The sequence below is a fragment of the Hemiscyllium ocellatum genome, chromosome 44 (assembly GCF_020745735.1).
Source record: "Hemiscyllium ocellatum isolate sHemOce1 chromosome 44, sHemOce1.pat.X.cur, whole genome shotgun sequence".
NCBI classification, from domain to species: Eukaryota; Metazoa; Chordata; class Chondrichthyes; order Orectolobiformes; family Hemiscylliidae; genus Hemiscyllium; species Hemiscyllium ocellatum.
In genome coordinates, this window is record NC_083444.1 from 24,361,518 (window position 1) to 24,432,289 (window position 70,772).

At 49.8% G+C, this 70,772-nt stretch overlaps 2 protein-coding genes across 7 annotated transcripts in view; one reads left to right on the top strand and one right to left on the bottom strand.

The window, feature by feature from the left end:
- chd3 (chromodomain helicase DNA binding protein 3) overlaps nucleotides 1-4,028 on the top strand; it is a 111,178-nt gene extending 107,150 nt beyond the window's left edge. For all 6 annotated transcript variants that reach the window (XM_060854718.1, XM_060854719.1, XM_060854722.1 and 3 more), the window contains one exon: nucleotides 1,188-4,028. In XM_060854718.1, the coding sequence (XP_060710701.1) occupies nucleotides 1,188-1,287 (100 nt within the window). In that variant the 3' untranslated portion in view covers nucleotides 1,288-4,028. The remainder of the gene's footprint in view (nucleotides 1-1,187) is intronic.
- Nucleotides 4,029-32,848: 28,820 nt separating this feature from the next.
- On the bottom strand, nucleotides 32,849-60,739 carry LOC132835251 (protein mono-ADP-ribosyltransferase TIPARP-like). Its single transcript, XM_060854636.1, has 6 exons — nucleotides 60,569-60,739; nucleotides 55,637-56,337; nucleotides 45,127-45,289; nucleotides 42,058-42,248; nucleotides 40,745-41,011; nucleotides 32,849-37,324 (listed from the first exon to the last, which is right to left on the bottom strand). Exons 2-6 carry the CDS (start codon nucleotides 56,320-56,322, stop codon nucleotides 36,874-36,876), a joined length of 1,758 nt encoding a protein of 585 aa, XP_060710619.1. The 5' UTR covers nucleotides 56,323-56,337; nucleotides 60,569-60,739; the 3' UTR covers nucleotides 32,849-36,873.
- Nucleotides 60,740-70,772: the final 10,033 nt, after the last annotated feature.

The window sequence follows — 70,772 nt, forward strand, 5'->3', positions numbered from 1 at the left end:
CCAGATCTTGTGTTTCTTCATGCATTGTCCTCTTGCTCACCTGTATCAAACAAACACTGCTTATGGCTTTTCAACCTCCACTCCAGCTGTACTAACCCATTCAGGTATCCGATCTCTTGTGGGCTTAGCCCTGACTGCAACACCTAACTGATTAATAACTGCTAGAACTTTGGCCAGAGCTCTAACAGCACAGCATTATCAAGCTGTTCTTGCAACTTGACTCACTAGTCTGTATAGTTCAATTGCCTTCTCTGCAGTATAGCTTAAAAAAATCATCACTTCTAACATTGGATCTATTCAGTATCTTAGACTTTCTGATCTTTAGTATCTGCATCTCTAATCTTTTGAACTGTTGAATGTAAATCTTGCAATGGGCCCCTCTTCTGATGCTGGGCAGAATTGAATGTTAATGTTGCTATCTAACAAAATTTAGAAATGCCTGTTCCATAAATGGCTGGCTTGCTCTGCATACTAAATAAATATAGGTTCCCTCACACCACCTACAACTCTGGTTTCAACAGTGTTTTAATGGGATAATGTTCTAGGTTTCCACATCCTCTGCCCAGTAAGAAAATGCATCCTGAAGTTGTTTCAGTTTTGGACCCCACCTCCAGACAAAATAGCCCCACTTGTCAAATCCTTTCATCCAATTAGTGTGTTTAAAATGATTAAAGTATACAGATTTAACCTGTGCGACTCCTTTTTATAATTACACCAATGTAGGTTTACCAGAGAAACAGATCAAAATGGCAGCTCATCACCACCATCTCTGACCATTGGAGATTGGGAATAAACAGTGACCTGCCAGTAGTGCTGTCACATTTCATGAAAGTATTTGTTTTTGTAAAAAAAAAAGCTGTACTCACAATTGTAAGATTAAGTTCCTTTATAATTTTTCTGAATCTGTTTTCCTCTGTCTCCTCCAAGGTTGATGCCTTCCTAGCTGAGGTAGGCAGACCTAGAACTGAACTCAGCTGGAGATTAACTAGAACTTTTGAAGGACAGGGAATCATATTTACATAGCCAGCTTTAAAATAAGAATGTGGAAGCTAGTGAGAATATTTGGGTGGTTGGTGCAATTGGAAATTATCTGCTGGAGAATAGCAACAGTTCTTCAGAAATGTCCTGTCAATCAGATATGATTTAGTTACAGCTTGAATGATCTGTCTTTTTCCCCTCTTTTTCAGCATCCAACGGTCCTTCTGTCTTAGAGAAAAAGGAAAGCAGCAAGGACGGAGTGAATTTGGAAAAGAAAGAAAAGACCGGGGAAATAATATGCATAGATGACTGACCCCTCCAACCCCATTCTTGCTTGTCCCTGCCCTCCATACTGGTTATGTTTATATTTTGTTTTGAGAGGAAACCCAGGCTGATGTGGTTGTTTGTGTGTTTAATGCCCCAGAAGGTGTGTGTGTGAATGGGAGGGTTTATAACTTAAGATCTCTTCAACACTCCAATTGCTCACCCCTCAACCTCCCAGAGGATGCCATGGTTTGGATTCTGAAATTGGTGGGAACATCACTTGTGTTGATGTGCATTGGTGATCTTGGCTCACAGTAGTTTTAGATATTGATGCAAGGCATCACCCTTTTTTATTTTCTACTCTTCCTCTCCCTCTCTATTGTCATTTAGGAATTCTGAGAGTGGATGAGCAGGCAAGACTTTAGCTCCAAGTGTCGCCCCTAATGCTGGAAGACATGTTATTTGAGCACAGTAGCAATCATGCTCCTGCCTCAATTTATTAATGAGGACATGTTTAGGCTTTGAGGCTCAACTGAGTTACCGCAAAAACAACAAATTGAAATTAACTCTTATAATTCGGCTCCAATAACTAGGACCTGCAGCAGAAATATCACCCAGTAAAATATTAAGTGAGAGTTCAGAAATTGTGTGGTGGAATTGTGGCCCTGCAAATGATTTACTGGGCTCTGCAGCACTCGAAAGCCTCCTTGAGACATGTTGTAGGTCGTGTGTTTGATGTGAGAAAAGAGGGACTGGGTCATTCTTGTGACATTGTATGATACAGTAGCTTTTAAAAGGTGTTGCACCTCTTGATCCTTGTGGGCTGACACCTTATCACTACCAAAACAACCCATTTTCATCAGATACTAAAGAGCTGTATTGTGTAATTGTATGGTTTGATTTCATTCCTAGATCTCCGCAGGCACACGTTTCCAAAATAGTCTTTCCAGTTTGATTGCTCTATGGTAGACATTTTGGAAGCAAGGCACCAAACCACCTGCAGTCCCAATGTGTAGCTAAGTGTTAATTTATTTATTTGCTCCCCTGAAAGGAGTGTCCGTAGAGCTGCTTAGAGGAAGGGTGGGTTCTGGGTATTAAAAAGAGCCTAGCTACTGGGAAATTGGCATACTGCTAAATTTTCTTCCCCGTTGCCCGAATGTTTTGTTCATACATCAAGTGTTCTATATTGTTTTCTCTTAAATATTTTGAAAATAACCTGGAGAAATTGGAGTTTAAAATGGAGAACACTTCGAATGCACAAAAGGGAAGTCAGCATTGTGAAAGGAGGAATTATAACATTTTCCAGTAAAGTTTTCATTGCAGTGAACCTGGCCAAGTTATTGAGCTCTACTTGCTCTTTCCCATACTGACTGACTTTAATGCTTAACATACTCTTTTGAACATAAAAAGCAGCATAGAATTTTTTTTTTGCTGAAATCTCTGCAGCCTCTTCTTGTAATCTGTCCCTTGCTATGAACTGTGTCTCATCTCAGCTTTGCACAGTGAGGAGGTTGGAGTAGATGTGCTCAGGAATAAGGGGTAAATGTGTTTGAAAGGAACAAAAATGCCCAGCTCTTAAGTGAACCATCCTGCTTTTCCTGTATCCCTTGTGCAGATCAAGCAGAAGCACAAATTTATTTATCACGTCAAAAGTGCATCCCAGTACTTTATAAAAAGGAAATACCTTCATGCTTAAATAGGATACGACTTCTCTGACCCCCGCCCCCCCCAAAAAAAATTACTGCCCCTTTGGGATAGGTGGATGTACTCATTGTTCATGTTTCCTGCTCTCTGCTTGGCTTTTAGAGTGTAAGCCTGTCTCCATCCCTGGTATGTGACATTGCTACATGGCAGGACATTTTTCCAGCACTCCATCCCTGAGCTTATGGTCCCTTCCAGTTGGTTAGCTGATTCATATGTTGTGGGATAAGGGATGATGGGAATGGGGGATCGGAAGAGATGTTTACCCCAACAGAAGTGGAGAAGCTTTAGGGTGGGAGAAGCACAAACTGATGTACCATCTGCTTTGAGCAGGGATCTTATGTTCATTGAGCCTCAGGCTCTGTAACTGTGAAAATCTGTGATATGACATCCCATCCCACCTCAACCAGCTCAGCGCCAGTGGCAAGCAGGTGTAGGGGCAAAAACCGCTTCAGAAAGGAAATTTAAATGTATACTTTAAATTATGTCTGCGTAATAATCTGTTGCAGCTGACATCTATTATTACTTAATATCCTTTGTTTTAAAAGAATATTTTGAAGAATTTTTCATTAAAGTTTTTTTGTTACATGTTTGATATTGCCACTGTTGTATGTTCCTGAATTGTCAGTAGCCATGTGGTCCTTGCATTGATCAGGTATGTGCTTTATTCCCCTCCACCCCATTGGCCAGTGAGTTGCATAGGGCTCAAAGGGTAAAACTGTAGGCAAGACATAGCATGCAGTTAATAGATATCTGTCTCCATCTTGGACTACCTCCAAACATTTGGTTACTTATGATAGCAAAATGGGTGGCAATTCTTTTGTACATAACAAGATGACACTCCAGAGACTCCTGAACAACATTGCTGAAGGGGATGGAGTTACGGAATGTTGCTGTGCCAGAGGTGCCATTTTTTTTTTGATGAAATTAAACCATTTGCCCCTTAAGTGGATATAAAAGGTGTCATGGTAACTCTTTCTTTCAAAGCAGAACAAGGGAGCTCTCCCTGGAGAGACTGGAAAGTGTTTGAAAGTATCCTGTGTTATGATACCTGGTATGAAAATAAATATGCTTTCTTTACAGTTGCTGGTCGAAGAGTCTAGTCTGATGGTGGGCGGGGCAGTTAATTGCACAATGTTATACCAGCACCAGCCGCTTTGTACTTTTTTTATTCCTTTCACTTCTCAGGCTGAATTCTGAGCACCACTTCCTGTTTTTCTGTCAAGTTTTTTTTACTAACTGAGAGATTTGGTTTTGATGAGACTCATTCAGCTCCTCTGTGAAACCCAGGAAGTGGAAGAGATCAGTCAGGCCGTTCTACCTGTTTCACTATTCGGGTAGACCGTGGCTGATCTGTACCTTTTTTTGAAATCTATTTTTCTTGGTCTTTCCAAACTTAGATTAAGGGTACTAACAATCCATTGATCACTTCTACAGTTTCCAATTGACCTCTGGCCTCTAATTTTTTTTTCTGTTTCAGATCTATTTTCCCACTAAACCCCTGCCTCCATGTGAAGAAAGTGCATCCTGATGTCACTTCTGTTTAGACTATCTCATTTTCAAGTTTGATCCTCTCACTCTGAGATCACCCTCCAGAAGGTTACCTCTGATTACAACAGGATCTGGACCAGATGGGCCAATGGGCTGGGAATTAGCAGATGGAGTTTGATTCAGATAAATGTGAGGTGTTGCATTTTGGGAAAGCAAATCGTAGCAGGACTTATACACTTAATGGTAAGGTTGTGGGAGTGTTGATGAACAAAGAGACCTTGGAGTGCAGGTTCATAGCTCCTTGAAAGTGGCGTTGCAGGTAGACAGGATAGTGAAGAAGGCGTTTGGTATGCTTTCCTTTATTGGTCAGAGTATTGAGTACAGGAGTTGGGAGGTCATGTTGCGGCTCTACAGGACATTGGTTAGGCCACTGTTAGAATATTGCGTGCAATTCTGGTCTCCTTCCTATAGGAAAGATGTTGTAAAACTTGAAAGGGTTCAGAAAAGATTTACAAGGATGTTGCCAGGGTTGGAGGATTTGAGCTAGAGAGAGAGGCTGAACAGGCTGGGGCTGTTTTCCCTGGAGCATCAGAGGCTGAGGGGTGACCTTATGGAGGTTTGCAAAATTATGAAGGGCAAAGGTTTAGGGTGAGCGGGGAAAGATATAAAAAGGACCTAAAGGGCAACCTTTTCATGCAGAGGGTGGAAAGTGTGTGGAATGAGCTGCCAGAGGAAGTGGTGGAGGAGGCTAGTATAACTGCAACATTTAAAAGGCATTTGGAACGGTATATGAATAGGAAGGTTTTAGAGGAATATGGGCCAGGTGCTGTCAGGTGGGACTAGATTGGGTTGGGATATCTGGTCAGCATGGACGGGTTGGACCAAAGGGTCTATTTCTGTGCTGTTGTATGACTCTATGACCGAAGCTGTGGGTCCCCAGCACTTCTGTCAAACCACCACTATACGAAATAGCTCTTGAATCATTTAATGATCTGAAAATCTCTCTCAATTGGATCAACACTTTATGCTGTTGAGGGAACACAGGACTAATATGTGCAAAAAGCCAAAAGAACTACGATGCTGGAAAATCTCAGCAGGTCTGGCAGCATTTTTTTTTGGAGAGAAACCAGAGTTAACATTTTGGGTCTAATGACCCTTCAGAACTGATGGTAGCTGGGAAAATTGATGTTTCTTATGTCTAGTGTATTTCAACTGAAGAGGTATCTGCCAATGTTGCAACATGTGAATCTGTCACTCATTAAAAGGTGTCAGGAAACTGCTCCAAGAGATCACTTGACATCTGAAAAGTTAATTCATTGTTTCTATTTGAGACCTGTTGGACTTGCTGAGTATTTCCACTTTATTAATGTGTATTACATAGAATTAGCATTACAGAAGGGCATCTGGCCCATCTGTTTTGCACTGCTGTTTCCGCTCCCCTCAATCCTTCTCCCACCACTCTTCCTCTTCTCACCTTACTTTATCTTTCTATTCCTTTTGTCCCTTGTGTTTCAATGTATTGACACTATTTACCTTGAGTAAAAAGTGAGGTCTGCAGATGCTGGAGATCAGAGCTGAAAATGTGTTGCTGGTTAAAGCACAGCAGGTTAGGCAGCATCCAAGGAGCAGGAAATTTGACGTTTCGGGCCAGAGCCCTTCATCAGAGCCCTTCATCAAGCTATTTGAGCATTGTCTATGAGAAAAATTTCCATGTTCTTCCTAGTTTCTGGGTGGTACATTCCTTCGTACAATAATTTGAGAGTCCTATTAAAGGGACTGGCAACAGCCAGCAAAAGCTTGTTCCAAGACTGGTTTTACTGAGCATCCACCAGAGGCAAGAGTAATAGTGCTGGAGCTGGGAATGAATTAAGAGTTTTTTGGGGGGCTTCTTGCCTTTTGCTTCTTTTCACCCCAGCCTCTGCTTTTTCAAACTTGGCTTTAATATCTCAAAAATCTGAATGCCAAAATAGAATTAATGCTTTTTAGATATACAGTTGCAAGAATGTTGACCGGAAGCATTCAGGTGAACAAATCACAGGTAGTGACTGTAAAGGAGGCTGCATGTTATAAAGCATTTTCAGTATAATGGAGAGCATAGAATATTCTGTGCAAGAGGAATAAAGGAATCTACACTACGCACAATTAGAGACAATACAGAAAGAATTAAAGCATGCTGCATAGCTTTGTTCCAGCAAAGTTCTCACAAGTTTGAGATAATAAACAAAGCTAGTGTTTCCAAATAAACCTGTTGGACTATAACCTGGTGTTGTGATTTTTAACTGTGTACAACCCAGTCCAACACCAGCATCTCCAAATCAAAGGAACTTGAGATAGTGCAGCTTCTAAATGTGTGAATAGAAGATCAGTCAAGAAAGCAATTGGGAACCACCTTTCTCACCATAAAACTAAGCCTTATCAATTTATGAATCACACAACACCAGGTTATAGTCCAACAGGTTTAATTGGAAGCACACTAGCTTTCGGAGCGCCGTTCCTTCATCAGCACTCCAAAAGCTAGTGTGCCTCCAATTAAACCCGTTGGACTATAACTTGGTGTTGTGATTTTTAACTTTGTACACCCCAGTCCAACACTGGCATCTCCAAATTATCAATTTATGAGGGCCTAAGGGAAAAAGCTGAAAATCCTGCAGATCTACCTGCCTTCAGTGGTAGGAGTGACTAATTTGCTGGATTTAAGAAACACTGAACTTTAAGTGAAGCAATGTGGAAAAACTGCCAGTACAGACAAGGAAAAAGTTGTTCTGAGGAGGAAGGATGCACCTTAGATCAAATCTTCAATTTGGGTGAGACAAGTTTTATATTGGAAGCGAATGCCACCCAGGACCTGTGTTTTGAAGAATGAGTGCACACTGGAGTTTTAAGGTGGCAAAGGATCATATGACTGTTGGGTGGCAATGCTAATGGAGACTTTAAGTTTAAGCCTTTAGTGGCATACCACTGTGCCAACCTGCGAGCCTTGAAAGGTTACCTTAAGTCCACTTTAGGTGCTTACTTCAGGTCAAGCAAAAGAGATTGGATGATGGGGCAAATGTTTTCTGACTTTACTGATGTTTTCAAGGATGTTTTTAGAAATTATTACAGGAGAAAAAAATGTTTTGGATTTCAACATTCTCATTCTAGACAATGCACGAAGTCAACCTCCCACTATTGGTGAAGAATAGAATAGAACCCCTATAGTGTGGAAACAGGCCATTTGGCCCAACAAACCCACACTGACCCTCAGGAATCCACCCAGATCCATTCCCCTACATTTACCCCTGACTAATGCACTTAACCTGCACATCTTTGGTTTGTAGGGGGAAACCCATGCAGACACTGGGAGAATGTCTGAGTTTTCTGCAAACATAAAGGTGATATTTCTACCTCTGAACCCAACCTCTCTCATTGCACTCTGGTCCATGGGTTGAATAGCAGCTTATAAAGTTTATTATTTAAGGCGCACATTTAGGTAACTGATTGCAGCTACTGAAGGGGATAATGACCACGGAAAGACTGAAGCTCCAGTACAGATGTGAGCTGATTCTTTCTCACTTTATCTTCCAAAGCATGTAACCTGGTCTTGTGAACTCTGTAACCCAGGTAGGTCCTTTGGAGTACTTAGAACACACATCTTTCCCTCTTAAGGTGAATACCAGCCTTAAGCATTCTCTAAATGCTCTAAATGTTTCTCCTTGTTGGTCTTTTTGATTATTAGCATGTCATCCAGATAAACAGCAACCTGAAGTAGACTTTGTTAAATATTCTCCATTGTCAGCTAGAAAATAGTACAGGCTGATAATACCCCAAAAGGCAGTCTTGTATATGGGTCAAATCCTTATGATATTGTAGCATACTTCTGGAAATGCTCATTTAATTGTACGTATGCACAGCTCATGTCCAGCTTCCTGAAGAAGGGCTTATGCCCGAAATGTTGATTCTCCTGCTCCTTTGAAGCTGCCTGACCTGCTGCACTTTTTCAGCAACACATTTTAAGCATTTATTTGTATTCCCCACAAAAGTGAACCAACCGTTCTAGCTACGCAATTGGTATGATTACGCTGCCTGTTCCACATAGTTTCATGATTCTAGCCACCTGATTTCTGCCTCCAACTTTGCACATAAGGCAAATGGCACCAGTGGACTTGCTTAGTCAACATGTCGGGTGGATTTGGCCAGTTTGGTTGCTAGATGTACCTTTACAGGTACTTGGTTAGGCCTTCATCCATGTACCTATTTTCTAATCAAAATGATGTGCCAACTAAGTTGAATCTTTCTCAACCAATTTTGCCCCACCAACATTGAGCCTGAGCCTTTTACTATGTTAAATGAGCCAACTGTTTCTCATAAGAGTGGAACTGAAGTTGTACCCTTAATATGTCAGGGTTCCCTGGTATAGTTTAGAACAGTAGAGTGGGATCCCTCTGTTCTTTGATTTGCTGCAGTCACTTACCTAACATGCAAAGTGTAGTATAGGCAGATCACAGAAAACAAGAAAATACTGATCATAGGGTGCTTAGAGCAAGGCTTAAAAGGTTATGGCTTATCTAAAAGACCCTTAAACCTTCCATCGTATCTGCCTCTACTACCACCCCTGCAGCACATTCCAGACCCCTACCACTCTGCAAAAAAAAACACTTGCCCTTCACTTCTCCTTTTGAACATTTCCCCCTCTCGTTAAATGCATGCCTCCTTGTATTAGACATTTCAACTCTGGGTTAACTGTCGGACTCTTTCTCCTCAATCTATGCATCTCATAATTGTATATACTTCTTTCAGTTCTCCTGTCAGCTTCTGCCACTCCAGAGAAAACAACCCAAGTTTTTCTAGCCTCCCATTGTAGCCCATATCTCTTATCCAGGCAGCATTCTGGTAAGCCACTTTGCACTCTCTCCAAACGCTCCTTCCTCTTACGGGGCAACCAGAATTGAATGCTTTTAAGTGCAGCCCGACAAAAGTCTTATAAAGCTGCAACATGAGAGCCTGGTCTTGGCCTTAATGCCCTGACCAATAACGGTGAGCATGCCATATGGCTTCTTTACCACCCTATCTATTTGTGTGGGTAGTTTCAGGGAGCTATGGCTTGGCGGCACGGTAGCACAGTGGTTAGCACTGCTGCCTCACAGCGCCTGAGACCCGGGTTCAATTCCCAACTCAGGCGACTGACTGTGTGGAGTTTGCACGTTCTCCCCGTGTCTGCGTGGGTTTCTTCCGGGTGCTCCGGTTTCCTCCCACAGTCCAAAGATATACGGGCCAGGTGAATTGGCCATGCTAAACTGCCCGTAGTGTTAGGTAAGGGGTATATGTAGGGGTATGGGCGGGTTGCGCTTCGGCGGGTCGGTGTGGACTTGTTGGGCCGAAGGGCCTGTTTCCACACTGTAAGTAATCTAATCTAATTCCTCTGTACATCAATGCTGTTCAGGGTCCTGCTGTATACTTTTCCTTAAATTTGATCTCCCAAAGTGCAGCACCTGACACTTGTTCAGATGAAACTCCACCTGCTATTTCTCTGCAGCTGATCTAGAACAAAGAACAATACAGCAGAAGGATAGGTCCTTCTGCCCTCTAAGCCTGCACCGACGCACTTTGCCCTTCTATTAAAACTGTCTTCACTTACAGGATCCCTATCCCTCTCTTCCCTTCCTACTCATGTGTTTGGTCAGGTGCTTCTTGAATGCTGCTATTGTGTTTGCTTGCACCACCTCCTCTAGCAGCATATTCCAGGCATTCACTACCCTTTGTATGAAATACCTGCCACGTGCATCTCTTTTAAATGTTCCCCCACCCCCGTGCACACACTTTGAACTGTGTTCCCTGGTAATTGACCTCTCCACCCGAGTAAAAAAAACCTATTATTTTCCACTCTATCAATGCCATTTAGTCTTACAAACCTATACCAGGTTACCCCTCAACCTCCTGCATTCCAATGCAACAAACTTAGTCTATCCAACCTTTCTTCATAAGTAAAATCCCCCATACCAGGCAACATCCTGGTTATCTTTTCCTTACCCTCTCCAAAGCATCCACCAGCTTCTGGTAGTATGGTAGCAGAAAGTGAGGAGAAAGCAGATGCTGGAGATCAGAGCTGATCAGTTAAATTCCTGAAGAAGGGCTCATGCCCGAAACGTAGATTCTCCTGCTCCTTGGATGCTGCCTGACTTGCTGTGCTTTTCCAGCAACATATTTTCAGCTCTGGTAGTATGGTGACCAGAACTGTACGCAATATTCCAAGTGTGGCCTAACTAAAGTTCTATAAAGCTACGGCATAACTTGCCTGTCCTTATACTTAATACCTGTTCTAGTGAAGACAAGCATGCTACAAGCCGTTATTTTACTACTTTATTTGCGCTGTCACCTTCAATGATCTGTGGATCTGCACACCAAGATCCCTTTGTATATCAATACTCTGAAAGGTTCTACCATCCACTGTGTAACTCCCTCCTCGACTTGACCTTCTAAAATACATCACCACACATTTGTCTGGATTAAACTCCAGGTTAAATTTCAGGTCGTCAGTCTGGTGAAGTCTTACGCAAACATAAGAGTTTAAATTCAGGGCAAATTTTGGTCAAGACTGGTTCACGATCACTGATACAACCAAACTGGTATCGACCTCTATTAGAATTGTCTGCCCATTTCAACATATGTTTATCTTGATTAGTTCTGATCTGGATGTCGTGAAGGAATTTAACTGTTCCAAGCCAGCTGGAAGTGGATATTCTATGGTATGTGCTCTTGGATACTGACCTGTGAGTTCTCTTATTCAATTTAGGCCTACTGGGACTCTTTTTGCCGTCTCAAGTCTGCATAGTGATAGCAGCTACGATAGTTTACTGACCTGGATGCTCAAGAACATTTTACCCATTTGGCTGAGGCTTAGTTTTGTTGTGGGCTGACCTCGAGTCCCTCTGTGCAGAATGTGCCCTGAGGTGAGGCTATGCAACTACCTTCACTCAAGTGGTCTTCCCCAAGCCCAGTTGGCCTGGCGAGGGTATCCAGTCCCATCAGTTTACTCTGTTGCAGTGCCTGTTGGGCTTCAGCTAGTTGGTGCTTATGTATAACAAATTCCACGTAACCAAAGGTCTCTCAGCATTTCACTTAGGATTAAAACAAATTCACATGTCTCTGCCCATTATCTGCATATTGTTATGCATGCACAGCTTGAGTTATCAGGAGCCTAAGTTGTCAGATGAATTACTTCTTGCTTTCTGTCTGTTCCAGTGCCATGTGCCTGGAAAAAAATAAAGCATTCTTTCCACATTCTGGGCCCAGACTTGGCAGGATCGAACTGGTTAAGCTTCCCAAATAGCAGCATGATGCAAGAAATGCTTACTCCAACTCAAACTACTGTTGCGAGCGAATGTCTTCAGGGGTGTGATTTTTCTCTCACTACTGCTGAGATAACTCCACAAAGGCCAATATCCCATCACTAGGTAACCCTTTATTTAATCTGCCTAGTACAGGACACTGACCCAGCTAACTCAAAGCCTGCTCCCAGAGTGAACACAACTCTTGATTTATTTAATGAAACTGTCTCTGCTGCTTCATTGGGCAGAGAATTCCATAGACTCTCTACTCTCTGGGAAAAGCAGTTTCTCCTCATCTCTGTCCTAAATCTACTCCCTAATCTTCTCCCTAATCTACAGTGTAGGTTAGATGGGCTTCAAATTAAAATCTGATTGAAGATTTGTAGCTCGGGTATCCGTTGAAACATCAAAGCAGCGCTTCACACGAGGCTCCAACAGCACTGATGATGTTCCCTAGCCAGGGAACGAAACGTTTGCAGCAAAAACTTCCAGATCGGCGAGCAGAACCACAACGGGCTTCAAATTGTTGCGCTGACCTGTGAAACCATTGAGGGCCGAAGGGCCTGTACTGCGTTGGAATGTTTCTCTGTCCTTTATGTTCTATTCTTCTAAATTCTAGCGATGACAGTCCCAGGCAGCTCTACCTCTCTTCAGGGTAAACCCCTCCTCTCCAGATTAACAACCCCAATCAGGGAACTCTTTAATCTATGAGGTCCACTTGGCTGACCTCATTCCAATACAATGCTCATTTGATCCCTTTAGCTCTCAGAACTATGTCCATCTCCTCGTTTTGGCTTCAATTGCTTTCTGTGGTTGAGATTTCCACAGTCTCCCCACACTCTGAGGAGAAATGTCTTCACTATTTTGCTCTAACTGGCCTTCCCTGTGAAATTAAACTGTCATTCCCTGGTTTGGCACTGCCAGGAACATTCTGCATTCAACCTGTCTAGCCCTCTTAGAATTGGATAGGATTCTATGAGGTTCCCCTCGCATTCTTCCAAAATCTAGTGACCATACTCCTAATCAATGTTGCCACTCTTTATGCATTGGTCTGATAAATCGTTTCTTCCATAGTCAGAACATCCTTCCTCAGATAAGAAGTTGAGAACTGCATATGATACTTGAAGTGTGGTCTCACCAAGGCTCCATATATTTGCAACAAGACATTCCTAGCTGTTCTCTAATCCTCTCACTCTGAATGCTAACAAACCATTAGCCTTCTTCATCACTTACCTGTTTTGTTTCTACAAACCCACCAACTCCCACAGGTACCTGGTCTTCCCACCCTGCCTCCTGCAAAAATGCCATCCTGTATTCCCAATTCCTCCCCTGCATCTGCTCCCAGGAGGACCAGTTCCACCACAGAACACACCAGATGACCTCCTTCTTTAAAGACCACAATTTCCCCTCCCTCATGGTTGAAGATGCCCTCCAACACATCTCATCCACGCCCCACAGCTCTAGCCTCAAACCCACCCCTCCAACTGCAACATGGACAGAACCCCTTTCCCCCCCGGGTCCTCACCTTCCAACCCACCAACCTTCATATAAACCACATCATTCGCCACCTCCAAATGGACCCCACCACCAGGGATATATTTTCCTCCCCACCCCTTTCAGCCTTCTGCAAAAACCGTGCCCTCCCTGACTACCTGGTCAGGTCCACACCCTCCCATCCTGGCACCTTCCCCTGCCACCGCAGGAATTGCAAAACCTGTGCCAACACCTCCTCCCTCGCCTCTATCCAAGGCCCTAAAGGAACCTTCCACATCCATCAAAGTTTTACCTGCACATCCACACATGTCATTTATTGTATCCGTTGCTCCCAATGCGGTCACCTCTACATTGGGGAGACTGGGCGCCTCCTAGCCGAGCATTTAGGGAACATCTCCAGGACACCCGCATCAATCAATCACACCGCCCTGTGGCCCAACATTTCAGCAGAGTGGGAGGGTGAGTTGAGAACATGGAGGTCTTGGACCTCCTTCACCGCTGCTCCCTCCCTACCCGACACCTGGAGGAAGTCTGCCTCATCTTCCATCTCAGAACACTGATGCCCTGGGGTTGAAATGTGGACTTCACAGGTTTCCTCATTTTCCTCTCTTTAACCCCCCCTCCCAAACCTTACCCCAGTTCCAAACTTCCAGCTCAGCACTGTCTCCATGACCTGTCCCACTTGCCAATCTTCCTTCCCACCTATCTGCTCCACCCTCTTCTCTGACCTACCACCTTTACCCCCACCTCCATCCACCTATCACACTCTCAGCTACCTCCCAGCCCCACCTCCTTCCCCCACCCACCCATTTATCTGCATTCATCTGACAGCCCATTGTCCTACCTAGCTTTGTGTTGTCTGCAGGCATGGAAACATTGCACTTAGCTTCCTCATCTAAATCACTCATATACATTGTGATTAGCTGAGTTTCAAGTTTGATCCTGCAGTACTCCACTAGTCACTGCTTGCCACTCGCAATCGGTCAATTTATTCCTATTCTATTTTTGTTCGCCAACCTTTTGTGTTTGTTCATGTTGGTACACTTGCCCTGTTCTCATTTGCTTAAATTTTGCATCTTAAAGTTCCACATAAAAAATTATGAAATCCTTCTGAAAGTCCACGTAAACCACATCTACCGCCTTCCCTTTATCAACTCTCCAAATACATTTATCAAACAGGGTTTCCCATTTGCAAATCTTTTCCAAGTGTTCTACTATTAAATCTTTTTATAACCGGGTGGTGCAGTGGTTAGCACTGCTGCCCCACAGCACTAGGGACCTGGGATCGATTCCAGTCTCAGGCAACTGTCTGTGTGGAGTTTGCACATTCTCCTCGTGTCTGCATGGGTTTCCTCCCACAGTCCAAAAATGTGCAGGTCAGGTAAATTGGCTGTGGTGTTAGGTACATTACTCAGAGGGAAATGCGTCTGGGTGGGTTACTCTTCGGAGGGTTGGTGTGGACTTGTTGGATCGAAGGGCCTGTTTCCACATTGTAGAGAATCCAATCTAATCATAATGAGCTCTGATGGGGGTGAAAATGCGAATGTTGGGCTAGCCAATCTATAATTCCGATTTCACTCTGCCTCTTTTTTTTAAGCTTCCATAGACTCTAGCAACCCTCCAACACATAGGAACTGCTCCAAAGTAAAAAAAAAGACCACTCATGTACTTACTCTTTCTGGCTCACTTTCATAAGTACCCTGGGGTATAAATTATCGAGCCCTGGGATTTATCGACCTTTAATCCCATCAATTTCCCCAATATCATTGCTCCAGTAATACTAGTTTCCTTCAGTTCTTCCCTCTCATTAGATCCTTGTTCTCCAACATATTTGGAATGTTAATTTAGATCTTTCTCCACTCATACATTCGATTGGTCTGTCATCTTTGTTTCTCATAAAATAAATGTAAATCCCTTAATCAGAAACATTGGATGTTAAGAAATCTTGTTGCATACCTATAGAAGCTTTTATGGTCAGCTTTTATGTTCCCTGCAAATCTATTCTCCTGTGTTTTATTGGAGAATGGCCAGCCTTGCATGGTCTGGGTCAGAGTAGCTAATTAAAGAGAAAAATGTTAAAAAAAATGACACACACCAGGTTCGAGTCCAACAGGTTTAATTGGAAGCACTAGCTCCACATCCACCTGATTTAAGGAGCAGCGCTCCGAAAGCTAGTGCTTCCAATTTAACTTAAAAATCCCACAACACCAGGTTAATCTCCAAACATCTCCAAATCATAAAGAGAATGTATCCTTATCAGAGGTATTAGGAGCCAGGCCTACACAGATTGATGAGGCAAAGAATCTTGCTTGATGTTACAGCAGGGTGACTTGGCATAACTGAATCCCATTAAGAACATTGCCTAGGATGCAGAGCTCTGGCATAGCCCAGGACCCACATAGCCCAGAGCCTGGTGTGGACTGGGCTGACATGCAATGGCATAGTGGTAATGTCACTAGATTGCTAGCACAGAGGTTTAGGCTAATGTTTTGCAGACATTTTGCAAACTATGTATTAATAAAACTTGTAATATAAAACTGTGGATTGTCACCAAAGTCTACCTGGTTCACTAATGTATCTTAGGAAATGAATTCTGCTGTGACTCCAGATCCACAGCAATATGGCTGCCTCTGAACGGAGCTCTGTAATGAACTGAGCAAGCTACTTAACTAATGCCTATTTCTGAGGAAAGTGGGGAAAAATATTACTGAGCCGTTTTTCACCACAGAATTGATAAATTCAAAACTTCAGCCCTACTTTAGTTAAGATATAAAGTAGATATGGGTCTTGCAGAGAAGTGGTCTTTGTCCTAGAAAGCGATGACAACACTGGTGATTGTTTTTAAATACAGTTGAGGGATATGGAGAGCAAGTGAGAAGCTGAATCCGGAAGTTGGAACACGCTGAATGGTCTTATTCCTGTTTTGCTTGTTGATCATCACCAGCCTTATCTGAAACATTTGGGCATAGTGTAAGTTGAATGATCACTCCAGACACACTATTTGTTGGTTGAAATGTAGACCAAGAATCCACAAACATCTGAAAATAAATAACACCTTGGAGAGCTGACCCCTCCTTCCTTCCTTTGTTGGTATTAGGATCTTAAACTGATCAAACTGCCTTCTGACATGAGGGGTATAATAGTTGAGAGTGTGCTGCTGGAAAAGCACAGCAGGTCACGCAGCATCCGAGGAACAGGAGAGTCGACTGTTGGATGGATGGTTCATTCCCGAAGATGAAGGGCTCCACCCCGAAACGTTGACTTTCGTGCTCCTCGGATGCTGCCTGACCTGCTGTGCTTTTCCAGCAACACACTCTCAACTCTGACCTCCAACAGCTGCAGGCCTCACTTTCTCCCTCCTGATCAGTTCAATATCCCACCTTAAAGACAGTAGTTGTTGGCAGTGCTGCAAGTGCACTGGGAGTGTTGGCCTGACCAATGTGCTTATGTTGCTGCAGTGGAACTTGGGTACATAAACATTCATAGCACAGAAAGTAGCTGTTCATCCTTTCATCATGTGCTAGCCCTTTGAGCTGTCTACCATGAGGGTGGTACGGTGGCTCAGTGGTTAGCACTGCAGCCTCACAGCTCCAAGGACCCCGGTTCGATTCCAACCTCTGGTGACTCTCTGTGTGGAGTTTGCATATTCTCCCCGTGTCTGCGTGGGTTTCCTCCGAGTGCTCCAGTTTCCTCCCACAGTCCAAAAATGTGCAGGTTAGGCTGAATTGCCCCATAGTGCTCAAGGATGTGTAGGTTAGGTGAATTGGACATGCTAAATTGCCCCATTGTGTTAGATGCATAAGTCAGGGGTAAGTATAGGGTAGGGGAATGGGTCTGCGTGGGTTACTCTTTGGAGGGTTGGTGCAGACTTGTTGGGCCGAAGGGCCTGTTTCCACACTGTAGGGAATCTAATCTAATTCGATCCACTCCCCAGCTTTTGCACCACAGCACTGGAGAATATTCCTCATCAATTACCTCTTTAAAATTCGTGCAGTGTCTGATTCATTTCCCCTCTTTCAGGTAACGCACTGTCGGTCACAACTTATCATGCACGACCTCTCTCTATTCATCTTGTTTCATTCTCTGGTTTGGTGGTTTTTGGGCAGTGTGTATTCTGGTTACTGACCCACGTCAGTGGAAATAGCTGCAGTGTCTCACAACTTACTCCATCAAAACCTCTCAACTTTGAACGCCTCTGCTGAATGTTGTCTCTTAACCTTTCACGTGGAGATGATGTGGGGAGAGACTGTTCTTCAGTGCTGTGGGAAGTCCATCGTTCCAGTTAAAGTAAAATGCAAAGTGCTGGAGATCTGGATGCACACCTAAAATGGTGGACGCACTCGGCAGGTTGGGTAGAGTCAGTGGAAGGAGAAACCTAGTAAATGTTTCAGGTCAATGCTGGTGAAAAACCTGAAATATTGATATGGTTGATCTTGCCACAGACTGCCTGACCTGCTATGCATTTGCAATGTGATATATTTCTATTACATTCTCTACAACCTCCCCACGTGGGCCCTAAGTTTAGGATGAGTACTTGTGACCTGTGGTTCAGGTGAGAGGGTGTCACCTGCAGCATCCGAGGAGCAGGAAAATTGGCATTTCGGGGCCTGAGGCAAAGGGCTCATGCCCGAAACATCGACTCTCCCGCTCCTCGGCTGCTGCCTGGTCGGCTGTGCTTTTCCAGCAACGTACACTCGACTCTGATACTCCAGCGTCTGCCTCCTGATCAGTTTAATATCCTGACTTAAAGGCAGCAGCTGTTGGCAGTCCTGACCAGTCAGAGTGAGAGTGGAGCGTGATACTGAACGTTCCTGAATTGTCACTCTCCAACAACACCTGGGCAATTTGGCTCTTTTTTTATTTGGTTTCTGCTGCGGTGTCTCCACCCTGTTCACCTTTAGACTATTTTTCGACATGTATGCACATGTGCATCTCATCGACAAATGTCTGCTCTTATCCTGAAGGAGTTGAGATCTGCAGTCTGATCCCATAGCACCCAGTCACGGTCTGATAGCTACACCCCCATTAACTATGGAGGCCTGCTGCTGACTGGTAATGCATCAGCAGGGTGATGGCCTAGTAATTAGGTTAGATTACCAATAGTGTGGAAACAGGCCCTTTGTCCCAACAAGTCCACACCAACCCTCTGAAGAGTAACCCACCCAGACCCATTCCCCTACATTTCCCTCTGACTAATGTACCTAACACTATGGGACAGTTTAGCACAGCCAATTCACCTGGCCCGCACATCTTTGGACTGTGGGAGGAAACCGGAGCACCCGGAGGAAACCCATGCAGACACGGGGAGAATGTACAAACTCCACACAGTCAGTCGTCTGAGTCAGGAATTGAACCTGGGTCCCTAGCGCTGTGAGGCAGCAGTGCTAACCACTGTGCCACTGTGCCACCCATTAGGCTATTAATCCTGGAGTCTGGGTTCAAATCCCTGCACAACTGATGGGAATTTTAATCACAGACCTTTATTGAATTCAGAGTCTAATGACGACTGAAAAACTCACCTTGTTCATACCCTTCCTTTAGTGAAGGGAATCGACCATCCTTACCTGGTCCAGTCTGCGCGTGGCTCCAGGCAATCACTGGCCAGCCATCTCCGCCTGAATTAATTTTATTTTTGATTTTTGATTTTTACGTTGATCTGGAGTGGGAGTCACCTGCCTGATTACCCTGTGTGTCCCTCTTTCCCCACACCCACCTTGGAACGCTGTCCATGCAAAGTGCTGAGCTGGCCACGATGGCTACAATAATGCATTGTAGATTTAGCTGCCATGGACGTGGGGTTGAGCTAAGGTCGAGGGGTGATCATCCTGAGGCAGGGGGAGGGAGGTGAGAAGGTTTCAAAGGTGTTCATCCAGAATCTTCCATCCAGCCATCCGGGTGGATGGAGTCCACTGTTGGTGCGTACCAAGGGAGGCACAGCAGGCTAAACGTGTGAACAGCAAGATCCCACATGCAATGAGACAAACAACTGGATATTCCGTTATTAATTCCGAACTATGCCCCATGATCTTCCTTTTACTGTAATGTTGATGAGCAGAGAGATTTGGGAGTTCAGGGTACAATGGACTTGAAGGTGGCTGCACAGGTGGATAGAGTGGTCAAGAAGGCATATAGTATTCATCGGACGGGGTATTGAGTGTAAGAGCTGGCAGGTCATGTTAAAATTGTATAAGACATTGGTTCGGCCGCATTTAGAATACTGTGTACAGTTCTAGGCGCCACATTACCAAAAGGATGTGAACGCTTTGGAGAGGGTGCAGAGAAGGTTTACGAGGATGTTGCCTGGTATGGAAGGTGCTAGCTATGATGAGACGTTGAGTAGGTTAGGATTGTTTTCATTAGGAAAAGGAGATTGAGGGGGGACCTGATTTGAGGTTTACAAAGTCATGAAGGGTATAGACAGGGTGGATAGAGATAAGCTTTTTTCCCAGGGTGAAGGATTCAATAGCAAGAGGTCACACTTTCAAGGTGAGAGGTGAAAAGTTTAAGGGAGATACACGTGACAAGTACTTTACACAGAGAGGGATGGGTGGTTAGGAACGTGTTGCCAGCAGAGGTGGTAGAGGCAGGCACGGTAGATTCATTTAAGATGTGTCTGGACAGATACATGAGGAGGTGGGGAGCAGAGGGATACAGATGCTTAGGAATTGGTTTAGACAGTGGATTTGGATCGGCTCAGGCTTGGAGGGCTGAATGGCCTGTTACTGGGCTGTAAACATTCTTTGTTCTTCTTTAAAGTCTCATCATTTCAAACAACAAAAGAGCAGTCACTGTTATAATGAAGGTCATATTTCCCACTTCTTAAAAAAAAGTAATCAAGAGACAGAAGGGAAGGCTGTCATTTAAGGTTGTTTCTCTCTGACCCTGAATTCTCTCCTGAAAAAAGGGGCTGAAATTATGAACAGCCATCAACCTTACAGGGGCGACTGTCTTCCAGCTGCCCCGCAGCTCCTGCATCTCCATCTGGGTGTGAGGAGACGGCCAACGAAGGGAGAAATCTCAACTCTTTGGTGCAGTAATGAGCAATTCTGTCTGACCCTCACAACAAAGCGACTTCTTCACCACTAGAAACTGTACTTCAGCAATCTGCTCACTCGCCTTGTCCCAGAAACAGCTGACGGCAGCAGCTGGGCTGAAATATCTGACCTGCTAGCAATCTCTCTCTGAGTGGGTAGCGGCCCACTCCCTCCGGTTTCAGTGCTTTCAGAAGCCCAACTGATCTGTTTCCTGTTCCTCAGTTGACCACAACTTCCTTCTCAGATGCCTTAGTGTCACCACCACAGCATCAGAGGCTAGGTCTCCTCCCCACATTCCCCGGCTACGCTGCACCTTGGTGATGATATGAAGAAGGTGATGGGAGGGGCCTGGGTGATACCTGGCATCTCACATCCTGTACGAGGGGTAGAGGTGCCAAGGCATGCAACACAGTGGGCCAAGTGGTGGGAAGATTAGATTGGAACAGTTCAGTGGCTGTTTTTAACTGGCAAGGATGGGCAGACTGGAGAACGTTTTCTCTATGCATAGAACTCTCTGACAATACCCACTCAGTACCCAGCCCTGAGTCTGGCCTCTGTGTGACTTGGAAGGTTGTAGATTTGAATCCCCACTCCAGGGACCTGAGCACATAAAATCCACCATTTCGAGCTGCTGGTGTTGGACTAGGTGTGGACAAAGTTTCAAAATCCCACAACACCAGGTTGTAACAGGTCCAACCGGTTTATTGGGAAGCACTAGCTTTCAGAGCACTGCTCCTTCAGCAGGTAAAAAAAAACCTGCTGGGCTATAACCTAGTGTTGTGTGATTTTTAACATTATGACCGTCTATGACTCATAATCCTAGAGACGTACAGCACGGAAACAGACCCTTTGGCCCAACTCGTCCTTGCCAACCAGATATCTCCCAACCCAATCTAGCTTGGGTCCATATCCCTCCAAATCCTTCCAATTCACATACCCATCCAGATGCCTTTTAAATGTTGTAATTGTACCAGCCTCCACCCGCACTTTCCAAGGATCAGTACTGAGGGAGTGCTGCACTGTCAGAGGGTCAGTGCTGAGGGAGTGCCGCATGTTTGGAGGGTCAGTGCTGAAGGAGTGCTGCATGGTTGGAGGGTCAGTGCTAAAGGAGTGCTGCACTGTCAGGGGGTCAGTGCTGAGGGAGTGCCACACTGTCAGAGGGTCAGTGCTGAGGGAGTGCCGCATGTTTGGAGGGTCAGTGCTGAGGGAGTGCCGCATGTTTGGAGGGTCAGTGCTGAGGGAGTGCCGCATGGTTGGAAGGTCAGTGCTGAGGGAGTGCCGCATGGTTGGAGGGTCAGTGCTGAGGGATCGTTTGAATAATTTGCCTCAAAGAACAAATAAAAACTCACGTTAAAGGATTTGATTGGGGTGATAGAGGGAAAGGTTTCTCTCTGAGTGGGAGGTGAGAAGAACAATGGGTGAGTGTCATACCTGCTGGGCTGTTCAGGACTGATGTCAGGAAACACTTCCCCACACAGAGAGGAACAGCATTGGGGAACCCCTCCCCTCTGATTGTCCTGCTGAGGTTGGATGCCTAATTGGCCAATTGAAAATAGAAGTTGGTAAACCATTGTAGGCCCATGGGGATGAAGGGTTAATACAGGGTGAGGGGGTGAAGATACACATCATCCATGATGTCATTGAAGGGTGGAACAAACTCAAAGTGCTGAACAGACCACTTCCTGTTCCTGAGTGATCGGCTGAGGAAAGCTCTGATTGATCCCTTGTCCTTGTGCCCTGAATAACAGGAGGCCATTCAGTCCCTCAAATGGGTTATACAAGGGCTGAATCACCTCCTCCTTTCCCTTAGAGGTAGGCTTGAGCGAGGACTGATTGGCCTCCTGTTCCTCCAGTTTAACTAGTTTGAGGAGGTGGATGGCCTCCTCCAGTGCCTGTGTAACTATCTCGAAGGGCTATATGGCCTCCTCCTCTTCCTGAGTGACAGACTTAGGGGAGGGAGCAGCTGAATGGCCATCTGATACTGCGTAACAGGCTGGAGGAAAGGCTGAATGGCCTCCTTCTGTTGCAGTGATTCGAGCCGAAGTTTGAGGAGGTGCAAGGTGCAGTGTGGCCGAGACTATGTAAACACAGGTTCCTCCAATGATTATTCCCTGTGAGTAAGGCACAGTAGCTTTGGTCTTGAATCTGCCAGGGAGCAGATTAGAGAGACGGCCACCACCTCATCCTCCCTCCATCCCTCCCTCCCTCAGGAGGCTGACTGTCAGTGCTGTCACGGTAACAGACAATGCAGAGGTTTCCAGTGTGTGTAGGGTTGAGGAGGGAGGAGACTCAAGTTCGTGTGTTCTATAATAAACAAGGTCACTCTGCCAAGTCACGCGTTGTGTCATTGTGTTGCTGTGCAGAGCAGTTGCCTTGGAACCGGTTTACACCTGAAAGCAAGCCAGTTCTCCTCGTTTGACTCTCAGTTAGCAGGATGCAGGGAAATCTGTCACATGGGTGCCTTTGGTTGGTTAAGAATGTTCCAGCAGCTGCCGAGAGAGAGAAAAACAAAGCATTTATCTTCCTTCTGCAAAGTAAGTCAGTGTGCCCATGCTGGAACAGACTGGATCCTCCCACAGCTGGGAAGTCACAGGCCCAAGTCAACACACCAGGAGACTTCACCTCATTCATTCAGGGAGAAATGACTGTCAGAGGGTCAGTGCTGAGGGAGTGCCGCACTGTGGGAGGGTCAGTGCTGAGGGAGTGCCGCAGTGTCAGAGGGTCAGTGCTGAGGGAGTGCCGCACTGTCAGAGGGTCAGTACTGAGGGAGTGTCGCAGTGTCAGAGGGTCAGTGCTGAGGGAGTGTCGCACTGTCAGAGGGTCAGTGCTGAGGGAGTGCCGCACTGTCAGAGGGTCAGTACTGAGGGAGTGTCGCAGTGTCAGAGGGTCAGTGCTGAGGGAGTGTCGCACTGTCAGAGGGTCAGTACTGAGGGAGTGTCGCACTGTCAGAGGGTCAGTGCTGAGGGAGTGCCGCACTGTGGGAGGGTCAGTACTGAGGGAGTGTCGCACTGTCAGAGGGTCAGTGTTGTTTCTATTGGAAGTATAGCAGAAGTGAGCAAATGTTGTTGGCATGTAACTGTCCCAATGGTTCAGACATTATAATCTCACAGCAATGCGAGTGTTTATTCTATTAATCTTAGTCTCCAACAAATTTCTCTCTATTCCATTTTGTCTTAATTTTACGAAGCTCCTCCCACTGAAACCAAATCCGTGCAATGTCGTTGGTAGTTCCCCAGTTGGCTCTGCCTGGTCCCAGTTCACCTCCACAGCATCTCTCAGGTGCTCCGGCCTATATCAACTGAACAAGAAATGAAGGAGACCTTTGCTTTTGTTCTACTCTTCTGTACGTTCCCATCAGAGGCAGGTTACTCCCTCCACGGTCAACTCTGTGACCAGGTAAAGGTGATGTGACCCTCATGGTCAGCATTTAAAAATGCAGCTCTTCACCGTTATATAGATCTAATCTGATGTCTTACTAGAGGTTACATGTAGATAAAAATATAGCAAAAAGCACTTTATGACTCTATTACAGAAAATTTTGTATTGCATGCAACATGAATCAGTGAATATAATAGAGATGTACAGCTCAGAAACAGACCCTTCAGTCCACTCGTCCATGCTGACCCAGATATCCCAACCTAATCTAGTCCCTGCACCCGGCCCATATCCCTCCAAACCCTTCCTATTCATATACCCATCCAGATGCCTCTTAAATGTTGCAATTGTACCAGCCTCCACCACATCCTCTGGCAGCTCATTCCATACACGTACCACCCTCTGTGTGAAAGTTGCCCCTTAGGTCTCTTTTATATCTTTCCCCTTTCACGCTAAACCTCTAGTTCTGGACGCCCTCACCACAGGGACAAATACTTTTTCTGTTTATCATAGAGGTTTTATAAAATCATAAGAGGAGCATGGATAAGGTCACCCCTCAGCTCCGACGCTGCAGGGAAAACAGCCCCAGCCTGTTCAACCCCTCCCTCTCACTCAAACCCTCCAACATCCTTGTAAATCATTTTCGAAGCCTTACAGCGGGGAGATCAGAATTGTATGCAGTATTCCAAAAGTGGTCTAACCAGTGTCCTGTATTGCTGCAACATGACCTCCCAACCCCTCTGCTCTCTGCACGGAGTGTTCATTGTACACTCTTGTTATCCTCTGCTACTCCACTAATCGCTACTTGTTATCAGCCAAGGTCTCTGTAATGAGGGTCCAAGAACCTCGAGCCCAAGGAGTGTGGATTCCACATGCATGGTGTCCATCCCCTGCCTACAGTGATGGTCACATAGTCCTGGAAGTTTTTCTCATGTTATTTTCAGACCACACATCCTGTGACTGTCTTGATAATTACAGATAGTTGTCCCATTGGAATGTCCCCTGGCCTCTCATTTGCAGAATTTGTCATCTGATTGCCTACATCCTGCCTGAGGAACACATTCCTCCTGAGGATTCCCCTCACACTGCTGAACAGGCCATGAATATTTTCCACTCACCTACCCCTTGTGTTTTCACAAAGGTGAGAGGTAGTACATTACAATAGAGGCCAAACAGATGAGACTGGTCACACCTTACTCAGTGGAACTGTACTTAACTCACAGAATCAGTCTCAAAATGCAACTGAGCATTCCACCATCAGCTCAGAGCATTCTATCCAGCCAGTTCGCATATTCGGAAAGGATTGTAGGGATATCCGGAAGGTATGGAGAATGGGGGAGGTAAGAGTTAGGGAACACTGGAGGGGTTACAGGCATAGGGAAGATTGTAGGGACTAGAGGAGGTTACAGAGACAGGGATGGGGTGTAGGGGCTGGAGGGGGTTACGGAGATAGAGAGGGATCTAGAGGCTGGAGGGGGTTACAGGGATAGGGAGGGGTGTAGGGGCTGGAGGGGGTTACGGAGATAGGGAGGACGTGTTGAGGCTGGAGGAGTTTACAGAGGTAGAGTGGGGGTGTATGTAACATTTTACTTTGAACCCAAACATCTCAACTCTGACTGGACAGATCAACTCTTATGAAGAAGTGTGGTGCTGGATAAGCCCAGCCAGTCAGGCAGAGTCCGAGGAACAGGAGAGTCAATGTTTGAGCATAAGCTCTCCACCAGGAATGAGGGGGTGGCCCAAGGGGGTTGAGACATATAGGAGGGGATGATGGTGATAGGTTGGAGAGGAGGCGTAAGTGCATTTGTTGAGTGTGTGGATTCTCCTCAGGATGAATAACAGCAAGGGTCCTTTGCAGGTCTGGGAGAGTTGGCCCTGACCTCTTGAAAGTATTTGTTTTTGAATCTGATCTCCAGCATCTGCAGTCCTCGATTTCTCCAACTGATGTGTCCCAATCCAACCCTCCCCTCCCTCAAACCCTGCTCAACTGCACTCTCCCTGACCCCCCCCCCCCCCCCCAATCAACTTCATCTCAAACTCACTTTGTGCGCGGTTACTGTGGAGTCACAGTAATCCAAGGCCTAATGTGAGTCAGTTAACCAGCCCCTGAGAGTGAGCAACTAACCAGAGAGAGAGAGAAAAAGAGAGAGAGGGACAGAGAGAGAGAGAAAGAGAGAGAGAGAAAGAGAGAAAGAGAGAGAGGGAAAAAGAGAGAAGCTAAGAAAATGTAAGAGAAAAGGAAAGAGGGCAGGAGAAAATTACAGGAATAGAGTGCAAAAGAGGTGAGATGGAAGATAGGGAATGACAGTGAAGAGGCAATCACTGAGTGAACATGAGGGAGAACACGATGAGTTGGAGGGAAAATGTCTTCCTCCATTTTTTTGGTCTGTCAGGTAACACCTCTTGCACTGAACGAAGGGCAGCTTGTTGCGTGAGAGTGTTGGCTGAATCAATTAGGAATGTCTTTCCAGCAATTAGTCATGTCACAATCTCGCTTCGGGCTAACACAAGTGGAACGTGCTTTTCAGAAGGTGTCTGTCAATAGGTTACGGATGTGGGTGAGGCTCAGTCAGAACTAACGCTTCACCCACAGTGAAACAGTCCAGAGCGAAACATCCCCCTCCCTGGATGACGTGGGGGGGAATTCTCCCTCCCCCCTCATAATCTCACGGATTAGATCAGATCCAATTTCATTACTGCTTCTTCTGATGGGGTTAATCTCCACAGTAAAGATTTGGGGAAAATTACAGCAGTAGGATGGAGTGTTTTCACAAGTGGTAATGATCTGGAGTAGCTGCCCACACTGTGGGTGTTGAGCGATGAATGATTTTAGAAAACATATCGTACAGGAACTTGAAGGAGGAGACTTTCAGGGGCTCATGCCTCCTGCTGTGCTTCAATTATTCTCCAATTGCTTCGCTCCAACACTCGGGTACCTGTACAGAAAGCTGTTCATGTCCAATCATCTCTGAGCAGCAGCTTTGGACAGTTCCAAGGAGAAAGGGAGGCCTGCAGATGCTGGAGTTCAGAGTCGAGAGTGTGGTGCTGGAAAAGCACAGCAGGTCAGGCAGCGTCTGAGGGGCTGGAGAGTCAACGTTTCGGGCATAAACCCTTCATCAGGAATGAGTCTGTAGCCTAAGGGGAGTGAGAGATAAATGGGAGGAGGGTGGGGGCGGGGGAAAGGAAGCTGAGATTGGATGAAGATGGGGGTAAAGGTGATAGGTCAGAGAGGAGGGTGGAGCAAAGAGATGGGAAGATGGACAGGTACGACAGTTCAAGAGGGTGGTGCCAAGTTGGAAACTTGAGACCGAGATAAAGTTGGGGGAGGGGAAACTGGTGAAATCCAGATTGATCCCATATGGTTGGAGGTTCCCAAGGCAGAAGATAAGGCATTCTTCCTCCAGGTGGTTAGGGAGTGGCGATGGAGGAGACCCAGACTCCTTGGAGGAGTGGGAGGAGGGGTTACAATGTTAGGCCTCAGGGCATTGGGGTTGTTTAGTGCATGTGTCCCAGAGATGTAGGCGTCCTGTCTCCCCAGAGTAGAGTAGAGGAGACCCGGGTACAATAAATGACATGGTGGGTGTGCGGGTGAAACTCTGCCGGATGTGGAAGTTTCCTTTGGGGCCTTGGATGGAGGTGTGGGCGCAGGTTTTGCAATTCCTGCGGTGGCAGGGGAGGGTTTTGGGAGGGGAGGGTGGGGTGGTGGGGAGAAGTGCAGCCCTCCCTCAATACTGACACTCCGACAGTGCGGCACTCCCTCAGCACTGACCCTCTGACAGTGCGGCACTCCCTCAGCACTGACCCTCTGACAGTGCGGCACTCCCTCAGCACTGACCCTCTGACAGTGCGGCACTCCCTCAGCACTGACCCTCTGACAGTGCGGCACTCCCTCAGCACTGACCCTCCGACAGTGCAGCACTCCCTCAGCACTGACCCTCTGACAGTGCGGCACTCCCTCAGCACTGACCCTCCGACAGTGCGGCACTCCCTCAGCACTGACACTCCGACAGTGCGGCACTCCCTCAGCACTGACCCTCTGACAGTGCGGCACTCCCTCAGCACTGACCCTCCGACAGTGCAGCACTCCCTCAGCACTGACCCTCTGACAGTGCGGCACTCCCTCAGCACTGACCCTCCGACAGTGCAGCACTCCCTCAGCACTGACCCTCCGACAGTGCAGCACTCCCTCAGCACTGACCCTCTGACAGTGCAGCACTCCCTCAGGACTGTCAGGAGGGACTCTGAAGCCACAATCCAGTGATTCAGAGGCGAAGCTGCTATCTGTGGGGGTCAGGCCATGCTGACATCGCCCAATCAGCTGCTCTAGTGTCAGGGGAAATAGAGTTTCAGACAAACATCCAGGCACTGACCTGGCACGGTTTCACCACCAGTTCCGTACTGATAGAAAGAAAGTGTCAGCATTTGAGAATGTGCAAGGCAGACTTAAAGGAGCTGCCTCAGATTCCTCTGTGAATGTGCCTGCTCTCACGTCACCCACAGAGAAGCATGTCAGCTGGTCTGAACAGATAGACACACTGATAGGTTCCCATTACAATTGGCGGAGACTCTCATCTTCTCCTGGCCCTGACTCCTGTCAGATTTCAACGCCCATAAAAATGGTTTCAGGCAAGCCAGCCTGACAGCTGGAGTTTCTGTCGTTCCTGTTTAAAGTTTGCCAATTAAAAGCGAGCCTTTGAGAGAGCAAAAACAGAAGCGAACACACACAATGCAGACTCATAAAAAAATCCAGGCTCTCACCATCACTTGCCTCGTCCCACTTTCAAATTCACATACCAGCAGAAGCTCACACACTCCTGCACAAATTCACACAAAACTCATGCTCACACACGTACACACACTCATTTTCCACTCAGCCACATAAGCAAGCAATGTCATAAACGCACTAATGCACAAAGTCACGCATTCACCACCCACACATGCAGCCAGCTTCTGCTGGCAGAAGAGCTATCCCCTCCCCACCCCAAGTGTCCTCACACCAATGTTTATCCCTAAACCAGCACAGTGTGACAGGAACAGATTCTCACGATTTCTTTCTGGAATTTAGCTGTGTTTCAGATTAGAATTGACATGTTGCAGGTCCCGCCAATCCTAATTATATTTGATACTATGTTTAGCATTTTCTTTAAAGAAGAAGCAGACGATTATTCAAAGTGATTGGACAGAATATTAAAATAAATGCTAAATTTTAAAAGGGTGCAGACATTTGAGTACAAGTGAACCAAAGATGTGTAGGTTAGGGTGGATTGGCCGTGATAAATTACCCCATAGTGTTCAGGGATGTGTAGGTTAGGGTGGATTGGCCATGCTAAATTACCCCATAGCGTTCAGGGATGTGCATGTTAGGGTGGATTGGCCATGCTAAATTACCCCATAGTGTTCAGGGATGTGTAGGTTAGGGTGGATTGGCCATGGGAAATGCAGGGATACAGGGATAAGGTTGGGGAAGCGGGTCTTGGTGGAATGCCCTTCAGAATGCCGCTGCAGATTCAATGGGATGAATGGCCTCTTCCAGCACTGTCAGGAATTCTAGGATTCTATGATCAAACCGATGAAATTATACAGCATGGAAGGGGGCCATTCTGCCTAACTTGTCCGTGCCGACCCAAAGACACCTTGATGTCCTTTCTGCTCCCACCTTCCTGCACACAGCCCACAGCCCTGCAGTGTACAGCCCTTAAGCTGCAGATCCAGGTTCCTTTCAAAAGAGTCTCTGCCTTCACCACCAAGTCAGGCAGCGAATTCCAGATGCCCACCACCCTCTGTGTAAAAATGCCCGTGTCTTTAACTCAGTCACATTAGGGGCATTTAAACAATCCTTGGATGAGCACATGGATGATGAATGGACAGCGTAGGGGGATTGACTTAGATTAGTTCACAGGTCGGTGCAACATTGAGGGCCGAAGGGCCTGTTCTGTGCTGTATTGTTCTATGTTCTAGGTTCTATCCCCTCTAAACCTCTGCCACTTATCTTTAAGCGATGACCCTGGCCTTTGAACTCTCTGCTAAGGGAGACAGGTTCTCCCTGGCTCCCATAGGCTTTGACTTTCTGCCATGGAACCTTTAGTGCAGTGGATTTTGTTTACCTGGACTTGTAAATTGCCTTTCTAATGTCACTGATCCACCTTGTCACTTCCTCAAAGAATTCAATCATGACCTTCTTTTGACAAAGGTAGGTCAGATGTCCATGATGATTCTTACCAATGTTTTATGGGTGTGTCAGACAAAAAGTATTCTGCCCAAAACTGCAAGAAATTGCAGAGAGTTGTGAATGCAACCCAGACCATCCCAAAAATCCATCCTCCTCGTGTTGATCCTGTATATACCATCCCTACCAAGCAACCAACATAACAAAGACCCCTCCCACTCTGGTTATAGTCCTTTCCACCATCTTGCATTGGGCGGAAGATACAAACATTTGAAAACACATAACAAAGGATTCGGGAACAGCTATTTCCCCGCTGTTATCAGACTTATGAAGGTATTATAGAGTCACAGCACAGAAACAGACTCTTTGATCCAACTTGGCAAATGGGACTGGATTTATTTAGGATACCTGGTCAGCATGGACAACACCTGGCACATATTCTGCTTAACCCTTCCTATTCATATGCCCATCCAGATACCTCTTAAATATTGTAATTGTACCAGCCTCCACCATTTCCTCTGGCAGCTCATTCCATACACCTACCACCCTCTGCGAGAAAAAGTTGCCCCTTAAGTCTCTTTTATATCTTTCCCCTCTCACCCTAAACCTATGCCCTCTAGTTCTGGACTCCCCCACCCCAGGGAAAAGACTTTGTCTATTTATCCTATCTATGCCCCTCATGATTTTCTAAACCTCTATAAGGTCACCCCTCAGCCTCCGACGCTCCAGGGAAAACAGCCCCAGCCTGTTCAGCGTCTCCCTGTAGCTCAGATCCTCCAACCCTGGCAACATCCTTGTGAAACTTAAAAGAGTTCAGAAAAGATTTACAACATCTTTCCGTTAGGAAAGAGACCAGAATTGCACGCAATATTCCAACAGTGGCCTAACCAATGTCCTGTACAGCCGCAACATGACCTCCCAACTCCTGTACTCAATACTCTGACCAATAAAGGAAAGCATACCAAACTCCTCCTTCACTATCCTATCTACCTGCGACTCCACTTTCAAGGAGCTATGAACCTGCACTCCAAGGTCTCTTTGTTCAGCAACACTCCCCAGGACCTTAATAGTAAGTGTATAAGTCCTGCTAAGATTTGCTTTCCCAAAATGCAGCACCTCACATCTATTGGAATTAAACTCCATCTGCCACTTCTCAGCCCATTGGCCCATCTGGTCCAGATCCTGTTGTAATCTGAGGTAACGCTCTTCGCTGTCCACTACACCTCCAATTTTGGTGTCATCTGCAAACTTACTAACTGTACCTCTTTACTTTTCATCATTTACAGAAATGATTTGGATGCAAGCATGAGGGCCCAGCACCGATCCTTGTGGCACTCCACTGGTCACAGGCCTCCAGTCTGAAAAACAACCCTCCACCACCACCCTCTGTCTTCTACCTTTGAGCCAGTTCTGTATCCAAATGGCTAGTTCTCCCTGTATTCCATCAGATCTAACCTTGCTAATCAGTCTCCCAAGGGGAACCTTGTCAAACGCCTTATTGAAGTCCATATAGATCACATCTACTGCTCTGCCCTCATCAATCCTCTTTGAGTATTTTGAAGAAGTAACAATCAAATTTGTGAGACATGATTTCCCACGCACAAAGCCATGTTGACTATCCCTAATCCCTTGTCTTTCCAAATACATGTACATCCTGTCCCTCAGGATTCCCTCCAACAACTTGCCCACCACCGAGGTCAGGCTCACCGGTGTATAGTTCCCTGGCTTGTTTCTACCACCCTTCTTAAACAGTGGCACCACGTTAGCCAACCTCCAGTCTTCCGGCACCTCACCTGTGACTATCGATGATACAAATATCTCGGCAAGAGGCCCAGCAATCACTTCTCTAGCTTCCCACAGAGTTCTCGGGTACACCTGATCAGGTCCTGGGGGTTTATGTGTTTAATGCTCCCCAACACCTCCTCCTCCGGACACTTGTCAAGATGTTCCCCCCTATTTCCCCACATTACATATCATCCATATCCTTCTCCACAGTAAAGACTGACTGGAATTGATCTTTCTCTGCACCTTCCATGTGGTTGTAACACCAGAATCTGCATTCGGTTCTTTTACCCTGACGTACCCATGTAGGGTATGATTTGCCCTCGCCTGTGCCGAGTGAAGATTGGGGGCAAATGAGACTAGATTAGATTAGGATATCTGGTTGACATGGACAAGTTGGACCGAATGGTCTGTTTCTGTGCTGTACATCTCTCTGACTCCAAATGGATCCCTGCTGGCCATGAGTAAAGGCTTCAGAATTTCCCAAAACGTGCCACGGTCCAATTAAAATAAAACTTTTTATTTAAATGTAGCTCCTGTCCTGATGCAGAAAACACAGCATCCAACATATTCGCCCCAAACTCCCACGGACAGCAACGTGAGCACGAGCTGATAATCTGCCCAGTTTTGAAATGGAACTGATTGAAGGGGATACAGATAAGAACTCCCTCCTCTTCCTTCTTCTGAACAGTAGCTCTGGCCCAAAAGAGTAGGCCAGACCATGGTTTAATGGTTCATTGGAAAGACAGTGCAGCAAAACCTGATTACTAGGGTTTACTGCATGGATTATGGACCTGGGTCACTGGAGGGCACTCTTTGATCCCAAGGTGAGAATGGGTCCCAGTGCCTCTCTCCCCCCCCACAACTACAGCTAGCCTTGTGAACAAATTAGGCAATAATTGTGCGAGGTGGGGGGGAAATCCCATCCAGTGATGTTCCCCACACCCCAGTGAGTCCAGGTGACATTTGAACCCAGGCCGTACAATGTGAAAGATCATGGTCTATGCCACGCTGATCTCCAGGCACAGGAATTCCTGCTCTCCACCCCAATCTGCAGGAGTTTGTAACGCAAAATTCCATGCACCCATACCTTGGGAGTGAAGGACTGGTCTCTAACTTAGAGATATTGAGAACACAAGTTCTGATTGAGATATCCCAGGATTGATCATCCAAACATGACAATAAGAATCCCCGCATGAGGTCCGAAGAGCTGCAGTTTGACGTGGAAACTCTCACTTTAGTCAATCAAACAGAGCTTTATTTACATAACTACCTTTTAAAAAATTACATTGTTCATAAAACAATAGGAAATCCAAAGACACCGGAATAAATAAAATTTCATTTCTTGCGGACATCCCACAATTGGTAATTCTGATCAAATCAAGTCTGATGTTCCCTTCCCATAGTCTTAGCCCCCAGGCCTTTCTGCCTTCAGTGATTCTTTGCCTCGATCTCGCTGACTGATTTTGGAGACCAGCTTTGCTCTCTTCAAGAATCTTCACTGTCCAACACTGCCGTCCTCACATCTGCCTCGGAGGCTGGAGCACCAGGAGACAGTGATGGACTTCATCTGGAAATCAGATGGACACTTTCCGGATCTCGTGGGAAGTGGGATTGACTGGATAGCTCTACAGACAGCTGTAATGACCTTGATTGGCCCATAGGCCTCCATCTCATGGACTCTAACCACGCTGTCAGCCCAGTAGTTACAGATGAAAATACTCAGATGTTTTGAACCATCAGACGTAGTAGGGGCATGGAATGGCCTGCCTGCAACAGCTGTAGACTCGCCAACTTTAAGAGCATTTAATTGGTCATTGGGTAGACATATGGACGAGAATGGAACAGTGTAGGTGAGATGGGCTTCAGATTGGTTCCACAGGTTGGCGCTACATCAAGGGCCGAAGGGCCTGTACTACGCTGGAATGTTCTATGTTCTAAGCATAGAGACTTACAGATCGAAAACCCCTCACTCCCGTCACTTGCTGTAACCCTGCTGCTGCAAACTCAGATCATGGCAAAATGGTTGGAACCACCTGCTGCACACATCTTGCTTTCGAGATTTCCATCGCCATCCGCTGCAGACTGGGGACGGTACAGCTCTGAGGAGGCACCTGTGCTTTGCAAGGACAGATTTAATCAGCCCCCAGTCTATCTCCATCGGTGTCAGTCTCTCACTGTCTTAGTGCCTTGTACCTATCTGTCGGTATCTTGGTGACTCTGTGATTCTCTCTAGCTAGCTGCTTTACGACTGCACCTATCTCTCTCTCTCTCGCTCCTTCTGTCTCTCCTACTTGCTGGCCTCTCTCCCTATTTCCTCTCCTGAGCTGGATTATGAACTGCACACATTAAGATTGCCATTGAGGCATTCCCCTCACACAGTTGAAGCACATTCCAACAGGAATTTTCAAAATGTGGGGGGAGATCGGAGATATAAGGACTAGATTTGCATGAGTTGTGGGGACGTTGGGAGTGATCAGAAAGCACTTTAGCAATGGGCTGGCATAGGCCTCCTCCAATAACCCTCAACTATTGCTGTGAGAGATGGATTACTGGAGTAGCCAAATTAAAACCCCAACGACCTCAAGAATAGGACCTCCTACTCTGAAAGGCCCTCATTCCCACTGGGACTTTGACTCCAAATGGGGAACGTCCAGCCAGATGCTCCGAGGTCCCATTCCTGTCCACGTCCTGGGAATGTGAAACCTGCCATGGCTGATGGTTTCCCACCTAAGGGGAAGGTGCCCACAGGTCTCATAGGAGGACAAGTCCAGTACAGGCACACTTGGGATCTCCCTGTGCAGAAACTCGCTCTGCAGATGATCCTGCTGCCAAATCCAGGGTAGGGAGGTATTGTTGGGGTGGAGTTGAGGGTGTGGGAGGGGGTAAAGGGCTTTGCCGTGTTTTGGAGGGGTGGGAGGAGATGGGGTGCTAGTCCAGAAGCACACACACTGCCCTCCTGTACCTCCCTGCATGGTACCTGCCCAACCCCCTCCCCCCAGTTTTGGCACCTCTGGCAATGGAAACTATAGTGTCTCAGCGCCATGATGTGGAGCCAGCCTCCAACAGGCCGAAACGCTGCACTCTCACCCCGCTTGCTCATTCAATGTAAGAAACAGCACTCCCGCAACCAAAACGACACTGGCAATGTAGGACAGGATTCGGCTGTAACGTAGTGGCACGGTGGTTAGCACTGCTGCCTCACAGCGCCAGAGACCCAGGTTCAATTCCTACCTCAGGCGACTGACTGTGTGGATTTTGCACATTCTCCCCGTGTCTGCGTGGGTTTCCTCCAGGTGCTCCGATTTCCTCCCACAGTCCAAAGATGTGCAGGTTAGGGTGGATTGGCCATGCTAAATTGCCCATAATGTTAGGTGAAGGGGTAAATGTAGGGGAATGGGTCTGGGTGGGTTGTGCTTTGGAGGGTTGGTGTGGACTTGTTGGGCCGAAGGGCCTGTTTCCACACTGTCAGCAAGTAGTTGTGTTCGCCGAGCTGGGAATTTGTGTTGCAGACGTTTCGTCCCCTGTCTGGGTGACATCCTCAGTGCTTGGGACCCTCCTGTGAAACACTTCTGTGATCTTTCCTCCGGCATTTGTAGTGGTTTGAATCTGCCGTTTCCGGTTGTCAGTTCCAGCTGTCCACTGCAGTGGCCGGTATATTGGGTCCAGGTCGATGTGCTTATTGATTCAATAAGGAAAGATCACAGAAGCGCTTCACAGGAGGCTCCCAAGCACTGAGGATGTGACCTAGACAGGGGACGAAACATCTGCAACACAAATTCCCAGCTCGGTGAACAGATAACACAACAATGAGCACCCAAGCTACAAATCTTCTGCCAAACGTTGTCAGTAAGTAACCTGTAGTGGCAGTGGCATGTTTCAGAGGGAAGGGGTCAGTCCGTCCCTCGGGTCCCTCTATCACTGGGGGTTCCACAGAATCCCCACAGTGTGGGGACAGGCCCTTCGGCCCACTAAGCCTGCTCGAGAGAGGATCATGGGAAAGAGGGAACAGAGCCTTGAACCCATCAGGTTTGCTCTGCTATTCAACATGATCATGGCTGAGGTCTTTCAGCTCCAGTTCCTGCACTCCCCCTCGATAGCCATAACATCTGGAAATCTGTTAATCTCCTTTCAGAACATACTCAGTGATGGACCCTCCACAGGCGCTTGCAGTAGAGTACTCCCAAGATTTACTATCCTCTGAATGACGATATTCCAACTCAGCTCAGTTGCTGATTGGGAGGCTGGGTCCCCGTGTTCAAAACTGTCCCCCAGCCCCTCTTCCCAGCTCGGGGGACCCCTCCTTCCTGTATCGATCTGATCACTGCCATCGGTTTATTGGAACTCCTGTGATGGTTAACAATCACAGTGCTGAATGGCCACAAAGTCAAACTATTTCTTTGCTGTTAATCCCAGTGTTGCTCAGATGGGACATTAGATCCGCTGTGTCCGACCAAGTGATCTGAACAACCTCACGCCCCGCTGGATTTTGGGGCAAGGCCTAAGAGGCTGTAAACGTTTGCAACAAAAACTTCCAGCTCGGCGAACAGAACCACAACAACGAGCACCCGAGCTACAAATCTTCGCACAAACTTTGAACACTTCCTTCCCGTTCCCAAAGAGACTGAAAGACTGGGATAACTAGAGGCAGAAAGGCCCCTAACAAACAAAACACCACACGGTGGTTGGAGCAAGATTTTAAAAAGAGGAAAGAACCAAAACAGGATTCCGGGGTTGTCAGGGTCAGGGGTTAGGGGAGTAGCAACAAAATCAGAGCAAACGATCAAACTGGGAGGCAGGGAGGGGAGAGGGGGGGGGATGGAAACTGAACGAAAGGGGATCAGAACCCAGAGGGAGGGCTGCCTCAGCATTTTGTTCATCCCTATTGTCACGGACGCTTATCCCCGTCACAGAACCCCGTCCCGGCCTGGTTATTTTTTTACTCAAAATCAATATTCGCAAAATGCGGGTGTCAACATTCATCATCCATCTTTGACATCCTGGAGAAGATGGTGGTCAGCTGCCTTCTTGAACCGCTGCAGTCCGTGTACGGTCGGAGAGGGAGTATCATGAAGGAAGGAGTTCCAGGATTTTGACCCAGCGACACTGAAGGATATATTTCCAAGTCAGGATACGGAGGGGAACTGGCGGGGTTGGGGGTGCGGCAGTATTCCCATGTATCTGCTGCCCCTTGTCTTTCCACATGGTGGGGAGGGTGTGTGAGAGGTACTATTGGTGTCTGTCGTTGGCATTGTTGTAGGGAAGAGATGGAGGTGACCACCCATCATCTCACGGTGATGCTGTTCCCCACCTCTTTGTACTTCACCACAAAGTAGGGAAAGCATTGGTCATTGTCGAACAGGACAAAAATCTGGGGGTCATAAGTGCTGTCCACGCAGGAGTTGAAGAGGTCACTGCTGGGGTCACTGGGGGTGACAGCCGGAGGTCTCCGCATGGGCGGCTTGCCCACGGTGTGCCTGCCCACCAGGACCTTGGACAGAAACATGTAATGGACTCCTTCCTCGGAACGCTGGGCGTACCTGTGGGAGTAGCTGGACTTCCGGGCAAAGTAACTGCCCTGGCCGTAGAGAGTGGCGTGTCGCCCGGACACTCGCGGGTCAAAGTTGTGCTTGCAGATGCCATCGATGGAGAGCTCGGAGGTCCCGTGGAACAAGTGCCTCTCGTTCAGCACCCTCTCCCTTTCCGACAGCTTGCGAGCCATGTACTGCTTCTTCCTGTCGGTGAAGAAAGGACCGAGATGGTCAGAGAGACAGAGAGACAGAGAGACAGAGAGAAAAAGCAATGTCTCATTTCCCACACCATTCCCCACCAAAACACCTTCTCCACGCGGAGACTGGGGAGAACGTGGGACCCACTCCCACAGGCATTGATACGTTATGGGGGATAAACGCATGAGGCAGGCGGTGAAGGGGGGAGGGAAGTTCAGGAACAGCCGTTCACAGGGGGTTGTGCTGACCAGAAACCCCAGAAGCCTCAGTGGACTGTTCCATTATTCAGTTTCTAATATTAGCTTCCCTCTCTTTAACCGTATCCGTGTTACTAAACTCAGCACCTTCCTTACCAAAGAAACATGGACAGGGCAAAAGATGGCCTTTCAGCCCATCACTGTTTGTGAATGCTACTCCCTACCTAATATTAAAGACCACTGTCAGGTCACCCTCGAGTGAGTATCACCCAGTACTAGAGCAGAGAACACTCGGGCACAGAGACAGGCTCTTCGGCCCACCACGGCTGTACTGACCATGATGCCATTGTAAGCTAATCCCATCAGCCTGCACAGCCCTCTGTTCCATGTCTGTTCATGTGTCTGTCTCAAACGTTTGCTACTGTATCTGCCTCGACCACCTCCCAGGGCAGCACATTGCAAGCACCCAGTAGCCCCCTGAGTAAAAAAAGACTTTCCTGGACGATTTCTGTTAAACGGTGCCCCCATCCACCTTAAACCTCGCGCCTGTCCCGGGGCCCGATCTGGGCTCCAGGCCTCTCCAGATTTTAGAAGAACAAAAATTTCTTACATTGAGACGCGTCAAATTCTTCAGAGGGTCTGACGGGCGTCAATCAACAATGAGAGGCTCCCCATCCCCAACACCACAGGCCTCAGGATCAGGGGGTGGGTGTTTAGGGCTGAGGGGAGGGAAATCGTCTTCATCCCACACACCCCCCACCCCCAACCCCACTTTGAGATTCTCTCCCCTAAAGAAGCTCAATCATTGAGCATACGCAAGACTGAGGTCAAAACATTCCTGTGCCCTGAGGAAATCAAGGGATATGAGGAAGATTGAAATGAGGTTGAAGATCATTTCTGATGGGTTTGAACGGGCTGAACAGCCTCCCCCGTTCCTATTTCTTATGGACAGACCAGGCCTCATGCTAAATAAATTGAAGGGCTTGTATTTGTTAATTTTGTGGGATTTGGGGGTTGCTGGCTGGGCCCAATATTGATTGCTCCATCCCTAGTTGCCCCTTGAGAAGGTGGAGGGTGAGCTGCCTTTTTGAGTCCCTGCAATCCTGACTTTACGACGGGGGGAGGCGGTGGAGGGGAGCAGCGTTGAAAATATGCAGCGAGCATGTGGCAGCCCGGGTTGACTTGCAGAGGTTTTTGAGGCCATTCCTACCCCCCAGGGACATCATCCCCCCCTCCGCGCCCCCCCCCATCCCCCACCCCCACTCCATTGCCCTCTCCCTGCCTCGGGTCTCTGCCAGGTGTATGGAGAGACCAGGCCCAAGTGGGCCTTCAACCACCGTAGGCCTTCACAGCTAGGCTCCAAGGTCGCACTTGAGAGTGCGGTCGCCATGGTTACTGTGAAGGGGAAGCTCTGTGCCAACTCAGAGCGGGAGAGGGTGGGGGGGGATTTCCATTCACTCTCCCCTGAGTCAAAATGGTGCGATTCAAATCCCATTCCACACCATCAGGCATAGGATAGAGGCCGACATTTCCCAGCATCCCCAAGCGCCTTACTGTCTGGATCGGAGAAAGCCTAAGGTGGGCCCTGAGTAATGAGCAGGGCAGAGGCTTGCGGGTGCATGCTTTTATCCCTAGGCTGCTGGACCTAGCAATAATACAGTTGTCAAAAAGTGTGGTGCTGAAAAAGCACAGCCGGTCAGGCAGCATCCGAGGAGCACGAGAGTTGATTTTCCGGGAAATACGCCCTTCCTCAGGAATGTGATGCTGCTGCGCTTTCCCAGCGCCACACTTTCGGACTCTGATCTCCAGCATCTGCATGTCCTCACTCTCTCCTCATCATCCGGTTGCAGGATGATTCCCCACGCAAGAATTTTCTACTCCACGACATGAACATGCTGCAAAAGCTGTTAGGGTGGATGTGAAAGGCGTTGGGAAATCTCAAGGGGGTGAAGCAGTAAGTATCTACAAACAGCAGCTGATCGTGCTGAGACTGCTTCAGGATCAGTAATGCCCCAGATAGTAGTGGTGAGTCCAACAACATAATCGCCACATCTAGAGGGGGAGATGGAGCCGTAATTTAACATCTCATCTAAAGGCAGTGCGGCACTCCCTCAGCACTGACCCTCCGACAGTGCGGCACTCCCTCAGCACTGACCCTCCGACAGTGCGGCACTCCCTCAGCACTGACCCTCCGACAGTGCGGCACTCCCTCAGCACTGACCCTCCGACAGTGCGGCACTCCCTCAGCACTGACCCTCCGACAGTGCGGCACTCCCTCAGCACTGACCCTCCGACAGTGCGGCACTCCCTCAGCACTGACCCTCCGACAGTGCGGCACTCCCTCAGCACTGCACTGGGACTGTTGCCCTGGGTTCTGACCTCAAGATGTTTGTAGTGGGACATGAACACACAGCCTTGGCAGTGAGAGATTGCTCCAATGAGCTGAAGCCCTTGTCAAGATCAGATCTGTGCAGTAACACTGACTCTGTCCTACCTGTTGTAGTTTAATCTTTCCATCAATACCTACCCAAATAACAACAACCTTCCTGCACATAGCACCTTCACAAAGGCCACATATGGAGATAATTGTGGTGCTGGAAAAGCACAGCCGGTCAGGCAGCATCCGAGAAGCAGGATTCCTCATGAAGGGCTCCTGACTGACACGTCGATTTTCCTGCTTCCCGGATGCTGTCTAGGTTGGGAATTCCAGAGTTCCAGACGCAGGCAGCATGGCTGCCAATGGAGGAATGTCAGGAATTGGGAACAGCGCAGAGATGGGGGCTGGAGGGGGTTACAGAGATAGGGAGGGGGTGTAGGGGCTGGAGGGGGTTACAGAGACAGTGAGGAGGTGTAGGGGGTTACAGAGATAGGGAGGAGGTGTAGGGGCTGGAGGGGGTTACAGAGATAGGGAGGAGGTGTAGGGGCTGGAGGGGGTTACAGAGATGGGGGGGGTGTAGGGGCTGGAGCGGATTAGAGAGATAGGGAGGGGGTGTAGGGGCTGGTGGAAGTTACAGAGATAGGGAGGGAAGTAGGGGCTGGAGGGGGTTACAGAGATAGGGAGGAGGTGTAGGGGGCTGGAGGGGGTTACAGAGATAGGGAGGGGGTGTAGGGGCTGGAGGGGGTTACAGAGATAGGGAGGGGTGTAGGGAGTGGAAGATGTGACAGAGATAGGGAGGGACTTGAAAATATGGTAGTGAAGTTTGAATGATTAAAAATAAACCTCACTCACCTGATGTACTTTTCCCAAAGGAACTGGTTTTGTACCCGTAATATGCTCAAGATGATGAATTTTGTCTCCAGCATGGTCTTGTGGAATAGGTTGTAGACCACCCTATAGGCTTTGTCATCCAGTGACATGGGCACTTTGATGAAGTCCATATTGGGATCCATGGGGATCCAGGTCTCTGGGTAACTGTGTTCACAGTCAAGATTGGGAGCAGCTGCTGAGGGGTTATCCAGCACACAGGGGGTTCTCTCAGATGGCCCAGACAATGACCTGAAAACATAACTTATTGTTAGCTGTTGGCCAGTTAACATTCACGCTTGCAATCTCTACATCCTCCCAGTGACGGGATTAGTGGAATTCTGAACAACGCGCCGTTCCAAAACTCCCAGTGCCTCTCTGCGACATTGTCCATCTCCCACATCAGGAATACCCAGTCCACGGAACACTTGTGTAAACCTGACCCAAAATGGCAGCATGTGGGCATGCCTCGTGAGGGTAATATTTCCCTTTGAACAGGATGGCTCATTCAGTCATTTGAGAGTGCAGTTAAGAGTCACATGTAGGCCAGACCAGGTAAGGATGGCAGATTTCCTTCCCTAAAGGACGTTAGTGAACCAGATGGGATTTTATGACCATCAATGACTGTTGTTGTGGTCACCAATACCAAAACTAGATTCAGTTCCAGATTTAATAAACAAATTTAGATTCCGCCACAGTGGCTCAGTGGTTAGCACTGCTGCCTCACAGTACCAGGGACCCAGGTTTGACTCCAGCTTCGTGCGACTGTCTGTGTGGAGTTTGCACATTCTCCCCATATCTGAGTGGGTTTCCTTCCACAATCCAGATTAGGGTGGATTTGGCCATGCCAAACTGCCTTTAGTGTGAGGTGCATTAGTCAGAGGCAAATGGATCTGGTTGGGGGTTACTCTTTGAAGGGTCAGTGTGTACTTTAGGCTGAATGGCCTGTTTCCACAATGTAGGGAATCTAATCTGATCAGTAGTGATGGGATTTGAACCTGTGTTCGCTCGGAGCCTCTGGATTTCCCGCCTCGGGCCATTGCCACCATAACCCCACCCTCCACAATCTTACACTGGTCATGTATAGGTTTGATCCCTCTTCATCTCCCCAAAGGGAACACCCTGAGTGCATTTACCCCTCACAAACCCCCCCCTCCCCTCTATCAGGTCACCCATTAGCTTTTCCCACCCAGATAAACAGCTCATTCAGTTGTCCCAATGAACAAAGAACAGGACAGCCCTCCGTTACAAATGGAACAGAAATATCACGGAGATCAACACTGGCCCACAGCACTCACTTGAGGTAGGGCAGGAGCGTGACGGTTGATTGGAAGAGGGGCCGTTTCCGGATGGTTCTCTTCGTGCCTGAGGTGATGTTCTGCTGGTAGCTGGCGTTGAGGTCCACCTTGTATCGCTGACTCTGACTGATCATGAAGTACCTCACCACTATGCCCTGTCGGAGGGCTTCCTCAAAGTACTGGGCGAGTGACTGCAAAGATGACATTCAGAGATTGAGGTGTTGGGCAGTGACACAGGAAAAACTGCAAGATCCTGAGCACACAAGCGTCGAAAACACAAAGACCATCTTCCCAATTGCGATGTTACTGCATTTAGATTAGATTAGATTCCCTACAGTGTGGAAACAGGCCCTTCGGCCCAACAAGTCCACAACATCCCTCCGAAGAGCACACACCCAGACCTATTCCCCTACATTTACCCCTGATTAATGTACACCTAGCACTATGGGGCAATTTAGCGTGACCAATTCACCTGCCCATCTTTGGACTGTGGGAGGAAACTGGAGCAAACCCACACAGACACGGGGAGAACGTGCAAACTCCACATAGACAGTCGCTCAAGGCTGGAATCGAACCTGGGTCCCTGGCGCTGTGAGGATTAGTGCAAACCACAGAGTTACCGTGCCACGTAGTTACTCTGAATAACAGGCTAATGATAAGTGACACCCTATGTGCCCTTGTTACATTTCTCAAGCATTCAGAGTCTTGGGACTCACTGTACAGTTAGCACCAGAGAGTTACAGTTAACACTGTACAGTTAGCACCAGAGAGTTACAGTTAACACTGTACAGTTAGCACCAGAGAATGAAACTGTGTTTTGCAAACCTGGCTTCATTTGGTGTGGAGTACTGGCCTCAACTAGACTATCCAACATAGCAAAATCTAACCACAGCCCCTTGATGTACACTCATCGGTCTTTACAGTGCACAGAGAGGCCATTCTGTCCATCATTTTCTGCAACAGACCTGGCTGCACCAATTCCATTTTACCATCTTTGCCCCATAGCTCTGCGGACCAAGATAATGTAGGAGGATTGGCACTGCAGCGTCCCAGTGCCAGGGTCCCAGGTTCAATTCCAGCCTCGGGCTAAATTGCCCATAGTGTTAGGTGCATTAGTCAGAGGGAAATGGGTCTGGGTGGGTTACTCTGCGGAGGGTCAGTGTGGACTTGTTGGGTCGAAGGGCCTGTTTCCACACTGTAGGGAATCTAATTTAATCTAAGGATATCTGAAAACTGTTTACATGTGACACAAGTTTCTGTTCCAAATCACACTTTCAGGCAGTGAGTGAATTCCACCACCTTTCTATGTGAAAGAATTGTCTCCTCAGCTCTCCTCTTAGTTTTCTACATTTCAACCCTATGCTGCCTACGCTATGAATGGAAAATGCCTTTGTACCCAGACCCTTAATCATATCCACCTCCACCAGGTTCCCCATTCAACTTTCTCTACTCCAAGGGAAACAACCCAGCCTATCCAATCATTTCTCAGAGCTCAGACTCTCCCTGGTAAATCTCCTCTGCACCCTCTGTAGTCCAATCACATCTTTTTGAAAACATGGTGACCAGAACAGCAGGCAATAGAGTGGCCTCACCAGTGTTGTATACAGATCCAGCCTCGTGTCCTTGCTCTTGTATCCTATGCCTCTGCTAATAAAGGCAAATGCCCCATTTTCCTTAAATTCGGTTACCTACAGTGTGGCAACAGGCCCTTCGGCCCAACCAGTCCACTGAAGAGTAACTTCAGACCCATTTCCCTCTGACTAATGCACCTAACACTGTAGACAAATTAGCATGGCCAATCCACCCTAACCTGCAGATCCCTGAGCTCTATGGGGCAGTTTAGCACGGCCAATCCACCCAAACCTGCATATGTTTGGATGGTGGGAGGAAACTGGAGCAAACCCACGCAGACACGGGAAGAATGTGCACACTCCACAGACAGACGCCCAGGGCATCAATGTGGACTTTCACCAGTTTCCTCATTTCCCCTTCCCCCACCTCACCCTCGTTCCAAACTTCCAGCTCAGCACTATCCCCATGACTTGCCCTACCTGCCTATCTTCTTTTCCTCCTATCCACTCCACCCTCCTCCCTGACCGATCACCTTCATCCCCTCCCCCACTCACCCATTGTACTCTGTTCTACTTTCTCCCCACCCCCACCCTCCTCTCATTTATCTCTCCACCCTTCAGGATCTCTGCCTGTACTCCTGATGAAGGACTTTTGCCCGAAACGTCGATTTTACTGCTCCTCGGATGCTGCCTGAACTGCTGTGTTTTTCCAGCACCACTCTAATCCAGACTATGAGCTAGCTGTCTGACGGGCCACTGGTTTTGCTGAACTGTCGATGAATTGCCGGGCTATTGTTTAAAATACATTTCTGGGGTGTGGAGATCGTTTTGTTCTAAATGCACATTCCTAAAATGTCATTGCGTTGTCTCTGACAGAACCTTGGCTGGCTAACAGCCTCACTCTGCACCTGCATTTCTCTGACAGAAAACTCTTCCCCATAGCACACGAGTGACTCACTCAATCTCTCCAGTACAGCGGTTGGACCTTGTACCGTCTGACTCAGGGGCAGGAATGGTATCACTGTGCGGCCTGTCATGGTGAAATTAACTGGTATCTCCTGACACACCCACAGTTAGAATTTTCCTGGTGTGGATGCAAACTCTACTCCGCCCTCATTCACACAACCATGACATTTTTCATCACCACCCCCAACCCAACATATACTGCATTTTAAATCTCCGCTTTCCCAGTATGACAGGGCAATATTCAGCTGGCATAATTCCCTGGGCACCCATCCATATTTAAACCAAATTACTGCGCATGTTTGTGACAGTTTACTCCTCCGAGGAGGTGGTGATGTGAAGGTGTAAACAACTTCCTGTCCCTTACACCGATGTGTGAAAGTACATCCAAGATTTTCTTCACTTGATTTCAAACTAGTTCTGTCAAATCTCTCCTTAACCCCCTCTCACTCCCAGTTCAGTGCTCCAACCCCCTTGAAGACCAGCTGGACCTTTGACATCAATTTCCCGCCTCCCGTCCCGGTAAGGTCAGTACCTGAGGGTACTGCTTCCACTCGAACGTGTCCCTCCAGTAGTATCGCCACTTGGTGTGGAAGATGTCAGAGGGGTCAATGTCCAAGGTGCTGAGCCGCCTTAACCTGTCAAACGTCTCGCTCTGAATGGTCATTTGGTCAAAATCTGCAATGAAACTCCGATCCCTAAAGCGAAAAGCAAAGTGACCATGAACAACAGACTCCACCCACAATTCCCTTCGGCCTTAGTAACCTCAAAGGCTGGCCTTAACCCCATCGACATACCTTATCAACAGGCAGCCCTTCGGCAATGGGAACCCTATGGACGAGTCCTACAGAGCAATCCCATAGACAGGAACCCTCAAACCCAACTCCCCCTCTCATTTATCTCAGCTCCCACCCTTCCCCCAGCCCACATTCCTGATGAAGGGCTCATGCCCAAAACATTGATTCTCCTCCTCCTCGGATGCTGCCTGACCTGCTGTGCTTTTCCAGCACCACACTCTGAACCTTGTCGAGAAGTTTTATATGTTTATAAGACAAAGGCTGTCCTTAAACCTTATTAACCCTATAGACAGGTTTATAAGAGAGTTATTAAACCAAATCAGTGGTTATCACTGCTGCCTCACAGCACCCAGAGACCCAGGTTCAATTCCAGCCTCGGGCGACTGACTGTGTGGAGTTTGCACATTCTCCCCGTGTCTGCGTGGGTTTCCTCTGGGTGCTCCGGTTTCCTCCCACAGTCCAAAGATGTGCAGGTCAGGGTGAATTGGCCATGCTAAATTACCCATAGTGTTAGGTGCATTAGTCAGATGGAGGATTGGTGTGGACATGTTGGGCCGAAGGGCCTGTTTCCACACTGTAGGGAATCTAATCTAAACATTTAATAAATGTGGATAGGCTGTATTAAGACAGTGTTGAAAAATGTGTTGCTGGAAAAACACAGCAGGCCAGGCAGCATCTGAGGAGCAGGAGAATCGACGTTAAAGGAGGGCTTATGCCCGAAACGTCACTTCTCCTGCTCCTTGGATGCTGCCTGGCCTGCTGCGCTTTTCCAGCAACACATTTTTCAACTCTGGTCTCCAGCATCTGCAGACCTCACTTCCCCATGTATTAAGACAGTAGTTATTAACCCTACTTTATTAGCCAAATACTTACCACACATGGACCGGCCTTATACCCCAGAGACTAGTTCTAATAAGAGTTATCTGTAGCTTCAATAAGAGTTTTTAACTGTACAGACAACTCTTTATTAAACTTACAGACAGGCCTTACTGAACTTGCTGTTACCTTATAGGCCCCACACCCTTTCCCTGTATCCCTGAAGGCCCACTCAGGACACCAACACAAGTTTGTTAGATATGACCATCAAGCCCCTCACTGGGTCACACTCCTAGAACTCTTCACCTGACAGCGCAGGGTGCCCAACAACACCACACAGACCACTGGCATTTACTTCAGGGCCTTCAGAATTAGACAGGAATAGAGAGGGTAGATGCAGGCACGGTGTTTCCCCGTGGCTGGGGAGTCTGGAACGTGGGGGCCCTCAGTCAGGACCAAAAGGAGGAGAATTCATTCTTACTCACAGGGCTGAGGAAGCTCAGTCTTTGTAGAGGATGAAAGATTTCTAATTCCCAGGGGTGTACAGGGTTATGGGGATGAGGAAAAGGTATTGTTCAGTCAACCATGATCATATTGATGATAGAGCAGGCTTCATGGGCTGAATGATGGGCTTTAGTTGTAGTTTTCTGCATGACTGGAAATTGCTTGGCTGTTTCTTTTTTCAATGGACCGAGCTTCAGATTCCAACCCACCCTTTGTCATTGACGGGCTGAATGGCCTACTCCTGCTAAGGTGACTGGTTTCTTGATGCTTTTCTGTTCTCTTGAGCAGAGATTCCATTGTTCTTCCCAACACGAAGTCGAATCCGACAGGTCTACATTTCCCGGGATACTTTCGGTCTCCTTTCTTGAACATCTAGCAGTCCTGAGGGAATACACCTCTCTCTAACAAATTATTAAACGGTGTCTCTGCTGTCACTGGATTATTTTAAGATACACCAGGCTAATGACGATGGGCAATGTTACCAAACCACATCCCAAAGTAGTTCCTAAAACAAAAGTACGGTGACTATTGTGTGGTGAAAAGGGGGCGAGACGGTGGGAAAAGGGATCAATTCCTTGCTTGCATTCATAAATTCATAAGTTATAGGAGCAGAATTAGGCCATTCGGCCAGTCAAATCTGCTCTGCCATTTGATCATTGCTGATGCACTCCCCATCCCAATTTCCCTGCCTCCTCTCCATATCCCTTCAACCCATGACCAATTACAAATCCATCCAACTCCTCCTTAAATTTATTCACTGTCCCAGTATCCACCTCACTTTGGGATGGGCCAATTCCACAGATTCACAACTCTTTGTGAGTAGGTTCTCCTCCAGCCGGTTTGAAATTTGCTGTCCCACCCCACCTTATCCCAAGACTGTGGCCTCTCATCCCAGAATGCCCGGCAAGAGGAAGCATCCACTCCCAGTCTATTCTCCCCGCTGGGCAGAAAGGTGGCAAATGGAGTTCAATGTAGCTAAGTGTGAAGTGATTCACTTTGGTAAGAATAACAAGAAGATGGAGTACTGGGCTAACGGTCGGATACTTGGTAATGTGGATGAGCAGAGGGATCTTGGTGTCCATGTACATAGGTCTCTGAAAGTTGCCACCCAGGTAAATAGTGCTGTGAAGAAGGCATATGGCGTACTGGCTTTTATTGGTAGAGGAATTGAGTTCCGGAGTCCTGAGGTCATGTTGCAGTTGTATAAGACTCTGGTGCGGCTGCATCTGGAGTATTGTGTGCAATTTTAGTCGTCATACTATAGGAAGGATGTGGAGGCACTGGAACGGGTGCAGAGGAGGTTTACCAGGATGTTGCCTGGCATGGTAGGAAGATCGTATGAGGAAAGGCTGAGGCACTTGGGGCTGTTCTCATTGGAGAAAAGGAGGTTTAGGGGTGACTTGATAGAGGTGTACAAGATGATTAGGGGTTTAGATAGGGTTGACCATGAGAACCTTTTTCCACGTATGGAGTCAGCTATTACGAGGGGGCATAGCTTTAAATTAAGGGGCGGTAGGTATAGGACCGATGTTAGGGGTAGATTCTTTACTCAGCGGGTCGTGAGTTCATGGAATGCCCTGCCAGTAGCAGGGGTGGACTCTCCCTCTTTATGGGCATTTAAACGGGCATTGGATAGGAATATGGAGGATAGTGGGCTAGTATAGGTTAGATGGGCTTGGATTGGCGCAACATCGAGGGCCGAAGGGTCTGTACTGCGCTGTATTTTTCTATGTTCTATTTATCCAAACTTTTTAATCATCTTGAGCCCCTCAACTTGATCTCCCCTCATATTTCTAAATTCCAGAGAGTACAGGCCAAAACTGTTCAGTCTCTTGATGGGTCACCATCTTGAACTGTTTACAGCGTTAGGCCCCGTCTCCTGAATTCCAACAGCGCCGTGCCACTGTGTGTTGAACAGCCAGTACGTTGAAAGGTGACAGGACATCGCGGATTGTCAGGAGATAGATGCAATCAGTATGTACAGAGGACATAAGAAACACCCAGAAAAGTCCTGCAAACTCTTGAGTAAACACGTAGCTGGGCTTCAACTGGAGGACTGGGGCCTGCACCTTAGAGAATGTCACAGCCCTGGAGAGGGTGCAGATGGGAGTTTACCTGATCAGGACTAGCCATACCAAGGGAGGATAGGCTAGAAATGATAAACCAGGAGACAGTGAGGGCTGCAGCTGCTGGAGATCAGAGTTGAGAGTGTGGTGCTGGAAAAGCACAGCAGGTCAGGCAACATCCGAGGAGCAGGAGAATTGACGTCTCAAGCTGGAGCCCTTCATCGGGCCTGGCCTGCTGTGCTTTTCCAGCAACACACTCTGAGCTGGGGAAATTATAAAACACCAGATCAGCCCCAGGCTGAGGGCTGTGGGTTACCTCATGACAGAAAGGATGGCATAGCACAGGCAAGGGGTATGGAGGGGATTTACGAGGATGTCCCGAGATTGGAAAATGACAGGAAATGTCAGGAAAGACTGGGCAAGCTGGGGTTGTTTCTTGAATGAACGGGAGATTTAATTGAGGCGTACAAATTGTAAAGAGGTGGGGATGTGGATAAAGGCCCAATTGCCCCCAGCCCAGAAAGGTCAGTGACTGAGGGGGCATAGGTTGTAGGCGATTGATAAAAGGATTGGAGGAGAGGTGAAATATTTCTTCACCTGGAGGATTTTTGGGGTCTGGAGCCTGCCATCTGACAGCGTGGCAGAGGCTGGCACCCACCCCAAAGGTGCTAACTGTCTGCTATCTCCAAAACCACACACTGCGGGAAACCAGGATTAGCCTGGATTGTGCTCAGGACAGAGTCTGTGCCATAGATGTTTCTATAACTTCCTAAATGTCAGAAGACGAGGAATGGGAACAGAGAGTGAATTACTCCAGAGGAGAAACGTGAGGGGCCAAATGGCCTTCCTGCCTGATGCCCTGTGATTCTGGGTGGGGGGGGGGGGGGGGGAGGGGCCTAGATTTGGTGGGAGTGGCACGGTGGCTCAGTGGTTAGCACTGCTGCCTCACAGCACCAGGGTCACAAGTTCGATCCCAGCCTCGGGTGACTGCCTGTGTGGAGTTTGCACATTCTCCCCGTGTCTGCGTGGGTTTCCTCTGGGTGCTCCGGTTTCCTCCCACAGTCCAAAGATGTGCCAATCAGGTAGATTGGCCGTGCTCAACTGCCCGTAGTGGTAGGTGCATTCGTCAGAGGGAAAATGGGTCTGGGTGGGTTACTGTTCGGAGGGTTGGTGTGGACTGGTTGGGCTGAAGGGCCTGTTTCCTCATTGTAGGTAGTCTAATCTAATCTGATCTATCAGTGAATGTGGAAACTGGGATTGTTCCCCTCAGAGCAGAGAAGCTTAAAGGATGAGATTTGCAAACCAACACTCCATCCATTGACTCCATCTATACTTCCCGCTGGTTCGGGAAAGCAACAATAGAGACATAATTAAAGGTCCCTCCTATCTCACTTATATTCTCTTTCACCCTCTTCCATCGGGCAGAAGATATAAAACTTTGAAAACACATGCCAACAGATTCAAGAACAGCTTCTTCCCTGCTGATATCAGACTCCTGAGAGACCTTTCAAATGTTAATTCTCATCTCTCTGTACCTGCTCTGTAACACTATATTCTGCACTCTGTTCGGTTTCTCTGCTGCACTTTGTAACCTCCTGTATTAACATGCAAAACAATACTTTTCACGTTATCACGGTACACATGACAACAATAAATCAATTGATCAATAATCCGGCGCATTCAATCAGGCTAACAGGGTGAAACTACTGCCCTTCGATAGAGAGGAACGTGGATGCTGGGATGTCTGAAATGGGCGGCACGGTGGCACAGTGGTTAGCACTGCTGCCTCACAGCGCCTGAGACCCGGGTTCAATTCCCGACTCAGGCGACTGACTGTGTGGAGTTTGCACGTTCTCCCCGTGTCTGCGTGGGTTTCCTCCGGGTGCTCCGGTTTCCTCCCACACTCCAAAAATGTGCGGGTCAGGTGAATTGGCCATGCTAAATTGCCCGTAGTGGTAGGTAAGGGGTAAATGTAGGGGTATGGGTGGGTTTCGCTTCGGCGGGTCGGTGTGGACTTGTTGGGCCGAAGGGCCTGTTTCCACACTGTAAGTCTAATCTAATCTAAAAAAACAGACAGTGCTGGAGAAACTCAGCAGGTCTGGGCCATGTCTATGGAGAGAGAAATGGAGTCAAAGTTCCCTGGCCAAGCTTGTGAGAACTGCTGATGGTGGCAGTGTCGGACTCCAGAGACAGTGGGGCAGTCACCCGAGGGGGACAGATCAGGGACAGACCAGGACTTGGGGAGTGGGGGGGGGGGGGAAAGAGAGAGAGAGTGAGAGAGTGTGAGAGAGAGAGAGAGAGAGAGGGGGGGGGGGGGGGGGGGGGGAAGAGAGAGAGAGAGGGACAGACAGGAAGAGAGAGAGAGAGAGAGAGGGGAGACAGACAGGAAGAGAGAGAGAGAGAGAGGGAGACAGACAGGAAGAGAGAGAGAGAGAGAGAGAGAGAGAGAGAGAGAGAGAGAGAGAGAGAGAGACAGGAAGAGAGAGAGAGAGAGAGACAGGAAGAGAGAGAGAGAGAGGGACAGGAAGAGAGAGAGAGAGAGGGACAGGAAGAGAGAGAGAGAGGGACAGGAAGAGAGAGAGAGAGGGACAGGAAGAGAGAGAGAGAGGGACAGGAAGAGAGAGAGAGAGGGACAGGAAGAGAGAGAGAGAGGAGAGGGGAGAGGAGAGAAAGGAGGGAGAGGAGAGAGAGAGAGCAGAGGAGAGAAAGAGAGAGCAGAGCAGAGGAGAGAAAGAGAGAGAGAGAGATCTGGAACTAGCTGTCTGAAGGAGTGAAGGAAGCAGATTCCGAAAGGAATTGGAGAAATCATTAAAAAGGGAAGAATGTTCAGGGCTGTGGGAGAGCACAGGTTGGTGGTTGAGAGGGAATGGGACTAACTGAAAGTCATCTCAACTCCACCTTTCCCTCCACACCCAAACAAACCAGTCTCTGACATCAGCACACATTAAAGTCAGAGCTGGCAGACACTCAATTAATCAGCTCCTGAACTGGCTTCGCAGGTAAGGGGAACAGGCTGGCTTCTACTGCTCCAGCACTACTCAGAGTGGGAGCCAAGAAAGGGACACTGCGAAAGGAACGCACCTAGAGACAAGACGTTTCACCCGACCCTGTGGGAGAACATGAACTATTCCAAATTCAGTTTACAAAGTTCGTTCTGAAATCTTGGTCCGACATCTAACCCAAAAACCACTAAAAATAATGGACAATCACTGCGCACTCTGTGGAACCCCAAATCATAAAATGATCCACCAGGTTTCCTCTCACACTGACTGCACATCATTGGCTGGGAAATGGGCTGCACTGTCCCCAGGTGCTACACAAATGTAGCTTCTCCCAGTATCCATATCAGCTGGGTGGCCGAGAATTCCCAGCATCCAAGTGCAAGGGACCCTCCTCCCCTCTTCGCTGGTGTCACCTCCTTCCCCAACGGTTGTGAGATACCTCCCCAGAGGCTGCTATCCCATCACCACGTCCGTCTCTGTATACATGTGGAGAGCCCTCACCACTGACCCAGCTCCCTCACAGTGGGCCTCTGACACTCCTGTCAGCCAGGGCTCCCTGATTACACCAGGGTAACAGCCCCAGTCAGGGAACTCCTATGGTGGGCCACCTGCTGACCCCAATTACTGCACTCACCCCACTCCCACTGCCCCTGAACCCTGAGTTCAAGGACATAGGCCAGTGCTTTAATTTGGGGCTGTTTTAGTACCAGGTCAGGCTCCCACAACACAGCCTCAGATACGGACGGTGTGGAACACTCAGTAGCTGGTCTCTTGTGCCTGGAGTGTCTCGGACGAATTTCATTCTCCACTCCAGGCGGCAACGGCATTGCAGCAGCGATTATCGGCGAAGTCCATCTCTGATTCCCAGGTTTCTTTAACGCTTCACACAGAGAGAGAGAGAGAGAGAGAGGGCCCACGGATTCCCCAACAGTCGGAAAGGCTGCCGGGGAGCCAGGCGTGGTTTTCTCCCGCTCCCTTTGCAGCTTTCACTGGGTCCACGTCACAGCCTGGACCTGACCTGGCATCGACCGTGTCTCTTACCCATACAGGGCCATTCCCAACCGTTCCTCTCCCCAACCCCTCCCCTGAAGCAAACCGTCTCTCTCTCTCTGTGTCCGGCATCGGCGTTCCTGATGACGTTTCACCCTCAGACCCCTACACTCCCCCTACCCCAGATCCAGGGGGGGGGGGGGGGATCAGGTTTAACCTGGGCATGGAGTCTATCTTCCGTTAACAACTCTGCTGGAGCTCTCCCTTCAGTCACATGAGGGACGTTCCGATGATCAAACAGGAACTGGGACGGTTTAGTAAAGAGTGAAGTTTCAGGCTGTGTTCTCAAGCCTGCCACGGCGTTGTTACGGAACTGTCCTTACATGACGCATTATACTCAACTTTAGGAAATACTCAAATTCCCTCCTGGCAATCGATGGCCTGAGGTCTGTGACCAGCACTACCGCAGGTCAGTGTGTTGCAAAAGACGTGCAGTGGTCATCCCAGTGTTTGACCCATGAACTCTGTGCATGTCCAGTCACATTGTGAACAAGGTCAAAAAGTATCAGTGATCGAACTGTGTAACTCATTGTCACTGAAGCCTATGGACAGCAAGCCATTGAGCACACTTAAGACAGAGACAAGTAGTTTCCTCATTAGTGAGGGGATCAACAGTTACAGAGAGAAGGCAGGAGAAACGTATCAGCCATGATCAAATGGCAGAAAAGATTTGATGGGCCAAACTCTACTCCTGTACCTTACAGTCTTCTATTCACAAAGGCACAAGTGCATGCACACAGACACATTCAGGAGGGGTTTAGGTTACATTCCCTACAGTGTGGAAACAGGCCCTTCGGCCCAACAAGTCCATACAAACCCTCTGAAGAGTAACCCACCCAGACTCATTCCCCTACATTTTCCTCTGACTAATGTACCTAACACTATGGGACAGTTTAGCACAGCCAATTCACCTGACCCGCACATCTTTGGACTGTGGGAGGAAACCGGAGCACCCAGAGGAAACCCACGCAGACACGGGGAGAATGTGCAAACTCCACACAGTCAGTTACCCAAGGCTGGAATCGTACCCGGGTCCCTGGCGCTGGGAGGCAGCAGTGCTAACCACTGAGCCAGCATGCCGCCCTTATGTCAAGAGGGATGTTAACAGTCCAGAGTGAGGGGGCTGGCCCATTCACCTATCCCACCATCCCTCATTCCACAAAACGCTTTGCAGGGAACATCACCAAGCGAGAGCACTAGCCCAACTGGACACAGGATCCCAGCTCTGGATACAACAGCCAGAACGGTGGCACGGTGGCACAGTGGTTAGGGCACAGTGGTTAGCACTGCTGCCTCACAGCGCCAGAGACCCGGGTTCAATTCCTGCCTTGGGCGACTGACTGTGTGGAGTTTGCACGTTCTCCCCGTGTCTGCGTGGGTTTCCTCCGGGTGCTCCGGTTTCCTCCCACAGTCCAAAGATGTGCGGGTCAGGTGAATTGGCCATGCTAAATTGCCCGTAGTGTTAGGTAAGGGGTAAATGTAGGGGTATGGGTGGGTTGCGCTTCGGCGGGTCGGTGTGGACTTGTTGGGCCGAAGGGCCTGTTTCCACACTGTAAGTAATCTAATCTAATCTAAACGGATGTGAGCCTTTGTCAAGCAAAGGCCTAACCTCGGCTGGAACACTGTGTCTAGTCCTGGGAGGCACGTTTTGGGAAGGGAGTGAAAGCATTAGCCAGGGCATCGAGAAGAGTCAAGAGAATAGTGCTGGGGTCGAGGGCAGTCAATGATCTGGGTCGATAGGGGGCGCTGGGCTTGTTCCCCTCAATGAAGAGGAGGCAGAGGGGAGATATGACTGACGGGATTAACATCAGGAAGGGTCCAGACAGAGCCATCAGGCAGACATGCTTCCCATCACAGGGAGGAGGGGAATGAGGGGAAGGCAAGGTTTGTTGAAAGGAGCAACACTGACAGACTGGGAGGAACCCTCGGGTAGAGGGAGTGGGTAGGATCTGGAGGGAGCTGCCTGACTGGTGGAGGGGTCAATTGAGGTAGAGGAGATTGCAGAGGAACTGAGTGACGGGGTGGGGAGGGGAGGGGGTGAAGAAAAGTGAGCCGTGCGGGCGAGCCAGCACACTGATGACAGGCCGAACGGTCTTGGGGTGGCAGGGTGGCTCACACTGCTGCCTCATAGGACCTGGGTTCAATTCCCACCTCAGGCTGTGTGGAGTTTGTACATTCTCCCAGTGTCTGCATGGGTTTGCTCCAGTTTCCTCCCACAATATGGGTGGCACAGTGGTTAGCACTGCTGCCTCACAGCGCCAGGGAGCCGGGCTCAATTCCCGCCTCAGGCAACTGTCTGTGTGGAGTGTGCACATTCTCCCAGTGTCTGCGTGGGTTTGCTCCCACAGTCACAAAAATGTGCAGTCAGGGTGAATTGGCCATGCTAAATTACCCCTAGTATTAGGCATAAATGTAGGGAAATGGGTCTGGGTGCGTGGCTCTTCGGAGGGTCAGTATTGACTTATTGGGCCGAAGGGCCTCTTTCCACGCTGTAAGTAATCTAATCTAATGTGTAGGTTAGGTTAGATTAGCCATGGGAAATTACCCCATAGTGTTCAGGGATGTGTAGGTTAGGGTGGATTGGCCGTGCTAAATTGCCCATAGTGTTCAGGGATGTGTAGGTTATGATGGATTGGCCATGCTAAATTGCCCCATAGTGTTAGGTGCCTTAGTCAGGGATGAATGTAGGGAAATGGATCTGGGTGGGTTACTCTTCGGAGGATCAGCGTGGACTTGCTGGACTGAAGGGCCTGTTTCCACACTGTAGGGATTCTACCTGCACTCCGATAGTCCAGTGACTGAGAGCTCACCTGTAGTGCAGGGTGACTTTCTCTTTGTCAGGGTCGCAGTAGAGTCTCTCCAGCATCTCCTGGCCCTCTTCCTGAACACTCTCCCACTGCTGAGTCACCACCCTCCTCATCTGCCAGTGATAGGGCAGGGCCGTGTGGTGGTACGGGCAGCATTCGCCATCAGGGCAACAGGCCTCCAGGAACCGGGAGCAAATGGACACTCCGTCCTCCTGGCGCGTGTGGTACTGGAGCTGGGTCAGGACGTCCAGGAGTCGGTCCAGGCTCATCTCGTCCTCGGGGAAGGCTGGGGCCTCGCAGCTGGGAGTCCTCCGGCCCAGCGACTCAGCCACCCTCAGCTCCACCTCCACAGCCTCGGTGGATGGCAGGTCCCAGCTGAGGGGCACAGCCGAGCCCTGCCCCTGGAGGGGGGACGCCTGCAGGTCCAGCTGCTGGGCGGCTGGAGCCAGGCTGTCTAAGCCAGCTAGGCCCGGCAGACAACCAGCCCTGGTCGTCAGGGACGACGGCTGCACCACGCTCACTCGTTCCTTCTTGATCAGGTGCTTGAGAGTCCGGAGAAGCCTCTCGCTGTCCTTCCTTCTCCTCAGACGGTCCATTGGATGGGCCTTGACCAGTGAGATTTTGACCAGGGGATCGACGTGGGCTGGATCAGCAGCAGGGAATGGATCACTGACCGTGTGTCCCGCCATGACCTCGTGATGTGCCTTCAGAAACAAAACGCAAACTCAATAACCGGCAACAATCTGCATTTAAATAGCACCTTTCCCACACAGTAAACCAGCCCAACGGTGTCCATGAAACTCCCACCACCATCAGAGCTCCCTTCTTCAAATATACATCTAATATAATTCAATAAACATTAATTTTCTCTCATAGAAACACGGAACATTCAAGTGGAACATTCTGGCTTGAGGTCATCGTGATGGTGAGGCTGACCCTTTGTTTTGATGTGGTGCACCCTCATACCCCCGATTCCTTGACGCCTAGAAATTTATCTCCTGCCCAAGTATATTCAGTTACTCGGCCTCCACAGCTTTCTGTGATAGTGAGTATCAAAGTTTAACCAGTCTTTGCCCCCTTATCTCAGTCTGAAATGGCCCACTGTGTATTCTGAGACTGTGTTCCTATGCTCTGGAGAAGCCCCCAGCCTGAGGGGAACATCATCCCTCTGTCCAATCTGTCCAGCCCCACCTAAATCTCACACCTTTCAATGACATCCCCTCTCGCTCGAATAAATTAATTCATCAAGTCTTCCTTTGAAATTTTGAAAAGAAACGTAAGCAATGACTTTTTCCTCCACCTTTCCAATCTCAGTGATATGGCTGTTCCTGCTGACCTGGTCCCGATTCAAAACGGAGCCTGCGATCTCTCCCGCCCTGTTTTAATCCAGTCACCTTCCACTTAACTGTTAGTGAAACCTTTTAAAATCTAGGGGAGCAGCCTCACCCTCTCTCGATAACTACATCCGAATAACATCAGCCAGCTCAAGACAACCAAACCTGTTTAACAGTGACCTCACCACAAACCAATTACAGAGACAGAGAGAGAGAGAGAGAGAGAGAGAAACAGACAGACAGAGAGAAAAACAAACAGAGAAAGATAGAGAGACAGAGAGACAAACAGAGACAGAGAAAGGTAGAGAGAGAAAGAGAGAGAGGAAAACAAAGAAAGATAGGGAGAGAGACAGAAAGAAAGAGAGACGGAGAAAGGTAGAGAGACAGAGAGAGATAGGGAGAGAGAGAGAGACAGGCAGACAGAGAGAGAGAAACTGAGACAGAGAAAGATAGAGAGACAGAAAGAGAGAATCAGGGAGAGAGGCAGAGAGAGAAAGTAAGGAAACAATCAAAGTTGGGATTGCAGTCCGTAGGGAGGCTTCTTTTATCCAATTGCCTCAGGATAATTCTGTCCGCAAGTCTGGAATTCTGAGAGTCCAGACCTTTTTTTAGGAATATCCCTCACTCCCCCAGAACATAGCTGAAAATGTGTTGCTGGAAAAGCACAGCAGGCCAGGCAGCATCAGTGTTCCTTGGATGCTGCCTGACCTGCTGCGCTTTTCCAGCTCTGATCTCCAGCATCTGCAGTCCTCACTTTCTCCCCCAGAACGTACCCCTTACCAAATCCCTCCTGCATAATGAAACCAACAAAACCCCCTCAGACAATCCCCCAGCTCCCCTCCGATTGTATGCCTCTCATTACTCCCTCTCAGATAATTGCCCTCCCAATATCCCTCTCAGACAATTCCACCAATACCCCTCTCTGAAAATTCCCTGCCCAGATTATATTCATTGCAATATCCTTCTTGGGCAATACTCTTCATGGATAATAACCCTCCCAATAATATGACAGATAATCATAGAATCATACATCTGGTATGCTTTCCTTTATTGGTCAGAGTATTGAGTACAGGAGTTGGGAGGTCATGTTGCGGCTGTACAGGACATTGGTTAGGCCACTGTTGGAATATTGTGTGCAATTCTGGTCTCCTTCCTATCGGAAAGAAGTTGTGAAACTTGAAAGGGTTCAGAAAAGATTTACAAGGATGTTGCCAGGGTTGGAGGGTTTGAGCTACAGGGAGAGGCTGAACAGGCTGGGGCTGTTTTCCCTGGAGCGTCGGAGGCTGAGGGGTGACCTTATAGAGGTTTACAAAAATTATGAGGGGCATGGATAGGATAAATAGACAAAGTCTTTTCCCTGGGGTCGGGGAGTCCAGAACTAGAGGGCATAGGTTTAGGGTGAGAGAGGAAAGATATAAAAGGGACCTAAGGGGCAACATTTTCACGCAGAGGGTGGTACGTGTATGGAATGAGCTGCCAGAGGATGTGGTGGAGACTGGTATAATTACAACATTTAAGAGGCATCTGGATGGGTATATGAATAGGAAGGGTTTGGAGGGATATGGGCCGGGTGCTGGCAGGTGGGACTAGATTGGGTTGGGATATCTGGTCGGCATGGACGGGTTGGACCGAAGGGTCTGTTTCCGTGCTGTACATCTCTATGATTCTAAGGAGAACACCTTCAGTCCATCATGTCTGCTGCTACCGACTTTAGTCCCACAATGCCACTGCAGACCCAGAGAGTTGAAGGTTTTGACACTTCAAGGGCTCATCCAAGTTTTTTTTTAAAAAAGATCGAGGGGTCTTTGGCCTCACCTTCCCACCAGCATTGTAGATTGTTACTGTCCCTGGGGTGAAAAGGGTTTCCTCAATCTGGCCTTTCACCTTAACACGAGGACACCTTTCTATGGACCATTCAGCGAAGGAGGTCAGCTGCTCTCCACATCACAAAATATCCCCCTCATTACCCCACAGACACTGTCCCCCCCCATTACCCCACAGACACTGTCCCCCCCCCATTACCCCACAGACACTGTCCCCCCCCCATTACCCCACAGACACTGTCCCCCCCCCATTACCCCACAGACACTGTCCCCCCCCCATTACCCCAGAGGGAGGAGAAGTGTGGGAGGATGGGGAGGTGTGGGAGTGGAGGGGAGGTGTGGGAGGGTGGGGGTGGAGAGGAGGTGTGGGAGTGGAGGGGAGGTGTGGGAGGGTGGGGGTGGAGGGGAGGTGTGGGAGGGTGGGGAGGGGAGTGGAGGGGAGGTGTGGGAGTGGAGGGGAGGTGTTGGAGGGTGGGGAGGGGAGGTGTGGGAGGGTGGGGAGGGGAGTGGAGGGGAGGTGTGGTAGTGGAGGGGTGGTGTGGGAGGGTGGGGAGGGGTGGTGTGGGAGGGTGGGGGTGAGGGGAGGTGTGGGAGGGTGGGGGTGGAGGGGAGGTGTGGGAGGGTGGGGGTGGAGGGGAGGTGTGGGAGGGTGGGGGTGGAGGGGAGGGGAGGGGAGGGGAGGTGTGGGAGGTGTGGGAGGGTTGGGGTGAGGGGTGGGGAGGGGAGGGGAGGTGTGGGAGGGTGGGGGTGAGGGGAGGTGTGGGAGGGTTGGGGTGAGGTGTTGGAGGGTGGGGAGGGGAGGTGTGGGAGGGTGGGGGTGAGGGGAGGGTGGGGGTGAGGGGAGGTGTGGGAGGGTTGGGGTGAGGTGTTGGAGGGTAGGGAGGGGAGGTGTGGGAGGGTTGGGGTGAGGTGTTGGAGGGTGGGGAGGGGAGGTGTGGGAGGGTGGGGGTGAGGGGAGGGAGAGTGGGGGTGAGGGGAGGGAGAGTGGGGGTGAGGGGAGGGAGAGTGGGATGAGGGGAGGTGTGGGAGGGTGGGGAGGGGAGTGGAGGGAAGGTGTGGTAGTGGAGGGGAGGTGTTGGAGGGTGGGGAGGGGAGGTGTGGGAGGGTGGGGGTGAGGGGAGGGAGAGTGGGGGTGAGGGGAGGGAGAGTGGGGGTGAGGGGAGGGAGAGTGGGGGTGAGGGGAGGTGTGGGAGGGTGGGGAGGGGAGTGGAGGGAAGGTGTGGTAGTGGAGGGGAGGTGTTGGAGGGTGGGGAGGGGAGGTGTGGGAGGGTGGGGGTGAGGGGAGGGAGGGTGGGGGTGAGGGGGAGGGGGAGGTGTGGGAGGGTGGGGGTGAGGGGTGGGGAGCAGGGATCCCATGCTGCATCATTGTGAAGACAGGGAATGTAGTTCTGTTTGTGCTGGGGACCCTGTGGCCTGGGATTGGAACAAGAGCCATGACTCAGAGGGTGGAACTCCGTGGATGGATTTACAGGGGGCAAATCCTGGCTGCAATCAATCCAGTACCCCCCCCTTGTGACAGCCCGTGTAGGAGCCTGTCAGTAAACCCCTGTGTCCCTCTCCCCTCCCTGACTCTCTCTCTCTCCCTCTGTCTGTCCCCCTCTCCCCCTCTCTCTTTGTTTCTTTCTCCTTCTCCCTCCATTTCCCTTTCCCATTCCTCCAGTCCTCCTCCTCCCATTAAAACTATCACCTTTTCTCATCCGAGGAGGTCTCTCCTTCTCTCTCAGTCTCACAGTTCACCGTCTGTCTGTGTCCCTCCTTTGTCGCTCCCTGTCTCTCACCTGTTGTGTCTGTCTGGGTGGCTGCGATCTCCAGATGAGCACGGACAGTCTCTCCCTCTCCCTCACCGTCTCTGTGCCTCTCCCTGAGCCGGGCTGTGTTACCTCCGGGCTGGATCCTGCTCCGTGCCTGTGGCTCGGTGCCCGGGAGAGACCGACCTTTTCCCTCAGAGCCTGGTTCCCGGCCTCCCAGCGCTTTTATACCGAGACAGAGCGGAGTCTCCGCCTCCCGGAGATTTCACACTGAAACCGAGAGCAGCTCATTGTCACAGCACCCTCACAGTCAGCCTGTATCACCCAGATACCCCCCTCTCACAGACAGCCTGTATCACCCAGATACCCCCCTCACAGACAGCCTGTATCACCCAGATACCCCCCTCACAGTCAGCCTGTATCACCCAGATACCCCCCTCTCACAGACAGCCTGTATCACCCAGATACCCCCTCACAGTCAGCCTGTATCACGCAGATACCCCCCTCACAGTCAGGCTGTCTCACCCAGATACCCCTCTCACAGTCAGCCTGTATCACCCAGATACCCCCTCTCACAGTCAGCCTGTATCACCCAGATACCCCCCTCACAGTCAGCCTGTATCACCCAGATACCCCCTCTCAGTCAGCCTGTATCACCCAGATACCCCCCTCACAGACAGCCTGTATCACCCAGATACCCCCCTCACAGACAGCCTGTATCACCCAGATACCCCCCTCACAGTCAGCCTGTATCACCCAGATACCCCCCTCACAGACAGCCTGTATCACCCAGATACCCCCCTCACAGACAGCCTGTATCACCCAGATACCCCCCTCACAGACAGCCTGTATCACCCAGATACCCCCCTCACAGTCAGCCTGTATCACCCAGATACCCCCCTCACAGTCAGCCTGTATCACCCAGATACCCCCCTCACAGTCAGCCTGTATCACCCAGATACCCCCCTCACAGTCAGCCTGTATCACCCAGATACCCCCTCTCAGTCAGCCTGTATCACCCAGATACCCCCCTCACAGTCAGCCTGTATCACCCAGATACCACCCTCACAGTCAGCCTGTATCACCCAGATACCCCCTCTCACAGTCAGCCTGTATCACCCAGATACCCCCCTCACAGTCAGCCTGTCTCACGCAGATACCCCCCTCTCACAGTCAGCCTGTATCACCCAGATACCCCCCTCACAGTCAGCCTGTATCACCCAGATACCCCCCTCTCACAGTCAGCCTGTATCACCCAGATACCCCCCTCTCACAGACAGCCTGTATCACCCAGATACCCCCCTCTCACAGTCAACCTGTATCACCCAGATACCCCTCACAGTCAGCCTGTATCACCCAGATACCCCCTCTCACAGACAGCCTGTATCACCCAGATATCCCCCTCTCACAGTCAGCCTGTATCACCCAGATACCCCCCTCACAGTCAGCCTGTATCACCCAGATACCCCCCTCTCACAGACAGCCTGTATCACCCAGATATCCCCCTCTCACAGTCAGCCTGTATCACACAGATACCCCCCTCACAGACAGCCTGTATCACCCAGATACCCCCACACAGACAGCCTGTATCACCCAGATACCCCCTCACAGTCAGCCTGTATCACCCAGATACCCCCCTCACAGTCAGCCTGTATCACCCAGATACCCCCCTCACAGTCAGCCGGTATCACTCAGATACCGCCCTCACAGTCAGCCTGTATCACCCAGATACCCCTCTCAGTCAGCCTGTATCACCCAGATACCCCCTCACAGTCAGCCTGTATCACCCAGATACCCCTCTCTCACAGTCAGCCTGTATCACCCAGATACCCCTCTCACAGTCAGCCTGTATCACCCAGATTATCCTCTCAGTCAGCCTGTATCACCCAGATACCCCTCTCAGTCAGCCTGTATCACCCAGATACCCCCTCACAGTCAGCCTGTCTCACCCAGATACCCCCCTCTCACAGTCAGCCTGTATCACCCAGTTACCCCTCTCAGTCAGCCTGTATCACCCAGATACCGCCCTCTCACAGTCAGCCTGTATCACCCAGATACCCCCCTCTCAGTCAGCCTGTATCACCCAGATACCCCTCTCACAGTCAGCCTGTCTCACCCAGATACCCCCCTCACAGTCAGCCTGTATCACCCAGATACCCCCCTCTCAGTCAGCCTGTATCACCCAGATACCCCTCTCACAGTCAGCCTGTATCACCCAGATACCCCCTCTCACAGTCAGCCTGTATCACCCAGATACCCCCCTCTCAGTCAGCCTGTCTCACCCAGATACCCCCTCTCACAGTCAGCCTGTATCACCCAGATACCCCTCTCACAGTCCGCCTGTATCACCCAGATACCCCCTCTCACAGTCAGCCTGTATCACCCAGTTACCCCCCTCTCAGTCAGCCTGTATCACCCAGATACCCCTCTCACAGTCAGCCTGTCTCACCCAGATACCCCCCTCACAGTCAGCCTGTCTCACCCAGATACCCCCTCACAGTCAGCCTGTATCACCCAGATACCCCCTCACAGTCAGCCTGTATCACCCAGATACCCCTCTCTCACAGTCAGTCTGTATCACCCAGATACCCCTCTCTCACAGTCAGCCTGTATCACCCAGATACCCCCCTCACAGTCAGCCTGTATCACCCATATACCCCCTCTCAGTCAGCCTGTATCACCCAGATACCCCCCTCTCACAGTCAGCCTGTCTCACCCAGATACCCCTCTCACAGTCAGCCTGTATCATCCAGATACCCCTCTCACAGTCAGCCTGTCTCACCCAGATACCCCTCTCACAGTCAGCCTGTCTCACCCAGATACCCCCTCACAGTCAGCCTGTATCACACAGATACCCCCCTCTCACAGTCAACCTGTATCACTCAGACACCCCTCTCTCACAGTCAGCCTGTATCACCCAGATACCCCCCTCACAGTCAGCCTGTATCACCCAGATACCCCCTCTCAGTCAGCCTGTATCACCCAGATACCCCCCTCTCACAGTCAGCCTGTATCACCCAGATACCCCCCTCTCAGTCAGCCTGTATCACCCAGATACCCCCCTCACAGTCAGCCTGTATCACCCAGATACCCCCCTCAGTCAGCCTGTCTCACCCAGATACCCCCCTCACAGTCAGCCTGTCTCACCCAGATACCCCCTCATAGTCAGCCTGTCTCACCCAGATACCCCTCTCACAGTCAGCCTGTATCACCCAGATACCCCTCTCACAGTCAGCCTGTCTCACCCAGATACCCCTCTCTCACAGTCAGCCTGTATCACCCAGATACACCCCTCACAGTCAGCCTGTATCACCCAGATACCCCCTCTCAGTCAGCCTGTCTCACCCAGATACCCCCTCACAGACCTACTGTCTCACCCAGATACCCCCCTCACAGTCAGCCTGTCTCACCCAGATACCCCCACACAGTCAGCCTTTATCACCCAGATACCCGCCTCACAGTCAGCCTGTCTCACCCAGATACCCCCTCACAGTCAGCCTGTATCACCCAGATACCCCCTCACAGATAACCCCTCACAGACAGACTGTCTCATCCAGATACCCCCCTCACAGTCAGCCTGTATCACCCAGATACCCCCTCTCAGTCAGCCTGTATCACCCAGATATCCCCCTCACAGTCAGCCTGTCTCACCCAGATACCCCCTCACAGACAGACTGTCTCACCCAGATACCCCCCTCACAGTCAGCCTGTATCACCCAGATAACCCCCTCACAGACAGACTGTCTCACCCAGATAACCCCCCTCACAGATACCTCTCACAGACAGACTGTCTCACCCAGATACACCCCTCACAGTCAGCCTGTCTCACCCAGATACCCACTCACAGACAGCCTGTATCACCCAGTTACCCCCTCACTGATACCCCCTCACAGATAACCCCTCACAGTCAGCCTGTCTCACCAAGATACCCCCTCACAGTCAGCCTGTATCACCCAGATACCCCCTCACAGATAAGCCCTCACAAACACATCCCTCACAGTCAGCCTGTCTCACCAAGATACCCCCTCACAGATACCCCCCGCAGGGATACCCCCCTCACAGTCAGCCTGTATCACCCAGATATCCCCCTCACAGTCAGCCTGTATTACCCAGATACCACCCTCACAGTCAGCCTGTATCACCCAGATACCCCCTCACAGATACCCCCTCACAGTCAGCCTGTATCACCCAGATACCCCCTCACAGATACCCCCTCACAGTCAGCCTGTACCACCCAGATACGCCCCCTCACAGATACCCCCTCACAGTCAGCCTGTCTCACCAAGATACCCCCTCACAGTCAGCCTGTATCACCCAGATACCCCCTCACAGATAACCCCTCACAAACACATCCCTCACAGTCAGCCTGTCTCACCAAGATACCCCCTCACAGATACCCCCCGCAGGGATACCCCCCTCACAGTCAGCCTGTATCACCCAGATATCCCCCTCACAGTCAGCCTGTATTACCCAGATACCACCCTCACAGTCAGCCTGTATCACCCAGATACCCCCTCACAGATACCCCCTCACAGTCAGCCTGTATCACCCAGATACCCCCTCACAGATACCCCCTCACAGTCAGCCTGTACCACCCAGATACGCCCCCTCACAGATACCCCCCTCACAGTCAGCCTGTATCACCCAGATACCACCCTCACAATCAGCCTGTATCACCCAGATACCCATTCACAGATACTCCCTCACAGTCAGCCTGTATCACGTAGATATCCCACTCACAGTCAGCCCTGTATTACCCAGATACCACCCTCACAGTCAGCCTGTATCACCCAGATACCCCCTCACAGATACCCCCCTCACAGTCAGCCTGTATCACTCAGATATCCCCCTCACAGATACCCCTCACAGTCAGCCTCTATCACTCAGATACACCCCTCACAGTCAGCCTGTATCACCCAGATACCACCCTCACTTTCAGCCTGTTTCACCCAGATACCCCCTCACAGATATTCCCCTCACTGGCAGCCTGTATCACCCAAATACCCCCTCATGCATACCCCCTCACAGTCAGCCTGTATCATCCAGATACCACCCTCACAGTCAGTCTGTATCACCCAGATATCCCCCTCACAGATACCCCCTCACAGTCAGCCTGTATCACTCAGATACCCACCTCACAGTTAACCTGTATCACCCAGATACCCCCCTCACAGTTATCCCCTCACAGTCAGCCTGTATCACCCAGGTACCACCCTCACATTCAGTCTGTATCACCCAGATATCCCCCTCACAGATACCCCTCACAGTCAGCCTGTATCACCCAGATACCCCCCTCACAGATACCCCCCTCAGGTCAGCCTGTATCAACCAGATACCCACTTCACAGATACCCCCCTCACAGTCAGCCTGTATCACCCCGATACCCCCTCACAGTCAGCCTGTATCACCCAGATACCCCCCCTCACAGATATCCCCCTCACTGGCAGCCTGTATCACCCAGATATCCCCCTCACAGGTACCCCTCACAGTCAGCCTGTATCACTCAGATACCCACCTCGCAGTCAGCCTGTATCACCCAGATACCCCCCTCACAGATATCCCCTCACAGTCAGCCTGTATCCCCCAGATACCCCCCTCACAGTCACCCTGTATCACCCAGATACCCCCTTACAAATGCCACCCTCACAGTCAGCCTGTATCACCCAGATACCCCCCTCACAGTCAGCCTGTATCACCCAGATACCCCCATAGTCAGCCTGTATCACCCAGATACCCCCCTCACAGATACCACTCTCACAGTCAGCCTGTGTCACCCTAATACCCCCCTCACAGACACCCTCCTCACAGTCAGCCTATATTACCCAGATACCCCCTCACAGATACCCCCTCACAGTCAGCCTGTATCACCCAGATACCCCCTCACAGATACCACCCTCACAGTCAGCCTGTGTCACCCAGATACCCCACTCACAGATACCCCACTCACAGTCAGCCTGTATCACCCAGATACCCCCCTCACAGTCAGCCTGTATCACCCAGATACCCCCCTCACAGATACCCTCCTCAAAGTCAGCCTGTATCACCCAGGTACCCCCCTCACAGTCAGCCTGTCTCACCCAGATACCCCCATCACTGTGAGCCTGTATAACCCAGATACCCCTCTCACTGTCAGTCTGTATAACCCAGATACCCCCCTCACAGATACCTCTTACACATTTGCCCCCTCACCGATATCTCTCACTGGTACCCCAACACCAGTTAGATATGCACCAGACAGATCTGCCTTCTCAGTTGCCTTCTGGAATTATTAGATTAGATTAGATTCCCTATCGTGTGGAAACAGGCCCTTCAGCCCAACCTGTCCACACCGACCCTCCGAAGAGTAACCCACGCAGTCCCATTTCCCTCTGACTAATGCACCTAACACTCTGGGCAATTTAGCATGGCCAATTCACCCTGATACATATCCTCTCCTAGACAGATATGCCGTACACAAGGTCCCAATACCTCCCTGTGCTATCCCTCACTGTACCTCCCAGACTGCCCTTCTGTTAAACCTCTCTCCTCACCATAACCCCCACTCCATAAACCTCCCCCTGAACTGCCCTCCCTCGATACCCTCCACCCCGCTCATCTCCCTTCCATCAGCTCCTCCCACCAGAAACCCTCCACTCCCTCGGTGCCCTTCGAACTGCCCACTAAGGGCTGGCCTATCTGCCCTGCACCACTCCACCTGCCCCTGTATCCCTCCTTACCTCTGCAAGGATGTGAAAACATTGACAGGCTACTGATCTCCGCGGCTCTGCCATCCAGAACCCTGGGCTCATGTGCTGGGCACATTGGGGCATAGACTCACAGAGATGTACAGCATGGAAACAGACCCTTCAGCCCACCTCGTCCATGCCGACGAGATATCCCAACCCAATCTATTCCCATTTGCCCCAGCTCCCTCTAAACCCTTCCTATTCACATACCCACCCAGATGCCTGTCCCTGGCAGCTGAGGAAGTTTGAATTGGGTAAAAGTCTGGAAACAAAACATCAGTCCAGGGGGGACCATTGTCGATTGTCATTTTAAAAATATCCACCTCAGTGAGGAAATCGACGGTCCTTAACCAGTTAGACCTATTGGTAACCCACAGCAATGTGGCTGAGTCCGAACTGCCCTCTGAACAGTTAGGAAGGGATAATAAACATTGGCCTAACCAGCAATGAGCATATCCCACCAACACACCAATAAAATATTTCCATCAGCCCCGACACTGCCTCCTTATCGCGGGAACTTGCTGATGCCAAGTAAACTCAGAGGGTCAGTGCTGAGGGAGTGCCGCACTGTCAGAGGGTCAGTGCTGAGGGAGTGCTGCACTGTCAGAGGGTCAGTGATGAGGGAGTGCTGCACTGTCAGAGGGTCAGTGCTGAGGGAGTGCCGCCCTGTCAGAGGGTCAGTGCTGAGGGAGTGCCGCACTGTCAGAGGGTCAGTACTGAGGGAGTGCCGCACTGTCAGAGGGTCAGTGCTGAGGGAGTGCCGCACTATCAGAGGGTCAGTGCTGAGGGAGTGCTACACTGTCAGAGGGTCAGTGCTGAGGGAGTGCTGCACTGTCAGAGGGTCAGTACTGAGGGAGTGCCGCACTGTCAGAGGGTCGATGCTGAGGGAGTGCAGCACTGTCAGAGGGTCAATGCTGAGGGAGTGCCACACTGTCAGAGGGTCAGTGCTGAGGGAGTGCCACATTGTCAGAGGGTCATGCTGAGGGAGTGCCGCACTGTCAGAGGGTCAGTGCTGAGGGAGTGCCGCACTGTCAGAGGGTCAGTACTGAAGGAGTGCCGCACTGTCAGAGGGTCAGTACTGAGGGAGCGCCGCACTGTCAGAGGGTCGATGCTGAGGGAGTGCAGCACTGTCAGAGGGTCAGTGCTGAGGGAGTGCCGCACTGTCAGAGGGTCAGTGCTGAGGGAGTGCCGCACTATCAGAGGGTCAGTGCTGAGGGAGTGCCACACTGTCAGAAGGTCAGTGCTGAGGGAGTGCCGCACTGTCAGAGGGTCAGTGCTGAGGGAGTGCCGCACTGTCAGAGGGTCAGTGCTGAGGGAGTGCCGCACTGTCAGAGGGCCAGTGCTGAGGGAGTGCTGCACTATCAGAGGGTCAGTGCTGAGGGAGTGCCGCACTGTCAGAGGGTCAGTGCTGAGGGAGTGCCGCACTGTCAAAGGGTCAGGACTGAGGGAGTGCCGCACTGTCAGAGGGCCAGTGCTGAGGGAGAGCTGCACTATCAGAGGGTCAGTGCTGAGGGAGTGCCGCACTGTCAGAGGGTCAGTGATGAGGGACTGCCGCACTGTTGGAGTGTCAGTACTGAAGGAGTGCCGCACTGTCAGAGGGTCAGTGCTGAGGGAGTGCTGCACTGTCAGAGGGTCAGTACTGAGGGAGTGCCACACTGTCAGAGGGTCAGTACTGAGGGAGTGGTGCACTGTCAGAAGGTCAGTACTGAGGAGGTGCTGCACTGTCAGAGGGCCAGTGCTGAGGGAGTGCTGCACTGTCAGAGGGTCAGTGCTGAGGAAGTGCTAGACTGTCAGAGAGTCAGTGCTGAGGGAGTGCTGCACTGTCAGAGGGTCAGTGATGAGGGACTGCCACACTGTCAGAGGGTCTGTACTAAGGGAGTGCCGCACTGTCAGAGGGTCAGTGCTGAGGGAGTGCTGCATTGTCAGAGAGTCAGTGCTGAGGGAGTGCTACACTGTCAGAGGGTCAGTGCTGAGGGAGTGCTGCACTGTCAGAGGGTCAGTACTGAGGGAGTGCTACACTGTCAGAGGGTCAGTGCTGAGGGAGTGCTGCACTGTCAGAGGGTCAGTACTGAGGGAGTGCCGCACTGTCAGAGGGTCGATGCTGAGGGAGTGCAGCACTGTCAGAGGGTCAATGCTGAGGGAGTGCCACACTGTCAGAGGGTCAGTGCTGAGGGAGTGCCACATTGTCAGAGGGTCATGCTGAGGGAGTGCCGCACTGTCAGAGGGTCAGTGCTGAGGGAGTGCTGCACTGTCAGAGGGTCAGTACTGAGGGAGCGCCGCACTGTCAGAGGGTCGATGCTGAGGGAGTGCAGCACTGTCAGAGGGTCAGTGCTGAGGGAGTGCTACACTGTCAGAGGGTCAGTGCTGAGGGAGTGCCGCACTATCAGAGGGTCAGTGCTGAGGGAGTGCTGCACTGTCAGAAGGTCAGTGCTGTGGGAGTGCCGCACTGTCAGAGGGTCAGTGCTGAGGGAGTGCCACACTGTCGGAGGGTCAATGCTGAGGGAGTGCCGCACTGTCAGAGGGTCAGTGCTGAGGGAGTGCCGCGATGTCAGAGGGTCAGTGCTGAGGGAGTGCCGCGATGTCAGAGGGTCAGTGCTGAGGGAGTGCCACGATGTCAGAGGGTCAGTGCTGAGGGAGTGCCGCACTGTCAGAGGGCCAGTGCTGAGGGAGTGCTGCACTATCAGAGGGTCAGTGCTGAGGGAGTGCCGCACTGTCAGAGGGTCAGTGCTGAGGGAGTGCTGCACAGTCGGAGGGTCAGTGCTGAGGGAGTGCCGCACTGTCAGAGGGTCAGTACTGAGGGAGTGCCGCACTGTCAGAGGGCCAGTGCTGAGGGAGTGCTGCACTATCAGAGGGTCAGTGCTGAGGGAGTGCCGCACTGTCAGAGGGTCAGTGATGAGGGACTGCCGCACTGTTGGAGTGTCAGTACTGAAGGAGTGCTGCACTGTCAGAGGGTCAGTACTGAGGGAGTGGTGCACTGTCAGAAGGTCAGTACTGAGGGGGTGCTGCACTGTCAGAGGGTCAGTGCTGAGGGAGTGCTAGACTGTCAGAGAGTCAGTGCTGAGGGAGTGCTGCACTGTCAGAGGGTCAGTGATGAGGGACTGCCACACTGTCAGAGGGTCAGTACTGAGGGAGTGCCGCACTGTCAGAGGGTCAGTGCTGAGGGAGTGCTGCATTGTCAGAGAGTCAGTGCTGAGGGAGTGCTACACTGTCAGAGGGTCAGTGCTGAGGGAGTGCTGCACTGTCAGAGGGTCAGTGCTGAGGGAGTGCCGCATTGTCGGAAAGTCAGTGCTGAGGGAGTGCTACACTGTCAGAGGGTCAGTGCTGAGGGAGTGCCGCATTGTCAGAGAGTCAGTGCTGAGGGAGTGCTGCGCTGTCGGAGGGTCAGTGCTGAGGGAGTGCTGCGCTGTCGGAGGGTCAGCGCTGAGGGAGTGCCGCACTGTCGGAGGGTCGGTGCTGAGGGAGTTCTGATGGATGGGCCCGAGATGCTCTGTAAATCCCAGCTGGATGCA

Coding starts and splice junctions, on each gene's coding strand:
- LOC132835251 (XM_060854636.1), bottom strand. CDS start 56,322: ATGGCGGGACACACGGTCAGTGATCCATTCCCTGCTGCTGATCCAGCC. Junction 41,012..42,057: donor ACGCTCCTGCCCTACCTCAA/GTGAGTGCTGTG, acceptor TTATGTTTTCAG/GTCATTGTCTGGGCCATCTG. Junction 37,325..40,744: donor CTTTGGGAAAAGTACATCAG/GTGAGTGAGGTT, acceptor CTTCACCGACAG/GAAGAAGCAGTACATGGCTC.